The following is a 72,089-nucleotide window of genomic DNA, read 5'->3' on the forward strand; positions in this document are numbered from 1 at the left end:
TGAAACGACAGGATTTTCTTTTGGGATACGACTATCTCCTTTCCGATGCACTATTCCCTCTTTACTGAATCCCTCGCTCCCTCACATTGAGGAATTGACACAGAAATTGCGTCGGTATAAAATACTATGGCTTCTATGGCTTCTCCTTCTAAATCGAGTTACGTTTCTATGGAAACGACAGGATTTTCCTTTGGGATACGAGTATCTCCTTTCCGATGGACTATTCCTTCTTTACTGCATCCCTCGCTCCCTCACATTGACGAATTAACACAGAAAATGCGGCGCTGTGAAATACTATGGGTTCTATGACTTCTCATTCTAAATAGAGTAACGTTTCTATGGAAACGACAGGATTTTCCTTTGGGATACGAGTATCTCCTTTCCGATGTACTATTCCTTCTTTACTGCATCCCTCGCTCCGTCACATTGACGAATTAACACAGAAATTGCGTCGCTATTAAATACTATGGGTTCTATGACTTCTCATTCTAAATCGAGTAACGTTTCTAAGGATACAACAGGATTTTGTTTTGGGATACGAGTATCTCCTTTCCGATGCACTAATCCTTCTTTACTGCTTCCCTCGCTCCCTCACATTGACGAATTAACACAGAAAAAGAGGCGCTATAAAATACTATGGGTTCTCTGTCTTCTGTTCCTAAATCGAGCAACGTTTCTATGGAATCGAAAGGATTTTCTTTTGGGATACGAGTATCTCCTTTCTGATGCACTATTCCTTCTTTACTGCATCCCTCGCTCCCTGACAATGACGTATTAACACAGAAAATTCGGCGCTTTGAAATACTATCGGTTCTATAACATATCCATCTAAATCGAGTAACATTTCTATAGAATCGAAAGAATTTTCTTTTGGGATACGAGTATATCCTTTCTGATGCACTATTCCTTCTTTACTGCATCCCTCGCTCCCTCACATTGACGATTTAACACAGAAATTGCGTCGCTATAAAATACTATGGGTTCTATGACGTCTCCATCTTAATCGAGTAACGTTTCTAAGGATACAACAGGATTTTGTTTTGGGATACGAGTATCACCTTTCCGATGCACTAATCCTTCTTTACTGCATCCCTCGCTCCCTCACATTGACAAATTAACACAGAAAATGCGGCGCTATGAAATACAATGGGTTCTCTGACTTCTGTTTCTAAATCGGGCAACGTTTCTATGGAATCGACAGGGTTTTCTTTTGGGATACGAGTATCTCCTTTCTGGTGCACTATTCCTTCTTTACTGCATCCCTTGCTCCCTCACATTGACGAATTAACACAGAAAATGCGGCGCTAAGAAATACTATGGGTTCCATGACATATCCTTCTAAATCGAGTAACGTTTCTATGGAAACGAAAGGAATTTCTTGTGGGATACGACTATCTCCTTTTCGATGCACTATTCCCTCTTTACTGAAACCCTCGCTCCCTCACATTGAGGAATTGACACAGAAATTGCGTCGCTATAAAATACTATAGGTTCTATGACTTCTCCTTCTAAATCGAGTAACGTTTCTATGGAAACGACAGGATTTTCCTTTGGGATATGAGTATCTCCTTTCCGATGGACTATTCCTTCTTTACAGCATCCCTCGCTCCCTCACATTGACGAATTAACACAGAAAATGCGGCGCTGTGAAATACTATGGGTTCTATGACTTCTCCTTCTAAATCGAGTAACGTTTCTATGGAATCTACAGGATTTTCTTTTGGGATACGAGTATCTCCTTACTGATGCACTATTCCTTCTATACTGCATCCTTCGCTCCCTGACATTGACGTATTAACACAGAAAACTCGGCGCTTTGAAATACTATCGGTTCTATACCATATCCTTCTAAATCGAGTAACGTTTCTATGGAATCGAAAGAATTTTCTTTTTGTATACGAGTATATCCTTTCTGATGCACTATTCCTTCTTTACTGCTTCCCTCGCTCCCTCACATTGACGATTTAACACAGAAATTGCGTCGCTATGAAATACTATTGGTTCTATGACGTCTCCATCTAAATCGAATAACGTTTCTTAGGGGAAAACAGGATTTTGTTTTGGGATACGAGTATCTCCTTTCTGATGCACTATTCCTTCTTTACTGCATCCCTTGCTCCCTCACATTGACGAATTAACACAGAAAATGCGGCGCTAAGAAATACTATGGGTTCCATGACATTTCCTTCTAAATCGGGTAACGTTTCTATGGACACGACAGGATTTTCATTTGAGATTCGACTATTTCCTTTCCGATGCACTATTCCCTCTTTACTGAATCCCTCGCTCCCTCACATTGAGGAATTGACACAGAAATTGCGTCGGTATAAAATACTATGGGTTCTATGACTTCTCCTTCTAAATCGAGTAACGTTTCCATAGAAACGACAGGATTTTCCTTTGGGATACGAGTATCTCCTTTCCGATGGACTATTCCTTCTTTACTGCATCCCTCGCTCACTCACATTGAAGATCTAACGCAGAAATTGCGTTACTATGAAGTACTATGGGTTCTATGACTTCCCCTTCTAAATCGAGTAACGTTTCTATGGAATCGACAGGATTTTCTTTTGGGATACGAGTATCTCCTTTCTGGTGCACTATTCCTTCAATACTGCATCCCTCGCTCCCTGACATTGACGTATTAAAACAGAAAATGCGGCGCTTTGAAATACTATGGGTTCTATAACATATCCTTCTAAATCGAGTAACGTTTCTATGGAATCGACAGGATTTTCTTTTGGGATACGAGTATATCCCTTTTGATGCATTATTCCTTCTTTACTGCATCCCTCGCTCCCTCACATTGACGAATTAACACAGAAATTGCGTCGCTATGAAGTGCTATGGGTTCTATGACTTCCTTATCTAAATCGAGTAACGTTTCTAAGGATACAACTGGATTTTGTTTTGGGATACGAGTATCTCCTTTCCGATGCACTAATCCTTCTTTTCTGCATCCCTCGCTCCCTCACATTGAAGAATTAACACAGAAAATGCGGCGCTATGAAATACTATGGGTTGTCTGCCTTCTGTTCCTAAATCGAGCAACGTTTCTATGGAACCGAAAGGATTTTCATTTGGGATACGAGTATCTCCTTTCTGATGCACTATTCCATCTATACTGCATCCCTCGCTCCCTGACATTGACGTATTAACACATAAAACTCGGCGCATTGAAATACCATCGGTTCTATAACATATCCTTCCAAATCGAGTAACGTTTCTATGGAATCGAAAGAATTTTCTTTTTGGATACGAGTATATCCTTTATGATGCACTATTCCTTCTTTACTGCATCCCTCGCTCCCTCACATTGACGATTTAACACAGAAATTGCGTCGCTATGAAATACTATGGGTTCTATGACGTCTCCATCTAAATCGAGTAACGTTTCTTTGGGTACAACAGGATTTTGTTTTGGGATTCGAGTATCTCCTTTCTGAAGCACTAATCCTTCTCTACTGGATCCCTCGCTCCCTCACATTGACAAATTAACACAGAAAATGCGGCGCTAAGAAATACTATGGGTTCCATGACATTTCCTTCTAAATCGGGTAACGTTTCTATGGACACGACAGGATTTTCTTTTGAGATACGACTATCTCCTTTCCGATGCACTATTCCTTCTTTACTGCATCTCTCGCTCCCTCACATTGACGAATTAACACAGAAATTGCGTCGGTATTAAATACTATGGGTGCTATGACATATCCTTCTAAATCGAGTAACGGTTGTATGGAAACGACAGGATTTTCTTTGCGATACGACTATCTCCATTACGATGCACTATTCCCTCTTTACTGAATCCCTCACTCCCTCACATTGAGGAATTAACACAGAAATTGCGTCGGTACAAAATACTATGGGTTCTATGACTTCGCCTTCTAAATCGAGTAACGTTTCTATGGAAACGACAGGATTTTCTTTTGGGATATGAGTATCTCCTTTCCGATGGACTATTCCTTCTTTACAGCATCCCTCGCTCCCTCACATTGACGAATTAACACAGAAAATGCGGAGCTATGAAATACTATGGGTTCTATGACTTCTCCTTCTAATGCGAGTAACGTTTCTATGGAATCGACAGGATTTTCTTTTGGGACACGAGTATCCATTTTTGGATGCACTAATCCTTCTTTACTGCATCCCTCGCTCCCTCACATTGAGGAAATAACACAGAAAGTGTGGCGATATGAAATACTATGGGTTCTATGACATCACCTCCTAAATCGAGTAACGTTTCTATGGAAACGACAGGATTTTCTTTTGGGGTACGAGTATCTCCTTTCTGATGCACTATCCCACCTTTACCGCATTCCTCGCTCCCTCACATTGACGAATTAAAACAGAAATTGCGTCGGTATGAAATAGTATGTGTTCTATGACTTCTCCTCCTAAATCGAGTAACGTTTCTATGGAATCGACGGGATTTTGTTCTGGGATACGAGTATTACCTTTCTGATGCACTATGACTCTTTTACTGCATCCCTTTGCTCCCTCACATTGACGAATTAACACAGAAATTGCGTCGCTATGAAATACTATGGGTTCTATGACTTCTCCATCTTAATCGAGTAATGTTTTAATGGAAACGACAGGATTTTCTTTTGGGATACGACTATCTCCTTGCCGATGCACTATTTCTTCTTTAATGCATCCCTCGCTCCATCACATTGACGAATTAACACACAAATCGCGTCTCAATGAAATACTATGGGTTCTATGACTACTCCTTCTAAATCGAGTAACGTTTCTATGGAATCGACAGGATTTTCTTTTGGGATACGAGTATCTCCTTTCTGATGCACTATACCCTCGTTACTGCATCCCTCGCTCCCTCATATTGACGAATTAACACAGAAATTGCGTCGCTATTAAATACTATGGGTTCTATGACTTCTCATTCTAAATCGAGTAACGTTTCCAAGGATACAACAGGATTCTGTTTTGGGATGCGAGTATCTCCTTTCCGATGCAATAATCCTTTTTTACTGCTTCCCTCGCTGCCTCACATTGACGAATTAACACAGAAAAAGCGACGCTGTACAATACTATGGGTTCTCTGTCTTCTGTTCCTAAATCGAGCAACGTTTCAATGGAATCGAAAGGATTTTTTTTGGGATACGAGTATCTCCTTTCTGATGCACTATTCGTTCTTTACTGCATCCCTTGCTCCCTCACATTGACGAATTAACACAGAAAATGCGGCGCTAAGAAATACTATGGGTTCCATGACATATCCTTTCAAATCGAGTAACGTTTCTATGGAATCGAAAGGAATTTCTTGTGGGATACGACTATCTCCTTTTCGATGCACTATTCCCTCTTTACTAAAACCCTCGCTCCCTCACATTGAGGAATTGACACAGAAATTGCGTCGGTATAAAATACTATGGCTTCTATGACTTCTCCTTCTAAATCGAGTAACGTTTCTATGGAAACGAGAGGATTTTCCTTTGGGATATGAGTATCTCCTTTCCGATGGACTATTCCTTCTTTACAGCATCCCTTGCTCCCTCACATTGACGAATTAACACAGAAAATGCGGCGCTATGAAATACTATGGGTTCTCTGACTTCTGTTTCTAAAACGGGTAACTTTTCTATAGAATCGACAGGATTTTCTTTTGGGATACGAGTATCTCCTTTCTGATGCACTATTCCTTCTTTACTGCATTCCTTGCCCCCTCACATTGTCGAATTAACACAGAAAATGCGGCGCTAAGAAATACTATGGGTTCTATGACATATACTTCTAAATCGAGTAACGTTTCTATTGAAACGACAGGATTTTCTTTTGGGATACGACTATCTCCTTTCCGATGCACTATTCCTTCTTTACTGCATCCCTCGCTCCCTGACATTGACGAATTAACACAGAAATTACGTCTCCATGAAGTACTATGGGTTCTATGACTTCTCCTTCTAAAGCGAGTAACGTTTCTATGGAATCGACAGGATTTTCTTTTGGGATACGAGTATCTCCTTTCTGATGCACTATCCCATCTTTACCGCATCGCTCGCTCCCTCACATTGACGAATTAAAACAGAAATTGCGTCGGTATGAAATAGTATGTGTTCTATGACGTCTCCTCCTAAATCGAGTAACGTTTCTATGGAATCGACAGGATTTTGTTCTGGGATACGAGTATTACCTTTCTGATGCACTATAACTCTTTTACTGCATCCCTTTGCTCCCTCACATTGACGAATTAAGACAGAAATTGCGTCGCTATGAAATACTATGGGTTCTATGACTTCTCCATCTAAATCGAGTAATGTTTTTATGGAAACGACAGGATTTTCTTTTGGGATACGACTATCTCCTTTCCGATGCACTATTTCTTCTTTAATGCATCCCTCGCTCCCTCTCATTGACGAATTAACTCACAAATCGAGTCTCAATGAAATACTATGGGTTCTATGACTACTCCTTCTAAATCGAGTAACGTTTCTATGGAATCGATAGGATTTTCTTTTGGGATACGAGTGTCTCCTTTCTGGTGCACTATTCCTTCTTTACTGCATCCTTCGCTGTCTGTCATTGACGAATTAACACAGAAAATGCTGCGCTTTGAAATACTATGTGTTCAACGACATATCCTTCTAAATCGAGTAACGTTTCTATGGAAACGACAGGAATACAGTTTGGGATACGACTATCTCCTTTGCGATGCACTATTCCTTCTTTACTGCATCCCTCGCTCCCTCACATTGAAGATTTAACACAGAAATTGCGTCGCTATGAAATACTATGGGTTCTATGACTTCTCATTCTAAATAGAGTAACGTTTCTATGGAAACGACAGGATTTTCCTTTGGGATACGAGTATCTCCTTTCCGATGTACTATTCCTTCTTTACTGCATCCCTCGCTCCGTCACATTGACGAATTAACACAGAAATTGCGTCGCTATTAAATACTATGGGTTCTATGACTTCTCATTCTAAATCGAGTAACGTTTCTAAGGATACAACAGGATTTTGTTTTGGGATACGAGTATCTCCTTTCCGATGCACTAATCCTTCTTTACTGCTTCCCTCGCTCCCTCACATTGACGAATTAACACAGAAAAAGCGGCGCTATAAAATACTATGGGTTCTCTGTCTTCTGTTCCTAAATCGAGCAACGTTTCTATGGAATCGAAAGGATTTTCTTTTGGGATACGAGTATCTCCTTTCTGATGCACTATTCCTTCTTTACTGCATCCCTCGCTCCCTGACATTGACGTATTAACACAGAAAATTCGGCGCTTTGAAATACTATCGGTTCTATAACATACCGTCTAAATCGAGTAAAATTTCTATGGAATCGAAAGAATTTTCTTTTGGGATACGAGTATATCCTTTCTGATGCACTATTCCTTCTTTACTGCATCCCTCGCTCCCTCACATTGACGATTTAACACAGAAATTGCGTCGCTATAAAATACTATGGGTTCTATGACGTCTCCATCTAAATCGAGTAACGTTTCTAAGGATACAACAGGATTTTGTTTTGGGATACGAGTATCACCTTTCCGAAGCACTAATCCTTTATTACTGCATCCCTCGCTCCCTCACATTGACAAATTAACACAGAAAATGCGGCGCTATGAAATACAATGGGTTCTCTGACTTCTGTTTCTAAATCGGGGAACGTTTCTATGGAATCGACAGGATTTTCTTTTGGGATACGAGTATCTCCTTCCTTGTGCACTATTCCTTCTTTACTGCATCCATTGCTCCCTCACATTGACGAATTAACACAGAAAATGCGGCGCTAAGAAATACTATGGGTTCCACGACATATCCTTCTAAATCGAGTAACGTTTCTATGGAAACGAAAGGAATTTCTTGTGGGATACGACTATCTCCTTTTCGATGGACTATTCCCTCTTTACTGAATCCCTCGCTCCCTCACATTGAGGAATTGACACAGAAATTGCGTCGCTATAAAATACTATGAGTTCTATGACTTCTCCTTCTAAATCGAGTAACGTTTCTATGGAAACGACAGGATTTTCCTTTGGGATATGAGTATCTCCTTTCCGATGGACTATTCCTTCTTTACAGCATCCCTCGCTCCCTCACATTGACGAATTAACACAGAAAATGCGGCGCTGTGAAATACTATGGGTTCTATGACTTCTCATTCTAAATAGAGTAACGTTTCTATGGAAACGACAGGATTTTCCTTTGGGATACGAGTATCTCCTTTCCGATGTACTATTCCTTCTTTACTGCATCCCTCGCTCCGTCTCATTGACGAATTAACACAGAAATTGCGTCGCTATTAAATACTATGGGTTCTATGACTTCTCATTCTAAATCGAGTAACGTTTCTAAGGATACAACAGGATTTTGTTTTGGGATACGAATATCTCCTTTCCGATGCACTAATCCTTCTTTACTGCTTCCCTCGCTCCCTCACATTGACGAATTAACACAGAAAAAGAGGCGCTATAAAATACTATGGGTTCTCTGTCTTCTGTTCCTAAATCGAGCAACGTTTCTATGGAATCGAAAGGATCTTCTTTTGGGATACGAGTATCTCCTTTTTGATGCACTATTCCTTCTTTACTGCATCCCTCGCTCCCTGACATTGACGTATTAACACAGAAAATTAGGCGCTTTGAAATACTATCGGTTCTATAACATACCATCTAAATCGAGTAACATTTCTATGGAATCGAAAGAATTTTCTTTTGGGATACGAGTATATCCTTTCTGATGCACTATTCCTTCTTTACTGCATCCCTCGCTCCCTCACATTGACGATTTAACACAGAAATTGTGTCGCTATAAAATACTATGGGTTCTATGACGTCTCCATCTAAATCGAGTAACGTTTCTAAGGATACAACAAGATTTTGTTTTGGGATACGAGTATCACCTTTCCGAAGCACTAATCCTTCTTTACTGCATCCCTCGCTCCCTCACATTGACAAATTAACACAGAAAATGCGGCGCTATGAAATACAATGGGTTCTCTGACTCCTGTTTCTAAATCGGGCAACGTTTCTATGGAATCTACAGGATTTTCTTTTGGGATACGAGTATCTCTTTTCTGGTGCACTATTCCTTCTTTACTGCATCCCTTGCTCCCTCACATTGACGAATTAACACAGAAAATGCGGCGCTAAGAAATACTATGGGTTCCATGACATATCCTTCTAAATCGAGTAACGTTTCTATGGAAACGAAAGGAATTTCTTGTGGGATACGACTATCTCCTTTTCGATGCACTATTCCCTCTTTACTGAAACCCTCGCTCCCTCACATTGAGGAATTGACACAGAAATTGCGTCGCTATAAAATACTATGTGTTCTATGACTTCTCCTTCTGAATCGAGTAACGTTTCTATGGAAACGACAGGATTTTCCTTTGGGATATGAGTATCTCCTTTCCGATGGACTATTCCTTCTTTACAGCATCCCTCGCTCCCTCACATTGACGAATTAACACAGAAAATGCGGCGCTGTGAAATACTATGGGTTTTATGACTTCTCATTCTAAATAGAGTAACGTTTCTATGGAAACGACAGGATTTTCCTTTGGGATACGAGTATCTCCTTTCCGATGTACTATTCCTTCTTTACTGCATCCCTCGCTCCGTCACATTGACGAATTAACACAGAAATTGCGTCGCTATTAAATACTATGGGTTCTATGACTTCTCATTCTAAATCGAGTAACGTTTCTAAGGATACAACAGGATTTTGTTTTGGGATACGAGTATCTCCTTTCCGATGCACTAATCCTTCTTTACTGCTTCCCTCGCTCCATCACATTGACGAATTAACACAGAAAAAGCGGCGCTATAAAATACTATGGGTTCTCTGTCTTCTGTTCCTAAATCGAGCAACGTTTCTATGGAATCGAAAGGATTTTCTTTTGGGATACGAGTATCTCCTTTCTGATGCACTATTCCTTCTTTACTGCATCCCTCGCTCCCTGACATTGACGTATTAACACAGAAAATTCGGCGCTTTGAAATACTATCGGTTCTATAACATACCATCTAAATCGAGTAACATTTCTATGGAATCGAAAGAATTTTCTTTTGGGATACGAGTATATCCTTTCTGATGCACTATTCCTTCTTTACTGCATCCCTCGCTCCCTCACATTGACGATTTAACACAGAAATTGCGTCGCTATAAAATACTATGGGTTCTATGACGTCTCCATCTAAATCGAGTAACGTTTCTAAGGATACAACAGGATTTTGTTTTGGGATACGAGTATCACCTTTCCGATGCACTAATCCTTCTTTACTGCATCCCTCGCTCCCTCACATTGACAAATTAACACAGAAAATGCGGCGCCATGAAATACAATGGGTTCTCTGACTTCTGTTTCTAAATCGGGCAACGTTTCTATGGAATCGACAGGATTTTCTTTTGGGATACGAGTATCTCCTTTCTGGTGCACTATTCCTTCTTTACTGCATCCCTTGCTCCCTCACATTGACGAATTAACACAGAAAATGCGGCGCTAAGAAATACTATGGGTTCCATGACATATCCTTTTAAAACGAGTAACGATTCTATGGAAACGAAAGGAATTTCTTGTGGGATACGACTATCTCCTTTTCGATGCACTATTCCCTCTTTACTGAAACCCTCGCTCCCTCACATTGAGGAATTGACACAGAAATTGTGTCGCTATAAAATACTATGGGTTCTATGACTTCTCCTTCTAAATCGAGTAATGTTTCTATGGAAACGACGGGATTTTCCTTTGGGATATGAGTATCTCCTTTCCGATGGACTATTCCTTCTTTACTGCATCCCTCGCTCCCTCACATTGACGAATTAACACAGAAAATGCGGCGCTGTGAAATACTATGGGGTCTATGACTTCTCATTCTAAATAGAGTAACGTTTCTATGGAAACGACAGGATTTTCCTTTGGGATACGAGTATCTCCTTTCCGATGTACTATTCCTTCTTTACTGCATCCCTCGCTCCGTCACATTGACGAATTGACACAGAAATTCGTCGCTATTAAATACTATGGGTTCTATGACTTCTCCTTCTAAATCGAGTAACGTTTCTATGGAATCTACAGGATTTTCTTTTGGGATACGAGTATCTCCTTACTGATGCACTATTCCTTCTATACTGCATCCTTCGCTCCCTGACATTGACGTATTAACACAGAAAACTCGGCGCTTTGAAATACTATCGGTTCTATACCATATCCTTCTAAATCGAGTAACGTTTCTATGGAATCGAAAGAATTTTCTTTTTGGATACGAGTATATCCTTTCTGATGCACTATTCCTTCTTTACTGCTTCCCTCGCTCCCTCACATTGACGATTTAACACAGAAATTGCGTCGCTATGAAATACTATGGGTTCTATGACGTCTCCATCTAAATCGAATAACGTTTCTTTGGGTACAACAGGATTTTGTTTTGGGATACGAGTATCTCCTTTCTGATGCACTATTCCTTCTTTACTGCATCCCTTGCTCCCTCACATTGACGAATTAACACAGAAAATGCGGCGCTAAGATATACTATGGGTTCCATGACGTTTCCTTCTAAATCGGGTAACGTTTCTATGGACACGACAGGATTTTCATTTGAGATTCGACTATTTCCTTTCCGATGAACTAATCCCTCTTTACTGAATCCCTCGCTCCCTCACATTGACGAATTGACACAGAAATTGCGTCGGTATAAAATACTATGGGTTCTATGACTTCTCCTTCTAAATCGAGTAACGTTTCCATGGAAACGACAGGATTTTCCTTTGGGATACGAGTATCTCCTTTCCGATGGACTATTCCTTCTTTACTGCATCCCTCGCTCACTCACATTGAAGATCTAACACAGAAATTGCGTTACTATGAAGTACTATGTGTTCTATGACTTCCCCTTCTAAATCGAGTAACGTTTCTATGGAATCGACAAGATTTTCTTTTGGGATACGAGTATCTCCTTTCTGGTGCACTATTCCTTCTTTACTGCATCCCTTGCTCCCTCACATTGACGAATTAACACAGAAAATGCGGCGCTAAGAAATACTATGGGTTCTATGACGTCTCCATCTAAATCGAATAACGTTTCTTTGGGTACAACAGGATTTTGTTTTGGGATACGAGTATCTCCTTTCTGATGCACTATTCCTTCAATACTGCATCCCTCGCTCCCTGACATTGACGTATTAAAACAGAAAATGCGGCGCTTTGAAATACTATGGGTTCTATAACATATCCTTCTAAATCGAGTAACGTTTCTATGGAATCGACAGGATTTTCTTTTGGGATACGAGTATATCCCTTTTGATGCATTATTCCTTCTTTACTGCATCCCTCGCTCCCTCACATTGACGAATTAACACAGAAATTGCGTCGCTATGAAGTGCTATGGGTTCTATGACTTCTCTATCTAAATCGAGTAACGTTTCTAAGGATACAACAGGATTTTGTTTTGGGATACGAGTATCTCCTTTCCGATGCACTAATCCTTCTTTTCTGCATCCCTCGCTCCCTCACATTGAAGAATTAACACAGAAAATGCGGCGCTATGAAATACTATGGGTTTCTGCCTTCTGTTCCTAAATCGAGCAACGTTTCTATGGAACCGAAAGGATTTTCATTTGGGATACGAGTATCTCCTTTCTGATGCACTATTCCTTCTATACTGCATCCCTCGCTCCCTGACATTGACGTATTAAAACAGAAAATGCGGCGCTTTGAAATACTATGGGTTCTATAACATATCCTTCTAAATCGAGTAACGTTTCTATGGAATCGACAGGATTTTCTTTTGGGATACGAGTATATCCCTTTTGATGCATTATTCCTTCTTTACTGCATCCCTCGCTCCCTCACATTGACGAATTAACACAGAAATTGCGTCGCTATGAAGTGCTATGGGTTCTATGACTTCTCTATCTAAATCGAGTAACGTTTCTAAGGATACAACAGGATTTTGTTTTGGGATTCGAGTATCTCCTTTCCGATGCACTAATCCTTCTCTACTGGATCCCTCGCTCCCTCACATTGACAAATTAACACAGAAAATGCGGCGCTATGAAATACTATGGGTTCTCTGACTTTTGTTTCTAAAATGGGCAACTTTTCTATGGAATCACCAGGATTTTCTTTTGGGATACGAGTATCTCTTTTCTGATGCACTATTCCTTCTTTACTGCATCCCTCGCTCCCTCACATTGACGAATTAACACAGAAATGGCTTCGGTATAAAATACTATGGGTTCTATGACTTCCCTTCTAAATCGAGTAACGTTTCTATGGAATCGCCAGGATTTTCTTTTGGGATACGAGTATCTCCTTTCTGATGCACTATTCCTTCTTTACTGCATCCCTCGCTCCCTCACATTGTCGAATTAACACAGAAAATGCGGCGCTATGAAATACAATGGGATCTATGACATTTCCATCTAAATCGAGTAACGTTTCTATGGACACGACAGGATTTTCTTTTGAGATACGACTATCTCCTTTCCGATGCACTATTCCTTCTTTACTGCATCTCTCGCTCCCTCACATTGACGAATTAACACAGAAATTGCGTCGGTATTAAATACTATGGGTGCTATGACATATCCTTCTAAATCGAGTAACGGTTGTATGGAAACGACAGGATTTTCTTTGGGATACGACTATCTCCATTACGATGCACTATTCCCTCTTTACTGAATCCCTCACTCCCTCACATTGATGAATTAACACAGAAATTGCGTCGGTACAAAATACTATGGGTTCTATGACTTCGCCTTCTAAATCGAGTAACGTTTCTATGGAAACGACGGGATTTTCTTTTGGGATATGAGTATCTCCTTTCCGATGGACTATTCCTTCTTTGCAGCATCCCTCGCTCCCTCACATTGACGAATTAACACAGAAAATGCGGAGCTATGAAATACTATGGGTTCGATGACTTCTCCTTCTAATGCGAGTAACGTTTCTATGGAAACGACAGGATTTTCTTTTGGGGTACGAGTATCTCCTTTCTGATGCACTATCCCATCTTTACCGCATTCCTCGCTCCCTCACATTGACGAATTAAAACAGAAATTGCGACGGTATGAAATAGTATGTGTTCTATGACTTCTCCTCCTAAATCGAGTAACGTTTCTATGGAAACGACGGGATTTTGTTCTGGGATACGAGAATTATCTTTCTGATGCACTATGACTCTTTTACTGAATCCCTTTGCTCCCTCACATTGACGAATTAACACAGAAATTGCGTCGCTATGAAATACTATGGGTTCTATGACTTCTCCATCTTAATCGAGTAATGTTTTAATGGAAACGACAGGATTTTCTTTTGGGATACGACTATCTCCTTTCCGATGCACTATTTCTTCTTTAATGCATCCCTCGCTCCATCACATTGACGAATTAACACACAAATCGCGTCTCAATGAAATACTATGGGTTCTATGACTACTCCTTCTAAATCGAGTAACGTTTCTATGGAATCGACAGGATTTTCTTTTGGGATACGAGTATCTCCTTTCTGATGCACTATACCCTCGTTACTGCATCCCTCGCTCCCTCATATTGACGAATTAACACAGAAATCGCGTCGCTATGAAATACTGTGGGTTCTATGACTTCTCCTTCTAAATCGAGTAACGTTTCTATGGAAACGGCAGGATTTTCCTTTGGGATACGAGTATCTCCTTTGCGATGTACTATTCCTTCTTTACTGCATCCCACGCTCCGTCACATTGACGAATTAACACAGAAATTGCGTCGCTATTAAATACTATGGGTTCTATGACTTCTCATTCTAAATCGAGTAACGTTTCCAAGGATACAACAGGATTTTGTTTTGGGATGCGAGTATCTCCTTTCCGATGCAATAATCCTTTTTTACTGCTTCCCTCGCTGCCTCACATTGACGAATTAACACAGAAAAAGCGACGCTGTACAATACTATGGGTTCTCTGTCTTCTGTTCCTAAATCGAGCAACGTTTCAATGGAATCGAAAGGATTTTCTTTTGGGATACGAGTATCTCCTTTCTGATGCACTATTCCTTCTTTACTGCATCCCTTGCTCCCTCACATTGACGAATTAACACAGAAAATGCGGCGCTAAGAAATACTATGGGTTCCATGACATATCCTTTCAAATCGAGTAACGTTTCTATGGAATCGAAAGGAATTTCTTGTGGGATACGACTATCTCCTTTTCGATGCACTATTCCCTCTTAACTGAAACCCTCCCTCCCTCACATTGAGGAATTGACACAGAAATTGCGTCGGTATAAAATACTATGGCTTCTATGACTTCTCCTTCTAAATCGAGTAACGTTTCTATGGAAACGAGAGGATTTTCCTTTGGGATATGAGTATCTCCTTTGCGATGTACTATTCCTTCTTTAACGCATCCCTTTGCTCCCTCACATTGACGAATTAAGACAGAAATTGCGTCGCTATGAAATACTATGGGTTCTATGACTTCTCCATCTAAATCGAGTAATGTTTTTATGGAAACGACAGGATTTTCTTTTGGGATACGACTATCTCCTTTCCGATGCACTATTTCTTCTTTAATGCATCCCTCGCTCCCTCACATTGACGAATTAACTCACAAATCGCGTCTCAATGAAATACTATGGGTTCTATGACTACTCCTTCTAAATCGAGTAACGTTTCTATGGAATCGATAGGATTTTCTTTTGGGATACGAGTATCTCCTTTCTGGTGCACTATTCCTTCTTTACTGCATCCTTCGCTGTCTGTCATTGACGAATTAACACAGAAAATGCTGCGCTTTGAAATACTATGTGTTCAACGACATATCCTTCTAAATCGAGTAACGTTTCTATGGAAACGACAGGAATACAGTTTGGGATACGACTATCTCCTTTGCCATGCACTATTCCTTCTTTACTGCATCCCTCGCTCCCTCACATTGAAGATTTAACACAGAAATTGCGTCGCTATGAAATACTATGGGTTCTATGACTTCTCATTCTAAATAGAGTAACGTTTCTATGGAAACGACAGGATTTTCCTTTGGGATACGAGTATCTCCTTTCCGATGTACTATTCCTTCTTTACTGCATCCCTCGCTCCGTCACATTGACGAATTAACACAGAAATTGCGTCGCTATTAAATACTATGGGTTCTATGACTTCTCATTCTAAATCGAGTAACGTTTCTAAGGATACAACAGGATTTTGTTTTGGGATACGAGTATCTCCTTTCCGATGCACTAATCCTTCTTTACTGCTTCCCTCGCTCCCTCACATTGACGAATTAACACAGAAAAAGCGGGGCTATAAAATACTATGGGTTCCCTGTCTTCTGTTCCTAAATCGAGCAACGTTTCTATGGAATCGAAAGGATTTTCTTTTGGGATACGAGTATCTCCTTTCTGATGCACTATTCCTTCTTTACTGCATCCCTCGCTCCCTGACATTGACGTATTAACACAGAAAATTCGGCGCTTTGAAATACTATCGGTTCTATAACATACCGTCTAAATCGAGTAACATTTCTATGGAATCGAAAGAATTTTCTTTTGGGATACGAGTATATCCTTTCTGATGCACTATTCCTTCTTTACTGCAACCCTCGCTCCCTCACATTGACGATTTAACACAGAAATTGCGTCGCTATAAAATACTATGGGTTCTATGACGTCTCCATCTAAATCGAGTAACGTTTCTAAGGATACAACAGGATTTTGTTTTGGGATACGAGTATCACCTTTCCGAAGCACTAATCCTTTATTACTGCATCCCTCGCTCGCTCACATTGACAAATTAACACAGAAAATGCAGCGCTATGAAATACAATGGGTTCTCTGACTTCCGTTTCTAAATCGGGGAACGTTTCTACGGAATCGACAGGATTTTCTTTTGGGACACGAGTATCTCCTTTCTGGTGCACTATTCCTTCTTTACTGCATCCATTGCTCCCTCACATTGACGAATTAACACAGAAAATGCGGCGCTAAGAAATACTATGGGTTCCATGACATATCCTTCTAAATCGAGTAACGTTTCTATGGAAACGAAAGGAATTTCTTGTGGGATACGACTATCTCCTTTTCGATGGACTATTCCCTCTTTACTGAATCCCTCGCTCCCTCACATTGAGGAATTGACACAGAAATTGCGTCGCTATAAAATACTATGGGTTCTATGACTTCTCCTTCTAAATCGAGTAACGTTTCTATGGAAACGACAGGATTTTCCTTTGGGATATGACTATCTCCTTTCCGATGGACTATTCCTTGTTTACAGCATCCCTCGCTCCCTCACATTGACGAATTAACACAGAAAATGCGGCGCTGTGAAATACTATGGGTTCTATGACTTCTCATTCTAAATAGAGTAACGTTTCTATGGAAACGACAGGATTTTCCTTTGGGATACGAGTATCTCCTTTCCGATGTGCTATTCCTTCTTTACTGCATCCCTCGCTCCGTCACATTGACGAATTAACACAGAAATTGCGTCGCTATTAAATACTATGGGTTCTATGACTTCTCATTCTAAATCGAGTAACGTTTCTAAGGATACAACAGGATTTTGTTTTGGGATACGAGTATCTCCTTTCCGATGCACTAATCCTTCTTTACTGCTTCCCTCGCTCCCTCACATTGACGAATTAACACAGAAAAAGCGGGGCTATAAAATACTATGGGTTCTCTGTCTTCTGTTCCTAAATCGAGCAACGTTTCTATGGAATCGAAAGGATTTTCTTTTGGGATACGAGTATCTCCTTTCTGATGCACTATTCCTTCTTTACTGCATCCCTCGCTCCCTGACATTGACGTATTAACACAGAAAATTCGGCGCTTTGAAATACTATCGGTTCTATAACATACCATCTAAATCGAGTAACATTTCTATGGAATCGAAAGAATTTTCTTTTGGGATACGAGTATATCCTTTCTGATGCACTATTCCTTCTTTACTGCATCCCTCGCTCCCTCACATTGACGATTTAACACAGAAATTGCGTCGCTATAAAATACTATGGGTTCTATGACGTCTCCATCTAAATCGAGTAACGTTTCTAAGGATACAACAGGATTTTGTTTTGGGATACGAGTATCACCTTTCCGATGCACTAATCCTTCTTTACTGCATCCCTCGCTCCCTCACATTGACAAATTAACACAGAAAATGCGGCGCTATGAAATACAATGGGTTCTCTGACTTCTGTTTCTAAATCGGGCAACGTTTCTATGGAATCGACAGGATTTTCTTTTGGGATACGAGTATCTCCTTTCTGGTGCACTATTCCTTCTTTACTGCATCCCTTGCTCCCTCACATTGACGAATTAACACAGAAAATGCGGCGCTAAGAAATACTATGGGTTCCATGACATATCCTTCTAAATCGAGTAACGTTTCTATGGAAACGAAAGGAATTTCTTGTGGGATACGACTATCTCCTTTTCGATGCACTATTCCCTCTTTACTGAAACCCTCGCTCCCTCACATTGAGGAATTGACACAGAAATTGCGTCGCTATAAAATACTATGGGTTCTATGACTTCTCCTTCTAAATCGAGTAACGTTTCTATGGAAACGACAGGATTTTCCTTTGGGATATGAGTATCTACTTTCCGATGGACTATTCCTTCTTTACAGCATCCCTCGCTCCCTCACATTGACGAATTAACACAGAAAATGCGGCGCTGTGAAATACTATGGGTTCTATGACTTCTCATTCTAAATAGAGTAACGTTTCTATGGAAACGACAGGATTTTCCTTTGGGATACGAGTATCTCCTTTCCGATGTACTATTCCTTCTTTACTGCATCCCTCGCTCCCTCACAATGACGATTTAACACAGAAATTGCGTCGCTATGAAATACTATGGGTTCTATGACGTATCAATCTAAATCGAGTAACGTTTCTTTGGGTACAACAGGATTTTGTTTTGGGATTCGAGTATCTCCTTTCCGATGCACTAATCCTTCTCTACTGGATCCCTCGCTCCCTCACATTGACAAATTAACACAGAAAATGCGGCGCTATGAAATACTATGGGTTCTCTGACTTTTGTTTCTAAAACGGGCAACTTTTCATTGGAATCGCCAGGATTTTCTTTTGGGATACGAGTATCTCCTTTCTGATGCACTATTCCTTCTTTACTGCATCCCTCACTCCCTCACATTGTCGAATTAACACAGAAAATGCGGCGCTATGAAATGCAATGGGTTCTATGACATTTCCTTCTAAATCGAGTAACGTTTCTATGGACAGGACAGGATTTTCTTTTGAGATACGACTATCTCCTTTCCGATGCACTATTCCTTCTTTACTGCATCTCTCGCTCCCACACATTGACGAATTAACACAGAAATTGCGTCGGTATTAAATACTATGGGTGCTATGACATATCCTTCTAAATCGAGTAACGGTTGTATGGAAACGACAGGATTTTCTTTGGGATACGACTATCTCCATTACGATGCACTATTCCCTCTTTACTGAATCCCTCACTCCCTCACATTGAGGAATTAACACAGAAATTGCGTCGGTACAAAATACTACGGGTTCTATGACTTCGCCTTCTAAATCGAGTAACGTTTCTATGGAAACGACAGGATTTTCTTTTGGGGTACGAGTATCTCCTTTCTGATGCACTATCCCATCTTTACCGCGTTCCTCGCTCCCTCACATTGACGAATTTAAACAGAAATTGCGTTGGTATGAAATAGTATGTGTTCTATGACTTCTCCTCCTAAATCGAGTAACGTTTCTATGGAATCGACAAGATTTTGTTCTGGGATACGAGTATTACCTTTCTGATGCACTATAACTCTTTTACTGCATCCCTTTGCTCCCTCACATTGACGAATTAACACAGAAATTGCGTCGCTATGAAATACTATGGGTTCTATGACTTCTCCATCTTAATCGAGTAATGTTTTAATGGAAACGACAGGATTTTCTTTTGGGATACGACTATCTCCTTTCCGATGCACTATTTCTTCTTTAATGCATCCCTCTCTCCATCACATTGACGAATTAACACACAAATCGCGTCTCAATGAAATACTATGGGTTCTATGACTACTCCTTCTAAATCGAGTAACGTTTCTATGGAATCGACAGGATTTTCTTTTGGGATACGAGTATCTCCTTTCTGATGCACTATACCCTCTTTACTGCATCCCTCGCTCTCTCATATTGACGCATTAACACAGAAATCGCGTCGCTATGAAATACTGTGGGTTCTATGACTTCTCCTTCTAAATCGAGTAACGTTTCTATGGAAACGACAGGATTTTCCTTTGGGATACGAGTATCTCCTTTCCGATGTACTATTCCTTCTTTACTGCATCCCACGCTCCGTCACATTGACGAATTAACACAGAAATTGCGTCGCTATTAAATACTATGGGTTCTATGACTTCTCATTCTAAATCGAGTAACGTTTCCAAGGATACAACAGGATTTTTTTTGGGATACGAGTATCTCCTTTCCGATGCAATAATCCTTTTTTACTGCTACCCTCGCTGCCTCACATTGACGAATTAACACAGAAAAAGCGACGCTATAAAATACTATGGGTTCTCTGTCTTCTGTTCCTAAATCGAGCAACGTTTCAATGGAATCGAAAGGATTTTCTTTTGGGATACGAGTATCTCCTTTCTGATGCACTATTCCTTCTTTACTGCATCCCTTGCTCCCTCACATTGACGAATTAACACAGAAATTGCGGCGCTAAGAAATACTATGGGTTCCATGACATATCCTTTCAAATCGAGTAACGTTTCTATGGAAGCGAAAGGAATTTCTTGTGGGATACGAGTATCTCCTTTCCGATGCACTATTCCTTCTTTACTGCATCCCTCGCTCCCTCACATTGACGAATTAACACAGAAATAGCTTCGGTATAAAATACTATGGGTTCTATGACTTCTCCTTCTAAATCGAGTAACGTTTCAATGGACACGACAGGATTTTCTTTTGAGATACGACTATCTCCTTTCCGATGCACTATTCCCTCTTTACTGAATCCCTCGCTGCCTCACATTGAGGAATTGGCAAAGAAATTGCGTCGGTATAAAATACTATGGCTTCTATAACTCCTCCTTCTAAAACGAGTTACGTTTCTATGGAAACGACAGGATTTTCCTTTGGGATACGAGTATCTCCTTTCCGATGGACTATTCCTTCTTTACTGCATCCCTCGCTCCCTGACATTGACGAATTAACACAGAAGTTGCGTCTCCATGAAGTACTATGGGTTCTATGACTTCTCCTTCTAAAGCGAGTAACGTTTCTATGGAATCGACAGGATTTTCTTTTGGGATACGAGTATCTCCTTTCTGATGCACTATCCCATCTTTACCGCATCGCTCGCTCCCTCACATTGACGAATTAAAACAGAAATTGCGTCGGTATGAAATAGTATGTGTTCTATGACGTCTCCTCCTAAATCGAGTAACGTTTCTATGGAATCGACAGGATTTTGTTCTGGGATACGAGTGTTACCTTTCTGATGCACTATAACTCTTTTACTGCATCCCTTTGCTCCCTCACATTGACGAATTAAGACAGAAATTGCGTCGCTATGAAATACTATGGGTTCTATGACTTCTCCATCTAAATCGAGTAATGTTTTTATGGAAACGACAGGATTTTCTTTTGGGATACGACTATCTCCTTTCCGATGCACTATTTCTTCTTTAATGCAGCCCTCGCTCCCTCACATTGACGAATTAACTCACAAATCGGGTCTCAATGAAATACTATGGGTTCTATGACTACTCCTTCTAAATCGAGTAACGTTTCTATGGAATTGATAGGATTTTCCTTTGGGATACGAGTATCTCCTTTCTGGTGCACTATTCCTGCTTTACTGCATCCTTCGCTGTCTGACATTGACGAATTAACACAGAAAATGCTGCGCTTTGAAATACTATGTGTTCAATGACATATCCTTCTAAATCGAGTAACGTTTCTATGGAAACGACAGGAATACAGTTTGGGATACGACTATCTCCTTTGCGATGCACTATTCCTTCTTTACTGCATCCCTCGCTCCCTCACATTGAAGATTTAACACAGAAATTGCGTCGCTATGAAATACTATGGGTTCTATGACCTCTCATTCTAAATAGAGTAACGTTTCTATGGAAACGACAGGATTTTCCTTTGGGATACGAGTATCTCCTTTCCGATGTACTATTCCTTCTTTACTGCATCCCTCGCTCCGTTACATTGACGAATTAACACTGAAATTGCGTCGCTATTAAATACTATGGGTTCTGTGACTTCTCATTCTAAATCGAGTAACGTTTCTAAGGATACAACAGGATTTTGTTTTGGGATACGAGTATCTCCTTTCCGATGCACTAATCCTTCTTTACTGCTTCCCTCGCTCCCTCACATTGACGAATTAACACAGAAAAAGCGGCGCTATAAAATACTATGGGTTCTCTGTCTTCTGTTCTTAAATCGAGCAACGTTTCTATGGAATCGAAAGGATTTTCTTTTGGGATACGAGTATCTCCTTTCTGATGCACTATTCCTTCTTTACTGCATCCCTCGCTCCCTGACATTGACGTATTAACACAGAAAATTCGGCGCTTTGAAATACTATCGGTTCTATAACATAACATCTAAATCGAGTAACATTTCTATGGAATCGAAAGAATTTTCTTTTGGGATACGAGTATATCCTTTCTCATGCACTATTCCTTTTTTACTGCATCCCTCGCTCCCTCACATTGACGATTTAACACAGAAATTGCGTCGCTATAAAATACTATGGGTTCTATGACGTCTCCATCTAAATCGAGTAACGTTTCTAAGGATACAACAGGATTTTGTTTTGGGATACGAGTATCACCTTTCCGAAGCACTAATCCTTTATTACTGCATCCCTCGCTTGCTCACATTGACAAATTAACACAGAAAATGCGGCGCTATGAAATACAATGGGTTCTCTGACTTCCGTTTCTAAATCGGGGAACGTTTCTACGGAATCGACAGGATTTTCTTTTGGGACACGAGTATCTCCTTTCTGGTGCACTATTCCTTCTTTACTGCATCCATTGCTCCCTCACATTGACGAATTAACACAGAAAATGCGGCGCTAAGAAATACTATGGGTTCCATGACATATCCTTCTAAATCGAGTAACGTTTCTATGGAAACGAAAGGAATTTCTTGTGGGATACGACTATCTCCTTTTCGATGGACTATTCCCTCTTTACTGAATCCCTCGCTCCCTCACATTGAGGAATTGACACCGAAATTGCGTCGCTATAAAATACTATGGGTTCTATGACTTCTCCTTCTAAATCGAGTAACGTTTCTATGGAAACGACAGGATTCTCCTTTGGGATATGACTATCTCCTTTCCGATGGACTATTCCTTGTTTACAGCATCCCTCGCTCGCTCACATTGACGAATTAACACAGAAAATGCGGCGCTGTGAAATACTATGGGTTCTATGACTTCTCATTCTAAATAGAGTAACGTTTCTATGGAAACGACAGGATTTTCCTTTGGGATACGAGTATCTCCTTTCCGATGTACTATTCCTTCTTTACTGCATCCCTCGCTCCGTCACATTGACGAATTAACACAGAAATTGCGTCGCTATTAAATACTATGGGTTCTATGACTTCTCATTCTAAATCGAGTAACGTTTCTAAGGATACAACAGGATTTTGTTTTGGGATACGAGTATCTCCTTTCCGATGCACTAATCCTTCTTTACTGCTTCCCTCGCTCCCTCACATTGACGAATTAACACAGAAAAAGCGGGGCTATAAAATACTATGGGTTCTCTGTCTTCTGTCCCTAAATCGAGCAACGTTTCTATGGAATCGAAAGGATTTTCTTTTGGGATACGAGTATCTCCTTTCTGATGCACTATTCCTTCTTTACTGCATCCCTCGCTCCCTGACATTGACGTATTAACACAGAAAATTCGGCGCTTTGAAATACTATCGGTTCTATAACATACCATCTAAATCGAGTAACATTTCTATGGAATCGAAAGAATTTTCTTTTGGGATACGAGTATATCCTTTCTGATGCACTATTCCTTCTTTACTGCATCCCTCGCTCCCTCACATTGACGATTTAACACAGAAATTGCGTCGCTATAAAATACTATGGGTTCTATGACGTCTCCATCTAAATCGAGTAACGTTTCTAAGGATACAACAGGATTTTGTTTTGGGATACGAGTATCACCTTTCCGATGCACTAATCCTTCTTTACTGCATCCCTCGCTCCCTCACATTGACAAATTAACACAGAAAATGCGGCGCTATGAAATACAATGGGTTCTCTGACTTCTGTTTCTAAATCGGGCAACGTTTCTATGGAATCGACAGGATTTTCTTTGGGATACGACTATCTCCATTACGATGTACTATTCCCTCTTTACTGAATCCCCCACTCCCTCACATTGAGGAATTAACACAGAAATTGCGTCGGTACAAAATACTACGGGTTCTATGACTTCGCCTTCTAAATCGAGTAACGTTTCTATGGAAACGACAGGATTTTCTTTTGGGGTACGAGTATCTCCTTTCTGATGCACTATCCCATCTTTACCGCGTTCCTCGCTCCCTCACATTGACGAATTTAAACAGAAATTGCGTCGGTATGAAATAGTATGTGTTCTATGACTTCTCCTCCTAAATCGAGTAACGTTTCTATGGAATCGACAAGATTTTGTTCTGGGATACGAGTATTACCTTTCTGATGCACTATAACTCTTTTACTGCATCCCTTTGCTCCCTCACATTGACGAATTAACACAGAAATTGCGTCGCTATGAAATACTATGGGTTCTATGACTTCTCCATCTTAATCGAGTAATGTTTTAATGGAAACGACAGGATTTTCTTTTGGGATACGACTATCTCCTTTCCGATGCACTATTTCTTCTTTAATGCATCCCTCGCTCCATCACATTGACGAATTAACACACAAATCGCGTCTCAATGAAATACTATGGGTTCTATGACTACTCCTTCTAAATCGAGTAACGTTTCTATGGAATCGACAGGATTTTCTTTTGGGATACGAGTATCTCCTTTCTGATGCACTATACCCTCTTTACTGCATCCCTCGCTCTCTCATATTGACGCATTAACTCAGAAATCGCGTCGCTATGAAATACTGTGGGTTCTATGACTTCTCCTTCTAAATCGAGTAACGTTTCTATGGAAACGACAGGATTTTCCTTTGGGATACGAGTATCTCCTTTCCGATGTACTATTCCTTCTTTACTGCATCCCACGCTCCGTCACATTGACGAATTAACACAGAAATTGCGTCGCTATTAAATACTATGGGTTCTATGACTTCTCATTCTAAATCGAGTAACGTTTCCAAGGATACAACAGGATTTTGTTTTGGGATACGAGTATCTCCTTTCCGATGCAATAATCCTTTTTTACAGCTACCCTCGCTGCCTCACATTGACGAATTAACACAGAAAAAGCGACGCTATAAAATACTATGGGTTCTCTGTCTTCTGTTCCTAAATCGAGCAACGTTTCAATGGAATCGAAAGGATTTTCTTTTGGGATACGAGTATCTCCTTTCTGATGCACTATTCCTTCTTTACTGCATCCCTTGCTCCCTCACATTGACGAATTAACACAGAAATTGCGGCGCTAAGAAATACTATGGGTTCCATGACATATCCTTTCAAATCGAGTAACGTTTCTATGGAAGCGAAAGGAATTTCTTGTGGGATACGAGTATCTCCTTTCCGATGCACTATTCCTTCTTTACTGCATCCCTCGCTCCCTCACATTGACGAATTAACACAGAAATAGCTTCGGTATAAAATACTATGGGTTCTATGACTTCTCCTTCTAAATCGAGTAACGTTTCAATGGACACGACAGGATTTTCTTTTGAGATACGACTATCTCCTTTCCGATGCACTATTCCCTCTTTACTGAATCCCTCGCTGCCTCACATTGAGGAATTGGCAAAGAAATTGCGTCGGTATAAAATACTATGGCTTCTATAACTCCTCCTTCTAAAACGAGTTACGTTTCTATGGAAACGACAGGATTTTCCTTTGGGATACGAGTATCTCCTTTCCGATGGACTATTCCTTCTTTACTGCATCCCTCGCTCCCTGACATTGACGAATTAACACAGAAGTTGCGTCTCCATGAAGTACTATGGGTTCTATGACTTCTCCTTCTAAAGCGAGTAACGTTTCTATGGAATCGACAGGATTTTCTTTTGGGATACGAGTATCTCCTTTCTGATGCACTATCCCATCTTTGCCGCATCGCTCGCTCCCTCACATTGACGAATTAAAACAGAAATTGCGTCGGTATGAAATAGTATGTGTTCTATGACGTCTCCTCCTAAATCGAGTAACGTTTCTATGGAATCGACAGGATTTTGTTCTGGGATACGAGTATTACCTTTCTGATGCACTATAACTCTTTTACTGCATCCCTTTGCTCCCTCACATTGACGAATTAAGACAGAAATTGCGTCGCTATGAAATACTATGGGTTCTATGACTTCTCCATCTAAATCGAGTAATGTTTTTATGGAAACGACAGGATTTTCTTTTGGGATACGACTATCTCCTTTCCGATGCACTATTTCTTCTTTAATGCAGCCCTCGCTCCCTCACATTGACGAATTAACTCACAAATCGCGTCTCAATGAAATACTATGGGTTCTATGACTACTCCTTCTAAATCGAGTAACGTTTCTATGGAACTGATAGGATTTTCGTTTGGGATACGAGTATCTCCTTTCTGGTGCACTATTCCTGCTTTACTGCATCCTTCGCTGTCTGACATTGACGAATTAACACAGAAAATGCTGCGCTTTGAAATACTATGTGTTCAATGACATATCCTTCTAAATCGAGTAACGTTTCTATGGAAACGACAGGAATACAGTTTGGGATACGACTATCTCCTTTGCGATGCACTATTCCTTCTTTACTGCATCCCTCGCTCCCTCACATTGAAGATTTAACACAGAAATTGCGTCGCTATGAAATACTATGGGTTCTATGACCTCTCATTCTAAATAGAGTAACGTTTCTATGGAAACGACAGGATTTTCCTTTGGGATACGAGTATCTCCTTTCCGATGTACTATTCCTTCTTTACTGCATCCCTCGCTCCGTTACATTGACGAATTAACACTGAAATTGCGTCGCTATTAAATACTATGGGTTCTGTGACTTCTCACTCTAAATCGAGTAACGTTTCTAAGGATACAACAGGATTTTGTTTTGGGATACGAGTATCTCCTTTCCGATGCACTAATCCTTCTTTACTGCTTCCCTCGCTCCCTCACATTGACGAATTAACACAGAAAAAGCGGCGCTATAAAATACTATGGGTTCTCTGTCTTCTGTTCTTAAATCGAGCAACGTTTCTATGGAATCGAAAGGATTTTCTTTTGGGATACGAGTATCTCCTTTCTGATGCACTATTCCTTCTTTACTGCATCCCTCGCTCCCTGACATTGACGTATTAACACAGAAAATTCGGCGCTTTGAAATACTATCGGTTCTATAACATAACATCTAAATCGAGTAACATTTCTATGGAATCGAAAGAATTTTCTTTTGGGATACGAGTATATCCTTTCTCATGCACTATTCCTTCTTTACTGCATCCCTCGCTCCCTCACATTGACGATTTAACACAGAAATTGCGTCGCTATAAAATACTATGGGTTCTATGACGTCTCCATCTAAATCGAGTAACGTTTCTAAGGATACAACAGGATTTTGTTTTGGGATACGAGTATCACCTTTCCGATGCACTAATCCTTCTTTACTGCATCCCTCGCTCCCTCACATTGACAAATTAACACAGAAAATTCGGCGCTATGAAATACAATGGGTTCTCTGACTTCTGTTTCTAAATCGGGCAACGTTTCTATGGAATCGACAGGATTTTCTTTTCGGATACGAGTATCTCCTATCTGGTGCACTAATCCTTCTTTACTGCATCCCTTGCTCCCTCACATTGACGAATTAACACAGAATATGCGGCGCTAAGAAATACTATGCGTTCCATGACATATCCTTCTACATCGAGTAACGTTTCTATGGAAACGAAAGGAATTTCTTGTGGGATACGACTATCTCCTTTTCGATGCACTATTCCCTCTTTACTGAAACCCTCGCTCCCTCACATTGAGGAATTGACACAGAAATTGCGTCGTTATAAAATACTATGGGTTCTATGACTTCTCCTTCTAAATCGAGTAACGTTTCTACGGAAACGACAGGATTTTCCTTTGGGATATGAGTATCTCCTTTCCGATGGACTATTCCTTCTTTACAGCATCCCTCGCTCCCTCACATTGACGAATTAACACAGAAAATGCGGCGCTGTGAAATACTATGGGTTCTATGACTTCTCATTCTAAATAGAGTAACGTTTCTATGGAAACGACAGGATTTTCCTTTGGGATACGAGTATCTCCTTTCCGATGTACTATTCCTTCTTTACTGCATCCCTCGCTCCGTCACATTGACGAATTAACACAGAAATTGCGTCGCTATTAAATACTATGGGTTCTATGACTTCTCATTCTAAATCGAGTAACGTTTCTAAGGATACAACAGGATTTTGTTTTGGGATACGAGTATCTCCTTTCCGATGCACTAATCCTTCTCTACTGCTTCCCTCGCTCCCTCACATTGACGAATTAACACAGAAAAAGCGGCGCTATAAAATACTATGGGTTCTCTGTCTTCTGTTCCTAAATCGAGCAACGTTTCTATGGAATCGAAAGGATTTTCTTTTGGGATACGAGTATCTCCTTTCTGATGCACTATTCCTTCTTTACTGCATCCCTCGCTCCCTCACATTGATGATTTAACACAGAAATTGCGTCGCTATAAAATACTATGGGTTCTATGACGTCTCCATCTAAATCGAGTAACGTTTCTTTGGGTACAACAGGATTTTGTTTTGGGATACGAGTATCTCCTTTCCGATGGACTAATCCTTCTTTACTGCACCCCACGCTCCCTCACATTGATAAATTAACACAGAAAATGCGGCGCTATGAAATACTATGGGTTCTCGGACTTCTGTTTCTAAAACGGGCAACTACTCTATAGAATCGACAGGATTTTCTTTTGGGATACGAGTATCTCCTTTCCGATGCACTTATCCCTCTTTACTGAATCCCTCGCTCCCTCACATTGACGAATTAAAACAGAAATTGCGTCGGTATGAAATAGTATGTGTTCTATGACGTCTCCCCCTAAATCGAGTAACGTTTCTATGGAATCGACAGGATTTTGTTCTGGGATACGAGTATTACCTTTCTGATGCACTATAACGCTTTTACTGCATCCCTTTCTCCCTCACATTGACGAATTAAGACAGAAATTGCGTCGCTATGAAATACTATGGGTTCTAAGACTTCTCCATCTAAATCGAGTAATGTTTTTATGGAAACGACAGGATTTTCTTTTGGGATACGACTATCTCCTTTCCGATGCACTATTTCTTCTTTAATGCATCCCTCGCTCCCTCACATTCACGAATTAACTCACAAATCGCGTCTCAATGAAATACTATGGGTTCTATGACTACTCCTTCTAAATCGAGTAACGTTTCTATGGAATCTATAGGATTTTCTTTTGGGATACGAGTATCTCCTTTCTGGTGCACTATTCCTTCTTTACTGCATCCTTCGCTGTCTGACATTGACGAATTAACACAGAAAATGCTGCGCTTTGAAATACTATGTGTTCAATGACATATCCTTCTAAATCGAGTATCGTTTCTATGGAAACGACAGGAATACAGTTTGGGATACGACTATCTCCTTTGCGATGCACTATTCCTTCTTTACTGCATCCCTCGCTCCCTCACATGGACGATTTAACACAGAAATTGCGTCGCTATAAAATACTATGGGTTCTATGACGTCTCCATCTAAATCGAGTAACGTTTCTAAGGATACAACAGGATTTTGTTCTGGGATACGAGTATCACCTTTCCGATGCACTAATCCTTCTTCACTGCATCCTTCGCTCCCTCACATTGACAAATTAACACAGAAAATGCGGCGCTATGAAATACAATGGGTTCTCTGACTTCTGTTTCTAAATCGGGCAACGTTTCTATGGAATCGACAGGATTTTCTTTTGGGATACGAGTATCACCTTTCTGGTGCACTATTCCTTCTTTACTGCATCCCTTGCTCCCTCACATTGACGAATTAACACAGATAATGCGGCGCTAAGAAATACTATGGGTTCCATGACATATCCTTCTAAATCGAGTAACGTTTCTATGGAAACGAAAGGAATTTCTTGTGGGATACGACTATCTCCTTTTCGATGCACTATTCCCTCTTTACTGAATCCCTCGCTCCCTCACATTGAGGAATTGACACAGAAATTGCGTCGCTATAAAATACTATGGGTTCTATGACTTCTCCTTCTAAATCGAGTAACGTTTCTATGGAAACGACAGGATTTTCCTTTGGGATATGAGTATCTCCTTTCCGATGGACTATTCCTTCTTTACAGCATCCCTCGCTCCCTCACATTGACGAATTAACACAGAAAATGCGGCGCTGTGAAATACTATGGGTTCTATGACTTCTCCTTCTAAATCGAGTAACGTTTCTATGGAAACGACAGGATTTTCCTTTGGGATATGAGTATCTCCTTTCCGATGGACTATTCCTTCTTTACAGCATCCCTCGCTCCGTCACATTGACGAATTAACACAGAAATTGCGTCGCTATGAAATACTATGGGTTCTATGGCATCTCCTTCTAAATCGAGTAACGTTTCTATGGAAACGACAGGATTTTCCTTTGGGATACGAGTATCTCCTTTGCGATGCACTATTCCTTCTTAGCTGCATCACTCGCTCCCTCACATTGACGAATTAACACAGAAATTTCGTGGCTATGAAATACTATCGGTTCTATGACACCTCCTTCTAAATCGAGTAACGTTTCTGTGTAAACGACAGGATTTTCTTTTGGGTTACATGTATCTCCCTTCCGATGCACTATTCCTTCTTTACTGCATCCCTCGCTCCCTCACATTGACGAAATATCATAGAAATTGCGTCGCTTTGAAATACTATGGGTCCTAAGACTTCTCCTTCAAATTCGAGCAACGTTTCTATGGAATCGACAGGATTTTCTTTTGGGATACGAGTATCTCCTTTCTGATGCACTATACCTTCTTTACTGCATCCGTCGCTCCCTCACATTGACGAATTAACACAGAAATTGCGCCGCTATGAAATACTTTGGGTTCTATAACATCTCCTTCTAAATCGAGTAACGATTCTATGGAACCGACAGGATTTTCATTTGGGTTACGAGTATCTCCTTTCTGATGCACTATTCTTACTTTACTGCATACCTCGCTCCCTCACATTGACGAATAAACACAGAAATTGCGTCGCTATGAAGTACTACGTGTTCTATGAGTTCTCCTTCTAAATCGAGTAACGTCTCTATGGAAACGAAGGGATTTTCTTTTGGGATACGAGTATCTACTTTCCGATGCACTATTCCTTCTTTACTGCATCCCTCGCTCCCTCGCATTGACGAATTAACACGGAAATTTCGTGGCTATGAAATACTATCGGTTCTATGACACCTCCTTGTAAATCGAGTAACGATTCTATGGAAACGACAGGATTTTCATTTGGGGTACGAGTATCTCCTTTCTGAAGCACTATTCCTTCTTTACAGCATACCTCGCTCCCTCACATTGACGAATAAACACAGAAATTGCGTCGCTATGAAGTACTATGTGTTCTATGACTTCTCCTTCTAAATCGAGTAACGTCTCTATGGAAACGAAGGGATTTTCTTTTGGGATACGAATATCTACTTTGCGATGCACTATTCCTTCTTTACTGCATTCCTCGCTCCCTCACATTGACGAATTAACACAGAACACGCGGCGCTATGAAATACTATGGGTTCTATGACATCCCCTTCTAAATCGAGTAACGTTTCTATGGAAACGACAGGATTTTCTTTTGGGATACGAGTATGTCCTTTCTGGTGCACTATTCCTTCTTTACTGCATCCCTCGCTCACTCACATTGACGAATTAACACAGATATTGCGGCACTATGAAATACTATCGGATCTATGACACTTCCTTGTAAATCGAGTAACGTTTCTATGGAAACGACAGGTATTTCTTTAGGGATACGACTATCTCCTTTCCGCTGCACTATTCCTTCTTTGCTGCATCCCTCGCTCCCTCACATTGACGAAATAACATAGAAATTGCGTCGCTTTGAAATACTATGGGTTCTATGACATCTCCTTCTAAATCGAGCTACGTTTCTTTGGAATTGAAAGGATTTTCTTTTGGGATACGAGTATCTCCTTTCTGATGCACTATACCTCCTTTACTGCCTCCCTCGCTCCCTCACGTTGACGAAATAACGCAGAAATTGCGTCGCTATGAAGTACTATGTGTTCTATGACTTCTCCTACTAAATCGAGTAACGTCTCTATGGAAAGGAAGGGATTTTCTTTTGGGATACGAGTGTCTACTTTCCGATGCACTATTCCTTCTTTACTGCATCCCTCGCTCACTCACTTTGACGTATTAACACAGAAATTGCATCGGTATAAATACTATGGGTATCTATGACTTCTCCTTCTAAATCGAGTAACGTTTTATGGAAACGACAGGATTTTCTTTTCGGATACGGGCATCTCCTTTCCGATGCACTATTCCTTCTTTACTGCATCCTTCGCTCCCTCAGATTGACGAATTATCACAGAAATTTTGTTGCTATGAAATACTATGTGTTCTATGACTTCTCCTTCTTAATCGAGTAACGTTTCTATGGAAACGACGGGATTTATCTCTTAAGATTAGACTAACTCCTTTCTGATGCACTATTCCTCCTTTACTGCATCCCTCGCTCACTCACATTGACGTATTAACACAGAACACGCGGCGCTATGAAAGACAATGCGTTCTATGACATATCATTCTAAATCGAGTAACTTTTCTATGGAAACGACAGGATTTTCTTTTGGGATACAACCATCACCTTTCCGATGCTCTATTCCTTCTTTACTGCATCCCTCGCACCCTCAGATTGACGAATTAACACAGAAATTGCATCGGTATAAATACTATGGGTTCTATCACATCCCCTTCTAAATCGAGTAACGTTTCTATGGATACAACAGGATTCTCTTTTGGGATAGGAGTATCTCCTTTCCTTGCACTATTCCTTCTTTACTGCATCCCTCGCTCACTCACATTGACGAATTAACACAGAAATTGCGGCGCTATGAAATACTTTCGGATCTATGACACCTCCTTGTAAATCGAGTAACGTTTCTATGGAAACGACAGGATTTTCTATTGGGATACGTGTATCTCCTTTACCATGCATATTCCGACTTCACTGCATCCCTCGCTCCCTCACATTGACGATTTAACACAGAAACTCGTCGCAATGACACACTACTGGTACTATGACATCTCCCTCTAAATCTAGTAACGTTTCTATGGAAACGACAATATTTTCTTTGGGATACGAGTATCTCCTTTCCGATGCACTATTCCTTCTTTACTGCATCTCTCGCTCTCTCACACTAACGAATTAACACAGAAGTTGCGTCGCTATGAAATACGATGGGTTCTGTGGTGTCACCGCCAGACACCACACTTGCTAGGCGGTAGGTTAAATCGGCCGCGGTCCATTTAGTACATGTCGGACCCACGTGTCGCCACTGTGTGATCGCAGACCTAGCGCCACCACAAGGCAGGTCTCGTGATACGAACACTCGCCCAGTTGTACGGACGACCTAGATAGCGACTAGATGTACGAAGCCTTTCTCTCTCATTAGCCGAGAGACATAATAGCCTTCAGCTAAGTTAATGGCTACGAACTAGCAAGGCGGCATTTGCCTTACAGTGATTGTAATTAAAGCCTCCTGTGTATAGTCAAGAGCGATGTACCACAATGATTGATTAAAGTTAAGTATTAATCCAGCTACGTACTTTTCTTCATAGCATTAATTACGTAGCCTGTTCCAGTACTTCAAGCCCGTCTGCGTTAGTCTCGCGTGCATTTTCAGCCATCTCGATCTACAAGGTGTTGGCCCAGCTGCCGACACATCAGGTTCCATGACATCTCCTTCTAAATCGAGTAAGGTTTCTATTGAATTGACAGGATTTTCTTTCGGGATACGAGTATCTCCTATCTGATGCACTATTCCTCCTTTACTGCATCCCTCGCTCCCTCACATTTACGAATCAACACAGAAAATGCGGCGCTATGAAATACTGTGGGTTGTATGACTTCTCCTTCTAAATCGAGTAACTTTTCTATGGAATAGACAAGATTTTCTTTTGGGATACGACTATCTCCTTTCCGATGCACAATTCTTTCTTTACTGCATCCCTCGCTCCCTCACATTGACGAATAAACACAGAAATTACGTCGCTATGAAGTACTACGTGTTCTATGACTTCTCCTTCTAAATCGAGTAACGTCTCTATGGAAACGACAGGATTTTCTTTTGCGATACGAGTATTTACTTTCTGATGCACTATACCTTCTTTACTGCATCCCTCGCTCCCTCACATTGACGAATTAACACAGAAATTGCGTCGCTATGACATACTATGGGTTCTATGACATCTCCTTCTAAATCGAGTAACGTTTCTATGGAAACGACGGGATTTGCATTGGGATACGAGTATCACCTTTCCGAAGCACTTTTCCTTGTTTACTGCATTCCTCGCTCCCTCACATTGACGAATTAACACAGAAATTGCGTGGCTATGAAATGCTATGTGTTCTATGACTTCTCCTTCTAAATCGAGTAAAGTTTCTATGGAAACGACAGGATTTTCTCTTGGGTTACGTGTATCTCCTTTCCCATGCATATTCCTTGTTTACAGCGTCCCTTGCTCCCTTACATTGACGAATTAACACAGAAATTGCGTCGCTATGACATACTACGTGTTCTATGACATCTCCCTCTAAATCGAGTAACGTTTCTATGGAAACGACAGGATTTTCTTTGGGATACGAGTATCTCCTTTCCGATGCACTATTCCTTGTTTAACGCATCCCTCGCTCCCTCGCACTGACGAATTAACACAGAAGTTGCGTCGCTATGAAATACTATGTGTTCTATGTCTTCTCCTTCTAAATCGAGTAACGTTTCTATGGAAACGACAGGATTTTCTTTTGGGGTACGAGTATCTCCTTTCCGATAAACTATTGCTTCTTTACTGCTACGCTCGCTGCCTCACATTGACGAACTAACACAGAAATTGCGTCGCTATGAAATACTATGGGTTCTATGACTTCTCCTTCTAAATCTAGTAACGTTTCTAAGGAAACGACAGGATTATCTTTTGGGGTACGAGTATCTCGTTTCCGATGCTGTATTCCTTCTTTACTGCATCCCTCGCCCCTCACATTGACGAATTAACACAGAAATTACGTCGCTATGAAATACTATATGTTCTATGACTTCTTCGAAATCTAGTAACGTTTCTATTTAAACGACAGGATTTTCTTTTGGGATACGAGTATCTCCTTTCCGATGCGCTATTCCTCCATTACTGCATTCTTCGCTCCCTCACATTGAAGAATTAACACAGAAATTGCGTCGGTATGAAATGCTATGAGTTCTATGACTTCTCCTTCTAAATCTAGTTACGTTTCTATGGAAACGACAGGATTTTCTTTGGGATACGAGTATCTCCTTTCCGATGCACTATTCCTACTTTACAGCATCCCTAGCTCCCTCACACTGACGAATTAAGCAGAAGTTGCGTCGCTATGAAATACTATGGGTTCAATGACTTCTCCTTCTAAATCGAGTAACGTTTCTATGGGAACGACAGGATTTTCTTTTGGAATACGACTATCTCCTTTCGGATACAATGTTCCTCTTTTACTCCATCCCTCGCTCCCTCACATTAACGAATTATCACCGAAATTGCGTCTCTATGAAATACTATGTGTTCTATGACTTCTCCTTCTAAACCGAGTAACGTTTCTATTGAACCGACAGGATTTTCTTTTGGGATAGAAGTATCTCCTTTCCGATGGACTATTCTTTCTTTACTGCATGCCTCTCTCCCTCCCATTGCCGAATTAACACAGAAATCTCGTCGCTATGAAGTACTTTGTTTTCTATGACTTCTACTTCTAAATCGAGTAACGTTTCTATGGAACCGACAGGATTTTCTTTTGGGATACGAGTATTTCCTTTCTGATGCACTATTCCTTCTTTACTGCATCCCTCGCTCCCTCACACTGACGAATTAACACAGAAGTTGCGTCGCTATGAAATACTATGTGTTCTATGTCTTCTCCTTCTAAATCGAGTAACGTTTCTATGGAAACGACAGGATTTTCTTTTCGGATATGAGTATCTCCTTTCCGATGCACTATTCCTTCTTTGCTGCATCCCTAGCTTCCTCACATTGACGAGTTAACACAGAAATTTCGTGGCCATGAAATACTATCGGTTCTATGACACCTCCTTCTAAATCGAGTAACGTTTCTATGTAAACGACAGGATTTTCTTTCGGGGTACGAGTATCTCCTTGCCAATGCACTATTCCTTCTTTACTGCATCCCTCGCTCCCTCACATTGACGAATTGACAAAGAAATTGCGTCGCTATGAATACTATGGGTTCTATGACATTTCCTCGTAAATCGAGTAACGTTTCTATGGAAACTACAGGATTTTCTTTTGGGATACGAGTAGCTCCTTTCCGATGCATATAACTTCTTTACTGCATCCCTCGCTTCCTCACATTGACGAATTAACACAGAAATTGCGTCGCTCTGAAATACAATGGGTTCTATGACGTCTCCTTCTAAATCGAGTAACGTTTCTATGGAAACGACAGGAATTTCTTTTGGGATACGACTATCTCCTTTCCGATGCACTATTCCATTTTGCTGCATCCCTCGCTCCCTCACATTGACGAATAAACACAGAAATTGCGTCGCTATGAAATACTATGTGTTCTATGACATGTCGTTCTAAATTGAGTAACGTTTCTATGGAAAAGACTGGATATTCTTTTGGGATACGAGTTACTCATGTCCCATGCACTAATCCTTCTTTACTGCATCCCTCGCTCCCTCACATTGACGAATTAACACAGAAATTGCGTCGCTATTATATACTATGTGTTCTACGACATCCCATCTAAATCGAGTAACGTTTCTATGGAAACGACAGGATTCTTTTTTTTTTTGGATACGACTATCTCCTTTCCAATGCACTATTCCTTCTTTACTGCATTCCTCGCTCACTCACATTGACGAACTAACACAGAAATTGCGTCGCTCTGAAATACTATGGGTTCTATGACTTCTCCTTCGAAATCGAGTAACGTTTCTATTGAAACGAAAGGATAATCTTTTGGGATACGACTATCTTCTTTCCGATGCACTATACTTTCTATGCTGCATCCCTCGCTTCCTCACATTGACGAATTACACAGAAATAGCGTCGCTATGAAATACAATGGGTTCCATGACTTCTCCTTCAAAATCAAGTAACGTTTCTATGGAAACGACCGGATATTCTTTTGGGATACGACTGTCTCCTTTCCGATGCACTCTTCCTCCTCTACTGCATCCCTCGCTCCCTCACATTGACGAATTAACACAGAAATTGCGTCGCTATGAAATACTATGAGTTGTATGACTTCTTCTTCTAAATCGAGTAACGTTTCTATGGAAACGACAGGATTTTCTTTTGGGATACGAGTATCTCCTTTCCGATGCACTATTCCTTGTTTACTGCATTCCTCGGTCCCTCACATTGACGAATTAACACAGAAATATCAGCGCTATGAAAAACTATCGGTTCTATGACACCTCCTTCTAAATCGAGAAACGTTTCTACGGAATCGACAGGATTTTCTCTTGGGATACGTGTATCTCCTTTCCCATGCATATTCCTTCTTTACTGCATCCCTCGCTCCCTCACATTGACGAATTAACACAGAAATTGCGTCGCTATGACATACTACGGGTTCTATGACATCTCCCTCAAAATCGAGTAACGTTTCTATGGAAACGACAGGATTTTCTTTGGGATACGAGTATCTCCTTTCCGTTGCAGTATTCCCTCTTTACTGCATCCCTCGCTCCCTCACATTGACGAATTAACACTAAAGTTGCGTCGCTATGAAATAGTATGGGTTCAATGACTTCTCCTTCTATATCGAGTAACGTTTCTATGGGAACGACAGGATTTTCTTTTGGGATACGAGTATCTCCTTTACGATGGACTATTCCTTCTTTACCGCTGCCCTCGCTCCCTCACATTGACGAATTAACACAGAAATTGCGTCGCTATGAAATACTATGGGTTCTATGACTTCTCCTTCTAAATCTAGTAACGTTTCTATGGAAACGAAAGGATTTTCTTTTAGGATACGAGTATCTCTTTTCCGATGCACTAATCCTTATTTACTTCATCCCTCGCTCCCTCACATTGACGAATTATCACAAAAATTGCGTCTCTATGAAATACTATGTGTTCCATGACTTCTCCTTCTAAATCGAGTAACGTTTCTATAGAAACGACAGGATTTTTATTTCTGATACGACTATCTCCTTCCCGATGCACTATTCCTTGTTTACTGCATTCCTCGCTCCCTCACATTGACGAATTAATACAGAATTTGCATCGCTATGAAATACTATGGGTTCTATGACATCTCCATCTAAAACGGGTAACGAGAAATGACAGGATTTTCTTATGGGATACGAGTATCTCCTTCGCGATGCACTATTCCTCCTTTACTGCATCCCTCGCCCCCTCACATTTACGAATCAACACAGAAAATGCGGCGCTATGAAATACTATGGGTTGTATGACTTCTCCTTCTACATCGAGTAACTTTTCTATGGAATAGACAAGATTTTCTTTTGGGATACGACTATCTCCTTTCCGATGCACTATTCCTTCTTTACTGCATCCCTCGCTCCCTCACATTGACGAATAAACACAGAAATTGCGTCGCTATGACATACTATGGGTTCTATGACATCTCCTTCTAAATCGAGTAACGTTTCAATGGAAACGACGGGATTTGCATTGGGATACAAGTATCTCCTTTCCGAAGCACTTTTCCTTGTTTACTGCATTCCTCGCTCCCTCACATTGACGAATTAACACAGAAATTGCGTGGCTATGAAATGCTATGTGTTCTATGACTTCTCCTTCTAAATCGAGTAAAGTTTCTATGGAAACGACAGGATTTTCTCTTGGGATACGTGTATCTCCTTTCCCATGCATATTCCTTGTTTACTGCGTCCCTCGCTCCCTTACATTGACGAATTAACACAGAAATTGCGTCGCTATGACATACTACGTGTTCTATGACATCTCCCTCTAAATCGAGTAACGTTTCTATGAAAACGACAGGATTTTCTTTGGGATACGAGTATCTCCTTTCCGATGCACTATTCCTTGTTTAACGCATCCCTCGCTCCCTCGCACTGACGAATTAACACAGAAGTTGCGTCGCTATGAAATACTATGTGTTCTATGTCTTCTCCTTCTAAATCGAGTAACGTTTCTATGGAAACGACAGGATTTTCTTTTGGGGTACGAGTATCTCCTTTCCGATGCTGTATTCCTTCTTGACTGCATCCCTCGCCCCTCACATTGACGAATTGACACAGAAATTACGTCGCTATGAACTACTATATGTTCTATGACTTCTCCTTCGAAATCTAGTAACGTTTCTATGGAAACGACAGGATTTTCTTTTGGGATACGAGTATCTCCTTTCCGATGCGCTATTCCTCCATTACTGCATTCTTCGCTCCCTCACATTGAAGAATTAACACAGAAATTGCGTCGGTATGAAATGCTATGAGTTCTATGACTTCTCCTTCTAAATCTAGTTACGTTTCTATGGAAACGACAGGATTTTCTTTGGGATACGAGTATCTCCTTTCCGATGCACTATTCCTACTTTACAGCATCCCTAGCTCCCTCACACTGACGAATTAAGCAGAAGTTGCGTCGCTATGAAATACTATGGGTTCAATGACTTCTCCTTCTAAATCGAGTAACGTTTCTATGGGAACGACAGCATTTTCTTTTGAAATACGACTATCTCCTTTCGGATGCAATGTTCCTCTTTTACTCCATCCCTCGCTCCCTCACATTAACGAATTATCACCGAAATTGCGTCTCTAAGAAATACTATGTGTTCTATGACTTCTCCTTCTAAACCGAGTAACGTTTCTATTGAACCGACACGATTTTCTTTTGGGATAGAAGTATCTCCTTTCCGATGGACTATTCTTTCTTTACTGCATGCCTCTCTCCCTCCCATTGCCGAATTAACACAGAAATCTCGTCGCTATGAAGTACTTTGTTTTCTATGACTTCTACTTCTAAATCGAGTAACGTTTCTATGGAACCGACAGGATTTTCTTTTGGGATACGAGTATTTCCTTTCTGATGCACTATTCCTTCTTTACTGCATCCCTCGCTCCCTCACACTGACGAATTAACACAGAAGTTGCGTCGCTATGAAATACTATGTGTTCTATGTCGTCTCCTTCTAAATCGAGTAACGTTTCTATGGAAACGACAGGATTTTCTTTTCGGATATGAGTATCTCCTTTCCGATGCACTATTCCTTCTTTGCTGCATCCCTAGCTTCCTCACATTGACGAATTAACACAGAAATTTCGTGGCCATGAAATACTATCGGTTCTATGACACCTCCTTCTAAATCGAGTAACGTTTCTATGTAAACGACAGGATTTTCTTTCGGGGTACGAGTATCTCCTTGCCAATGCACTATTCCTTCTTTACTGCATCCCTCGCTCCCTCACATTGACGAATTGACAAAGAAATTGAGTCGCTATGAATACTATGGGTTCTATGACGTCTCTTTCTAATTCGAGTAACGTTTCTATGGAAACGACAGGAATTTCTTTTGGGATACGACTATCTCCTTTCCGATGCACTATTCCATTTTGCTGCATCCCTCGCTCCCTCACATTGACGAATAAACACAGAAATTGCGTCGCTATGAAATACTATGTGTTCTATGACATGTCGTTCTAAATTGAGTAACGTTTCTATGGAAAAGACTGGATATTCTTTTGGGATACGAGTTACTCATGTCCCATGCACTAATCCTTCTTTACTGCATCCCTCGCTCCCTCACATTGACGAATTAACACAGAAATTGCGTCGCTATGAAATACTATGTGTTCTACGACATCCCATCTAAATCGAGTAACGTTTCTATGGAAACGACAGGATTCTTTTTTTTTTGGATACGACTATCTCCTTTCCAATGCACTATTCCTTCTTTACTGCATTCCTCGCTCACTCACATTGACGAACTAACACAGAAATTGCGTCGCTCTGAAATACTATGGGTTCTATGACTTCTCCTTCGAAATCGAGTAACGTTTCTATTGAAACGAAAGGATAATCTTTTGGGATACGACTATCTTCTTTCCGATGCACTATACCTTCAATGCTGCATCCCTCGCTTCCTCGCATTGACGAATTATCACAGAAATAGCGTCGCTATGAAATACAATGGGTTCCATGACTTCTCCTTCAAAATCAAGTAACGTTTCTATGGAAACGACAGGATTTTCTTTTGGGATACGAGTATCTCCTTTCCGATGCACTATTCCTTGTTTACTGCATTCCTCGGTCCCTCACATTGACGAATTAACACAGAAATATCAGCGCTATGAAAAACTATCGGTTCTATGACACCTCCTTCTAAATCGAGAAACGTTTCTACGGAATCGACAGGATTTTCTCTTGGGATACGTGTATCTCCTTTCCCATGCATATTCCTTCTTTACTGCATCCCTCGCTCCCTCACATTGACGAATTAACACAGAAATTGCGTCGCTATGACATACTACGGGTTCTATGACATCTCCCTCAAAATCGAGTAACGTTTCTATGGAAACGACAGGATTTTCTTTGGGATACGAGTATCTCCTTTCCGTTGCAGTACTCCTTCTTTACTGCATCCCTCGCTCCCTCACACTGACGAATTAACACTAAAGTTGCGTCGCTATGAAATACTATGGGTTCAATGACTTCTCCTTCTATATCGAGTAACGTTTCTATGGGAACGACAGGATTTTCTTTTGGGATACGAGTATCTCCTTTACGATGGACTATTCCTTCTTTACCGCTGCCCTCGCTCCCTCACATTGACGAATTAACACAGAAATTGCGTCGCTATGAAATACTATATGTTCTATGACTTCTCCTTCTAAATCTTGTAACGTTTCTATGGAAACGAAAGGAATTTCTTTTGGGATACGAGTATCTCTTTTCCGATAAACTAATCCTTATTTACTTCATCCCTCGCTCCCTCACATTGACGAATTATCACAGAAATTGCGTCTCTATGAAATACTATGTGTTCCATGACTTCTCCTTCTAAATCGAGTAACGTTTCTATAGAAACGACAGAATTTTTATTTCTGATACGACTATCTCCTTCCCGATGCACTATTCCTTGTTTACTGCATTCCTCGCTCCCTCACATTGACGAATTAATACAGAATTTGCATCGCTATGAAATACTATGGGTTCTATGACATCTCCTTCTAAAACGGGTAACGAGAAATGACAGGATTTTCTTATGGGATACGAGTATCTCCTTCGCGATGCACTATTCCTTCTTTACTGCATCCCTCGCTGCCTCACATTGACTAATTAACGCAGGAATTGCGTCGCTACGAAATACCATGGGTTCTATGACATCTCCTTCTTAATAGAGTAAAGTTTCTAAGGAAACAACAGGATTCTCTTATGGGATACGACTATGTCCTTTTCGATGCACTTTTCCTTCATTACTGCATCCCTCGCACCTTCACATTGACGAAGTGACACAGCAATTGCGTCGCTATGAAATTCTATGGGTTCTATGACATCTCCGTCTAAATCGAGCAACGTTTCTATGGAAACGACAGGATTTTCCTTTGGGATACGAGTATCTAATTTCCGATGCACTATTCCGTGTTTACTGCATTCCTCGCTCCCACACATTGACGCATTAACACAGAAATTTCGTCGCTATGAAATAGAATGAGTTCTATGACATCTCCTTCTAAATCGAGTAACGCTTCTATGTAAACGACAGGATTTTCTTTTGGGGTACGAGTATCTCCTTTCCGATGCCCTATTCCTTCTTTACTGCATCCCTCGCTCCCTCACATTGACGAATTAACACAGAAATTGCGTCGCTATGAAGTGCTATGTGTTCTATGACATCTCCTTCTAAACTGAGTAACGTGTCTATGGAAACGACTGGATATTCTTTTGGGATAGGAGTTTCTCCTGTCCGATGCACTATTTCTTCTTTACTGCATCCCTCGCTCCCTCACATTCACGAACTAACACAGAAATTGCGTCGGTATGAAATACTATGTGTCCTATGACATCTCATCTAAATCGAGTAACGTTTGTATGGAAACTACAGGATTTTTTTTTCGGGATACGACTATCTCCCTTCCAATGCACTATTCCTTCTATACTGCATTCCTCGCTCACTCACATTGACGAACTAACACAGAAATTGCGTCGCTCTGAAATACTATGGGTTCTATGACTTCTCCTTCGAAATCGAGTAATGTTTCTATTGCAACGACAGGATTTTCTTTTGGGATACGACTATCTTCTTTCCGATGCACTATTTCTTCTTGGCTGCATCCCTCGCTCCCTCACATTGACGAACTAACACAGAAATTGTGTCGCTATGAAATACTATGGGTTCTATGACATCTCTTTCTAAATTGAGTAACGTTTCTATGGAAACGACTGGATATTCTTTTGGGACACGACTTTCTCCTTTCCGATGCACTATTCTTTCTTTACTGCATCCCTCGCTCCCTTACATTGACGAATTAACACAGAAATTGTGTCGCTATGAAATACTATGAGTTGTATGACTTCTCCTTCTAAATCGAGTAACGTTTCTATGGAAACGACAGGATTCTTTTTTGGGATACGAGTACCTCCTTTCCGATGCACTATTCTTTCTTTACTGCATCCCTCGCTCCCTCACATTGACGAATTAACACAGAAATTGTGTCACTATGAAATACTATGGGTTCAATGACTTCTCCTTCTAAATCGAGTAACGTTTCTATGGGACCAACAGGATTTTCTTTTGGGATACGACTATCTACTTTCCGATGCACTATTCCTTCTTTACTGCATCCCTCGCTCCCTCACACCGACGAATTAACACAAAAGTTGCGTCACTATGAAATACTATGGGTTCAATGACTTCTCCTTCTAAATCGAGTAACGTTTGCATGGGAACGACAGGATTTTCTTTTGGGATAAGACTATCTCCTTTCCGATGCACTATTCCTCCTTTAACGCATCCCTCGCTGTCTCACATTGACGAATTAACACAGAAATTGCGTCGCTATGAAATACTATGAGTTGTATGACTTCTCCTTCTAAATCGAGTAACGTTTGTGTGGAAACGACAGGATTTGTTTTTGGGATTCGAGTATCACCTTTCTGATGCACTATTCTTGCTTTACTGCATTCCTCGCTCCCTCACATTGACGAATTAACACAGAAATTGTGTCGCTATGACATACTATGCGTTCTATGACATCTCCTTCTTAAGAGAGTAACGTTTCTATGGAAACGACAGGATTCTCTTTTGGGATACGACTATGTCTTTCCGATGCACTATTCCTTCTTCACTGCATCCCTCGCTCCCTCAAATTGACGAATTAACACAAAAATTGCGTCGCTATGAAATACTATGGGTTCTGTGACATCTCCTTCTAAATTGAGTAACAATACTTTGGGAAACGATTTGATATTCTTTTGGGACACGAGTTTCTCCTGTCCGATGCACTATTCCTTCTTTAACGCATCCCTCGCTCCCTGACATTGACGAATTAACACAGAAATTGCGTCGCTATGAAATACTATGGGTTCTATGATATCCCCCTCTTAAGAGAGTAACGTTTCTATGGAAACGACAGGATTCTCTTTTTGGGATACGACTATGTCCTTTCTGATGCACTATTCCTTCTTTACTGCATCCCTCGCACCCTCACATTGGCGAATTAACACAGAAATTGCGTCGCTATGAAATACTATGGGTTCTATGACATCTCCTTCTAAATTGAGTAACGCGTCTAGGGAAACGATTGGATATTCTTTTGGGACACGAGTCTCTCCTGTCCGATGCACTATTCCTTCTTTAACGCATCCCTCGCTCCCTCACATTGACGAATTAACACAGAAATTGCGTCGCTATGAAATACTATGTTGTTCTATGACATCTCCTTCTTAAGAGAGTAACGTTTCTAAGGAAACAACAGGATTCTCTTTTGGGATACGACTATGTCCTTTCCGATGCACTATTCCTCCTTTAACGCATCCCTCGCTCCTCACATTGACGAATTAACACAGAAATTCGTTGCTATGAAAAACTATGTGTTCTATGACATTTCCTTCTAAATTGAGTAACGTTTCTACGGAAACGATTGGATAATCTTTTGGGACACGAGTTTCTCCTGTCCGATGCACTATTCCTTCTTTAGCGCATCCCTCGCTCCCTCACATTGACGAATTAACATAGAAAATGCGTCGCTATGAAATACTATGGGTTCTATGACATCTCCTTCTAAATTGAGTAACGTTTCTACGGAAACGATTGGATATTTTTTGGGACACGAGTTTCTCCCTGTCCGATGCACTATTCCTTCTTTAACGCATCCCTCGCTCCTCACATTGACGAATTAACACAGAAATTGCGTCGCTATGAAATTCTATGGGTTTGTATGACATCTCCTTCTTAAGAGAGTAACGTTTCTATGGAAACGACAGGATTCTCTTTTGGGATACGACTATGTCCTTTCCAATGCACTATTCCTTCTTTACTGCATTCCTCGCTCCCTCACATTGGCGAATTAACACAGAAATTGCGTCGCTATGAAATACTATGGTTTCTATGACATCTCCTTCTAAATCGTGTAACGTTTCTATATAAACGACAGGATTTTCTTTTGGAGTACGAGTATCTCCTTTCCGATGCCCTATTCCTTCTTTACTGCATCCCTCGCTCCTCACATTGACGAATTAACACAGAAATTGCGTCGCTATGAAGTACTATGTGCTCTATGACATCTCCTTCTAAACTGAGTAACGTGTCTTTGGAAACGACTGGATATTCTTTTGGGAGAGGAGTTTCTCATGTCCGATGCACTATTCCTTCTTACTGCATCCCTCGCTCCCTCACATTCTCGAACTAACACAGAAATTGCGTCGCTATGAAATACTATGTGTTCTATGACATCTCATCTAAATCGAGTAACGTTTCTATGGAAACTACAGGATTTTTTTTGGGATACGACTATCTCCTTTCCAATGCACTATTCCTTCTATACTGCATTCCTCGCTCACTCACATTGACGAAATAACACAGAAATTGCGTCGCGCTGAAATACAATGGGTTCTATGGCTTCTCCTTCGAAATCGAGCAACGTTTCTATTGAAACGACAGGATTTTCTTTTGTGATACGACTATCTTCTTTCCGATGCACTATTCCTTCTTTGCTGCATCCCTCGCTCCCTCACATTGACGAATTAAGACAGAAATTGTGTCGCTATGAAATACTATGGGTTCTATGACATCTCTTTCTAAATTGAGTAACGTTTCTATGGAAACGACTGGATATTCTTTTGGGACACGACTTTCTCCTTTCCGATGCACTATTCTTTCTTCACTGCATCCCTCGCTCCCTCACATTGACGAATTAACACAGAAATTGTGTCGCTATGAAATACTATGAGTTGTATGATTTCTCCTTCTAAATCGAGTAACGTTTCTATGGAAACGACAGGATTCTCTTTTGGGATACGACTATGTCCGATCCGATGCACTATTCCTTCTTTACTGCATCCCTCGCTCCCTCACATTGGCGAATTAACACAGAAATTGCGTCGCTATGAAATACTATGGGTTCTATGACATCTTCTTCTAAATTGAGTAACGCGTCTATGGAAACGATTGGATATTGTTTTGGGACACGAGTTTCTCCTGTCCGATGCACTATTCCTTCTTTAACGCATCCCTCGCTCCCTCACATTGACGAATTAACACAGAAATTCCCGCGCTATGAAATACTATGGGTTCTATGACATCTCCTTCTTAAGAGAGTAACGTTTCTAAGGAAACAACAGGATTCTCTTTTGGGATACGACTATGTCCTTTCCGATGCACCATTCCTCCTTTAACGCATCCCTCGCTCCCTCACATTGACGAATTAACACAGAAAGTGCGTCGCTATGAAATACTATGGGGATCTATGACATCTCCTTCTTAATTGAGTAACGTTCCTCCGGAAACGATTGGATATTCATTTGGGACACGAGTTTCTCCTGTCCGATTGCACTATTCCTTCTTTGCTGCATCCCCTCGCTCCCTCACATTGACGAATTAAACAGAAATTGCGTCGCTATGAAATACTATGGGTTCTATGACATCTCCTTCTAAATTGAGTAACGTTTCTACGGAAACGATTGGATATTCTTTTAGGACACGAGTTTCTCCTGTCCGATGCACTATTCCTTCTTTAGCGCATCCCTCGCTCCCTCACATTGACGAATTAACACAGAAATTGCGTCGCTATGAAATACTATGGGTTCTATGACATCTCCTTCTTAAGAGAGTAACGTTTCTAAGGAAACAACAGGATTCTCTTTTGGGATACGACTATGTCCTTTCCGATGCACTATTCCTCTTTTAACGCATCCCTCGCTCCCTCACATTGACGAATTAACACAGAAATTGCGTCGCTATGATATACTATGGGTTCTATGACATCTCCTTCTAATTTGAGTAACGTTTCTACGGAAACGATTGGATTCTTTTGGGACACGAGTTTCTCCTTTCCGATGCACTATTCCTTCTTTATCGCATCCCTCGCTCCCTCACATTGACGAATTAACACAGAAATTGCGTCGCTATGAAATACTATGGGTTCTATGACATCTCCTTCTAAATTGAGTAACGTTTCTACGGAAACGATTGGATATTCTTTTGGGACACGAGTTTCTCCAGTCCGATGCACTATTCCTTCTTTAACGCATCCCTCGCTCCCTCACATTGACGAATTAACACAGAAATTGCGTCGCTATGAAATACTATGGGTTCTATGACATCTCCTTCTTAAGAGAGTAACGTTTCTAAGGAAACAACAGGATTCTCTTCTGAGATACGACTATGTCCTTTCCGATGCACTATTCCTTCTTTAACGCATCCCTCGCTACCTCACATTGACGAATTAACACAGAAATTGCGTCGCTATGAAATACTATGTGTTCTATGACATCTCCTTCTAAATTGAGTAACGTTTCTACGGAAACGATCGGATATTCTTTTGAGACACGAGTTCCTCCTGTCCGAAGCACTATTCCTTTTTAACGCATCCCTCGCTCCCTCACATTGACGAATTAACACAGACATTGCTTCGCTATGAAATACTATGGGTTCTATGACATCTCCTTCTAAATTGAGTAACGTTTCTACGGAAAGGATTGGATATTCTTTTGGGACACGAGTTTCTCCTGTCCGATGCACTATTCCTTCTTTAACGCATCCCTCGCTCCGTCTCATTGACGAATTAACACAGAAATTGCGTCGCTATGAAATAATATGGGTTCTATGACATCTCCTTCTAAACTGACTAACGTTTCTACAGAAGCGATTGGATATTCTTTTGGGACACGAGTTTCTCCTGTCCGATGCACTATTACTTCTTTAACGCATCCCTCGCTCCCTCATATTGACGAATTAACACAGAAATTGCGTCGCTATGAAATACTATGGGTTCTATGACATCTCCTTCTTAAGAGAGTAACGTTTCTAAGGAAACAACAGGATTCTCTTTTGGGATACGATGATATCCTTTGCGATGCACTACTCCTCCTTTAACACATCCCTCGCTCCCTCACATTGACGAATTAACACAGAAATTGCGTCGCTATGAAATACTATGGGTTCTATGACATCTCCTTCCTAAGAGAGTAACGTTTCTAAGGAAACAACAGGATTCTCTTTTGGGATACGACTATGTCCTTTCCGATCGACTATTCCTCCTTTAACGCATCCCTCACTCCCTCACATTGACGAATTAACACAGAAATTGCGTCGCTATGAAATACTATGGGTTCTATGACATGTCCTTCTTAAGAGAGTAACGTTTCTAAGGAAACAACAGGATTCACTTCTGAGATACGACTATGTCCTTTCCGATGCACTATTCCTTCTTTAACGCATCCCTCGCTCCCTCACATTGACGAATTAACACAGAAATTGCGTCGCTATGAAATACTATGGGTCCTATGACATCTCCTTCTAAATTGAGTAACGTTTCTACGGAAACGATTGGATATTCTTTTGGGACACGAGTTTCTCCTGTCCGATGCACTATTCCTTCTTTAACGCATCCCTCGCTCCCTCACATTGACGAATTAACACAGAAATTGCGTCGCTATGAAATACTATGGGTTCTATGACATCTCCTTCTTAAGAGAGTAACGTTTCTAAGGAAACAACAGGATTCTCTTCTGAGATACGACTACGTCCTTTCCGATGCACTATTCCTTCTTTAACGCATCCCTCGCTCCCTCACATTGACGAATTAACACAGAAATTGCGTCGCTATGAAATACTATGGGTTCTATGACATCTCCTTCTAAATTGAGTAACGTTTCTACGGAACGATCGGATATTCTTTTGAGACACGAGTTCCTCCTGTCCGAAGCACTGTAACGAAATCGGTCGTAATGAATGGGATTGATTTGAAATTTCGTTAAAGAAGATAATAAAATTTATCTGTTGTTTTTAAGTTAATTTTCTTTCGTGCGAACTTTGTTGTTGAACCACTCTCTTATTTTCGTGTGGTAATAAAAAATTTTTACTTACTTAATTATTACGTACATTTAAAGAAAAAATAATATTTACGTGAACTCATATGAACTGGTTAAGAATATTAGGTTGAGAATTGGGTCCTTTAAATCATTCGGCCTTGGCATACACTTTCCTGATGCAGTGGATTTTTTGTTAAATATTTTTACTGAATTTTATCCCGGCACTAGCCATAGAACACAAGATTACCTCTATTAGCAGAAAATGTTTTAATTATTGCCAAGCCGACATTTATCACTGATCAAACCTATTTCATTACACATTTGAGATATTTTGGAAGAACCAAACTGTTTAAATTTCAATGTTAACTAACATTAGCTATCCGCCTACGAATGCACAAACGTATAATTAATTCAAATTTTATCAGCCACAGGATCACTGAAAAAGAAGAACAATTTCTTAATTCACCATTGATTTTTATGCATCTGTTCCCGATTTACGGGTTTGCTATTGTTGGTCGCGGCACAGCCCAGCAACTCCGCTAAAAAATGCTGAAAAATTCTTAAAGAAATTTTATAGATGACGTGGGCAAGCTAATTTAGATAAATAATTCACACTTTTGATAAACTTTAATATATTTAGATCAAACAACAATACAACTCACATTAATTCGTAACGCATCGTCTAATGGCGGCTAAGTCCAGACAGAGACAAAAGAAGTCTACCCATTCGTAAAAAACTCTTTCACAGTGTCCTACCGCAATGACTTCTGAACAGAGAAGACCAAAGAATACATAATGCATTGTGCTTAAATAGTATTGCTGACTATTAACATTTCTTTGCAAATTGACGATATTATTCTCTTCTGGCAACATATCTCTGCTATCGCAAATACTGACACATTTTACAATCACATAATAAATACAGAAAAAATTCCTATCCTAAATACAGACAAATATTACAACAAAAAATATAAGGAGAATAACAAATGTCTTTTACACCACATTCAGTAATATTTTTGTTCAATAATTACGATATATACAACTTGCCCAGAGCGGCGTATATGGTAATAAACTCTTTTTTTTTTTTTTTTTTTTTTTTTTTTTTTTTTTTTTTAATAACGTGAGTTTGCCAGGGAACGTTACATTGCCCCCTGGCAGCATTTGGCAAAGAGTTTTTACACTTTGACACAATGGTGCCAGTAACGTTCTTTACACTTGTATATTTTACGGAATGGCTCTTTTATTTAGTCCCAGGGTTATATAAGTTCATGGCTCCCCCATTTGGGCGTAGGCAAACAGGAAACCTGGGCAAAACTGTGCCGGAGCCCAGCCATCCCAGTTGGTTCATGGTCATTTGAATTAAATGCAGTTATTCATTTGAATTAAATTCAGTTCGTCACAAACGGTTACACAATTACACAATATCACAGTCACATACAGTTCGACTGAAGTTTTTTTGTGTGTGATACTATTATTCGTGTGATACACTACAAGGTCACTTGTCCTACGTAGTAAATGTTCAATGTTTATCGAAATGAAGTCATTGACATGTTATTCAGTTTATGTGAACATAAAAAAAATCAATAATGCTGTATTTGGTGAGCGGTGCGGTGTGATTGTTGAGCGGCGCTCGGCGCGGCGCGCGGACTCCGTGTAGGTCACCGCCCCCGGCGTTGACAGCTACGGCGCGTAGGGGCGTGGCTGTCTGTCTGGTCTGCTATGGGCTGCTGCGGTCGCTGCATAGCTGATGTAGCCGGATGCGCGTTGGATATCCGCTCGCCCGTGCGACGTTTTCTTGCAGTGCTCCAGGAAACATGCAACAAGTTCAGAAACAGTGTACTATCCTTATAGGCATTTTTCCTGCTGTGGGAAAGAACGCACACAGTTAGTGGCAGTTATTACTCAGTAGGCCTTCACTAGTCTGGTTTGCACAATATTTCGTTGTCACCGTAACACGTTTTATGGGCGCACAATATTTTTCACCATGTCATGACTTGTCATTAGTCACACGCTAGTTTTCACCTTAGGACAAAATGTATCTTCGTAGTCAATGCGCTTTCCTAGCGTCCCTTGACACACAAAGAGTTAAAGTTTGACACTAGCTTGATCCACCGTCCGTTATCGGTTCACTGTTCGTGTCGTGCTAGTTCCTTGTCCACTTGCACACACGGCGATGATACAGTTTTTTATCACTTATACACAACTATTCCGTGACGTATTGCTGCAGGTTTAACAGTCACTGTCTGTCTCTGCCGCACAATACTGCACTTTTGTTTAAGTTCCTTTATTTTTATTTACAATGTCCGCTGTGCAATTTTTTTTTTGTTTTTTTTGTTTTTTTTTTTGTAATAGCACATTCGTAACTCTTTACCAAGGTGTGATATTTGCGTACCTGGTAACAAAATATTAAAATTTGGTATTAGTTTGCCCAAAAGTCATCTATATTCGTGTTCGAGTAGATTTTATTTGTGCATTCCAGCTGGATTCAGGCATATTGTTCAATAACTCCTTTGAACTCATGTCACACTTTACTATCAACGTCCTACGTAACTACAGTGTAGTCTCTGTAGGCAAAAATTGACTTGGACTGTATCTGGCTAGCTTTCTTTTACTGTTTGAATCTGCACATGCTTCAATTGAAGCTTCTTTGTGCGTAACTTTGCATTACATAAATTTGCAACAAGTTTGCCTCCCGTGGTGCCCTCGGGTCACTACTGGGTGCATTATTTTCTCTAATAACATTGGTGAGATAATAAAGTTCTCAGGGCCTCATATTATTGATATTATTCTGGGTTCGAATCTGTCAATCTGACAGCTACACATATATACATACATACACATAATAGAGAAGATTGTGCCAAGAAATATTTCAAATTTGGGCACATAGAAAATTATGTAGTACACTAACTAATCATTACTAAAATGTTCCTTTTGATTGAACTCTGTCACAGCTTAACACTACAAATAATTGCACTAATCAGATTATCTGTGCAAACATTTAGAGCATGTTCTAGATAACACAAATTAAAAGAGTACATAACACAAATATCCATACACATGAGAAAGTCAATCATATTCTTATAACTAAACACTTCTACACTAGTACATTATCTCTAAAGATCACACATCATTAATGTTCATTATTTACAAAAGAATGGTGTCCACATAGGACTATTAGTCTTTTACTGTAGGAATGCTTTTACATCCTTACGCGGATACAGTCCCCGTACTCTCCCTGAGTGGGGATCTGCTAAGAGATAGCTACACTCATGTGGCACACTTACTACTCTAAAAGGTCCATTGTACACCAATTGCCACTTGCTATTCTGTTTCAAGGATGCCGAGGACTTAGGATGATTGCGTAAGAGTACCAAGTCCCCAACACTAAATTTTTGGTTATTCGTCACATGTCGATTATATTTTTCTTTCCTTTTCTGAGCGCACCTGGTAAGGTTGCACCCTGCTTTTCTTATCTTCTCTTCCTTAGGCTCAGGAATGACTGGGACCTTAGGCAAAGGTGCCAGCCACTCATTCAAAACTCTATTATTATTCATTATAATCTCGTTTGGTGGATACCCCGTAGAAGCATGCGGGGTTGCGTTGTGAACTTCTACAAACTTAGGTATCAGATCTGGCCATCTTGTGTGTTTATATGCAATGTATAACCTGAAAAATTTATTTAACTCTCCAAATGTTCTCTCTACTAAACTTGCTTGTGGGTGAAAACGGGAAATTAGTATATGCTTTATATCTTGTTCATGTAAATAGTTTTTCCAGGTATGGCCTGTAAAATAGGAAGCATTATCCGATATTATCGCTTCAGGCTTACCCACTTGTGTAAAATATTCCTTCCCTAACCATTTAACTATTCCACGAGCAGTGGCTGATTTAAGGCAGTATATTTTTAAATATTTAGAGAAAAGGTCATACACCGCTAAAATGTACTTCAGTCCACCCCTGGCTCGTGGGTAGGGTCCTGCTATGTCTATAGATACTAACTGAAGTGGTCGATGAGGCACTATAGGATGCAGTTCAAACCTTGTGGACTTATTTTGAAACTTAGCTTTTTGGCACAGAGGACAAGTCCTGATAATGTTGCGAGTCTGCTGGCTTATCCCCTTAAAATAACAGAATTTGGACAAAATCCTTATTGTCTTGCCTATCCCAGCGTGACCCCATGCTAAATGCGTGTGCCACACTACAGCTGGGATAGCCTGTTGTGGTATACACACGACTCCATGGTCATTTGACACACCTGTTTTATAATACAGAATATTATCTACTATTTTGAAATTCTGAACACTTTTAAGATTGGTTCCTTCTTTAATTTTACTAATGATATCTCGCCAAATCGGATCAGTTTCCTGCAATATGGACATATTTTTACACATATGTAAAAAGTCCCTCCTATGTACCTTATCTTGTACTAATAGTATTCGATATTCCTCCGATTGTCCCAAAATATTTGACATTGAGGATTGCCCTAGTGGAAGCCTCGACAAGGCGTCTGCTACAACATTATCTTGTCCTTTAAGGTACATGATTTTAATTTTATATTCCTGTAATGCTAACCTCCATCTTAGCAAGCGGGTATGGTATAATTTGCAAGTCATTAAATAGCTCAAAGCCTGGTGGTCACTGAATACTTTGACTTCTTTACCATAGATGTAATAGTTAAATTTCTTTACCGCCCAAACCACTGCAAGAGCCTCTAATTCGGTAGCGGAATATGCTCTCTCGCAGCTGTTTAGTGTGCGGCTGGCAAATCCGATTACATTGATTGTTGTGGGGTCGTTGCTCCTGTCCCACTGAAATAAACACGCGCCCAGACCGTATGAACACGAATCTGTCGCTATACAAAAATCTTTTGTCATGTCTGGGTGTCGCAGTATGTTGGCGTTCACCAAGGCATTTTTGATAGCGTCAAATGCGCGTTGACATTCTTCTGTCCACACCCAGTGCGCATTTTTACGCAACAGGCTCAATAAAGATTCGTTATTCATTAATTGGTTTGGAACAAACCGTCTAAAAAAAGATGCTAGACCTATAAATGTTTTGAGCTGTTTCTTAGTTCTCGGACTAGGAAACCCACGAATTACATCAAGTTTTTTGCTGTCAGGCTTGATGCCTTGTGGTGTTATTATGTGACCTAGAAATTTAATCTGATTACGTCCAAATTTGGATTTATCAAGATTCGCTGTTACTCCCGCTTGCTTAAACCTTTCTAAGACTTTACTCAGTAGTTCTACGTGCTCCTCCCAGGTGGCAGTGGCAATCACTAGATCGTCTACATACACTGTTACCCTTTGCAGCAAATCCGGACCTAAAACCGCGTCGAGGGCTGTTATAAAAACTCCTGCACTTACATTTAGGCCGAAAGGTAGTACCCTAAATTGGTAGCTCCTTCCCCCAAATATAAATGCAGTATATTTCCTCGACTCGGGTGTGAGCAGGATTTGCCAGAAAGAACTTCTCATATCAATAGATGTCAAATATTGCACTCCATGAAATTTTTGAATTTGCTCATCACGATTTTCCGGATGAGTCCTAACAGGTACAATAATTTCATTTATGTCTCTCGCATCTAGTACTAACCGTACCTGTCCGTCTGCTTTTGCTACCGCCACCAAAGGACTACTATAAGGGGACAAAGACGGTTCTATTATTCCCCACTCGATCAGTTTTCTTATTTCTTTAGCTACTATTTCCTTCTTGGACCAAGGAATGGAGTATGAGGTTCGACAGTAAGTTTTGTGAGGCTTTACCTCGATGTACTGATATCCCTTAACAATTCCTGGTCGTTCTGAAAATACATCTGCATAATTAGATAATAACTGTACCAAATCCTGCTGTTGCATAGAGTTCAAATTTTCGGACTGTGATACTTTGTTCACAAGTGCGTCCACATTTGCTTTTAATTGATCATCTTGTACGTCAGGATAATAGAGATTCTGACCTAGACAATGATTGTCTAAATGTAGTATCCACTGATTCCTACACCTTATGTTAATAGCGTTACAATTAGGTACAGGTACCTCTTCAGATCTGAGCATGGACAATTCTATTCTCCTACCAGCATTCATCAAGCTTAATTTTCCCCGAGAAAGGTCGATTATTGCGTCCCTTTCTCTTAAAAAATCTACCCCCAAAATGCAGGCTACCTTTAAACCCTTTACTACCAGGAATGAGCACGCTATGGCTTCATCCCCTACATACATCTCTACCCGCACTTGGAGTTTAATTATTTGTCGCTGTGCACTTACGGCTCCAGTGACTTTACAATTATTCACGGGAAAAGTCAGCATACGCCTTTCCTTCCCCAGTACTTTGAATAAGTCCATACTCATAACACTGACAGTAGCACCTGTATCTACGACCGCTTGCACATCAATATTGTTAATTTTGATCTCTATTATCGCTTGTACTTTGTCTTTGTGCTCCTTTATGCACGTGGATGGTTCAGTTATTAATTCATCTCCCATCTGTACCCCGTCATTATACCTAAGGATACAGATTTTGTTCGGTGTTTTGTTCTGTGTCGGGCTGCTCTCACTCCAAACCTCAGCCGACGATGGAGAGCGTATCTCGGCTGCATCTAGTTTGTTGAATTATTGCTAGTGGATGGGCGTGGCTGCTCTGTGTCACTGACCTCCACTATGTGCACGTTGTGTTGCGTCGGCCGCCACGGTTGCGCAATTGGCGCATTTTGTGGTGGCGGTCGGTTATTGTCATATCTATCACTGTTTTGCCGGTCCGGACTGGGCCTCTGGTTCTGCGGCCAAGTTCGGTTTGCATCATTATAAGTATTAGTGTTGCTCGGCCCCCTGGCATTTTTCCATCTATTATTGCTTGGTGGGCCTGTCTCATACCGGTCATCGAACCTCCTTTTCCGGTCATTATTCACCGGCGGACTATTGCCGTTCCGGTCTCTACCTCTATTTCCGTTTTGTGCATACTCCTGTCTCCTATTATTACCTCCGCCGTTTCCATTACTTGGTGGAGGCGTGTTATTTCTACCATTTCTATAACCATTTCCGTTATTTCTAGCCTGTTCAGAGGCTGCCTTAACGTCCTCCTGAATCAGGTCAATTGAGTCCAGAACAGACAAGAAATGTTCCATATCATTTTCAGGCACGTGTATAAGTTTTTCCTTTACATGTATCGGCAAGTGTGATTTCAAAAGCCTGATCAAATCCCGGGATGAAATCTGTTCGTCCCAGTAACGGGTCTTATTAATGTACTTCTCGAAATATTTTCGCAAATTGCCTAGTCGTGGAGAATACGGCTCTGGATTATATACCTCCTTCCGTAATCTCTCCTGGATACATGTTGACCAATATTTGGCCAAGAATGCTTTTTCAAATTGCTCATATGTATCACAACTGTCAGCTGCTTCTGTTGCCCATAATGCAGCATCTCCTTGTATGTAAGACATAACGAACTGTATTTTCTGGGTATGACTCCAAACGCTAGGCAAAATGTTTCTAAATCCCTTGATAAACACTACAGGGTGAACAGATTTCTTCTCCGTTGTAAAGATCTGAAACTGTCGGTTCCTAATCAAGCTTTCTTCAATCACTACTTTGGAATGACATTTATTTGTTTCGCTTACATTGGTTGCCTGTTCTGTCTCGCAGTCGCAATTTTTTACTGCAGTATTTATATGCCTATCATTGTTGGACCTGGCTGGCGTGACATACGCCCGTGCGTCGTCATGCCGCAAGCTAAGCTCCATCTCGGCAAGACGACGGTCCACACTCCGCTGCCACAGCGGAATGTCTTTGTGCACTATCCTTTTTAGATCTTGCACATCCGCACTTGAGCCCACATCTCTGGCCTCAATTGCGGCGTGCACTTTCTGATCTATTTCTTTTATGACTTCATTTTCTACTTTGTGCACTTGTTCGATCACTTTGTTCTCAATTACTTGAGTTGTGTCAATTTCTAGTTGTTCGACCCTATTAGTCAGGACACTGATTTCCTCTACTATATTGGCGTTAGCCACTTGAACACTATCTACTCTTTCGCTTAATTCTTGCACCGTTTTGGGTATGGTTTCATATTTTTGTTTCAAACTAACAATCTCACTTTGCATAACTTCTAAAGTTTGCATCAACTGCAAGTCCCTCTCATGCAGGCGTCGGTCACGCTCTGCTTGTTTAGCATCACGTTCTCTATCGCGCTCTGCTTGATTGGCAAATTCAGCTACCAATCTCTGGTCACGCTCTGCTTGTTCAGCATCACGTTCTCTATCGCGTTCTGCTTGCATACATGCAAATTCAGCTACCAATCTCTGGTCACGCTCTGCTTGTTCAGCATCACGTTCTGCTTGTTTAGCATCACGTTCTCTATCACGCTCTGCTTGCACACGTACAAATTCAGCTTGGAAATTGAGCATGCGCTCGAACATAACTCTTAATGATTGCACTTCTGACACCTCACCACTCTCTGGTCCGTGTCCAGTGCTTGCGGATGGCACAGTATTTCCGCTATCAACTGAATCACTGGGTGGCAATGGCAACATTTCTTGTCCTTCTGCCCCCAGATTCTCACATTGTACTTCCTGAACTACGTCACTAACATTACTTTGTGTCCCACTTTCCAACTCGGTATCACTACTTACTGACTGTTGCTCATTATCCATGTTGATATCTTTCTGACTACGCAATCTAACCATAGTAAACAAAAGAAATAAAATCTGAACTAAATATCCTAACACTCAGGTTTCACTGACATAATCACACAAGAAATGGACATTAACTAATACACACTTACTATATACTACAATGACTAACTACCTAAATGTCCTGTTATTTTAAAACAATTTACTAACAACAAGCACACCACTAATGATCCGAGAACACTGCACTGGGCTACTTTACTACCCACACGACAACTACACTGTAGCTTTACCTTTTGGTGATCTATCTTGGGTGCAGCTGCCCCCTGATATTGTGGTAGGTAATTAATTTTTCGAAATATTGAGCTCTCTTCTTCAGCTTGCCTCTGGGTACATAGTGTTCTCATGCAAAAAATCATACACAGGTATTACCACACAATATTGGTTATGCAATACATACAATACAGAGAAAAATTATAAAATGTTCTGCAACAAAGTTCGACTATATTAATTCCCTAGTTATCTCACGGGTATTTAGTGGCCACTGCATATTCGAGCCCCACGTTGGGCGCCAATGTAACGAAATCGGTCGTAATGAATGGGATTGATTTGAAATTTCGTTAAAGAAGATAATAAAATTTATCTGTTGTTTTTAAGTTAATTTTCTTTCGTGCGAACTTTGTTGTAGAACCACTCTCTTATTTTCGTGTGGTAATAAAAAATTTTTACTTACTTAATTATTACGTACATTTAAAGAAAAAATAATATTTACGTGAACTCATATGAACTGGTTAAGAATATTAGGTTGAGAATTGGGTCCTTTAAATCATTCGGCCTTGGCATACACTTTCCTGATGCAGTGGATTTTTTGTTAAATATTTTTACTGAATTTTATCCCGGCACTAGCCATAGAACACAAGATTACCTCTATTAGCAGAAAATGTTTTAATTATTGCCAAGCCGACATTTATCACTGATCAAACCTATTTCATTACACATTTGAGATATTTTGGAAGAACCAAACTGTTTAAATTTCAATGTTAACTAACATTAGCTATCCGCCTACGAATGCACAAACGTATAATTAATTCAAATTTTATCAGCCACAGGATCACTGAAAAAGAAGAACAATTTCTTAATTCACCATTGATTTTTATGCATCTGTTCCCGATTTACGGGTTTGCTATTGTTGGTCGCGGCACAGCCCAGCAACACCGCTAAAAAATGCTGAAAATTTCTTAAAGAAATTTTATAGATGACGTGGGCAAGCTAATTTACATAAATAATTCACACTTTTGATAAACTTTAATATATTTAGATCAAACAACAATACAACTCACATTAATTCGTAACGCATCGTCTAATGGCGGCTAAGTCCAGACAGAGACAAAAGAAGTCTACCCATTCGTAAAAAACTCTTTCACAGTGTCCTACCGCAATGACTTCTGAACAGAGAAGACCAAAGAATACATAATGCATTGTGCTTAAATAGTATTGCTGACTATTATCATTTCTTTGCAAATTGACGATATTATTCTCTTCTGGCAACATATCTCTGCCATCGCAAATACTGACACATTTTACAATCACATAATAAATACAGAAAAAAATCCTATCCTAAATACAGACAAATATTACAACAAAAAATATAAGGAGAATAACAAATGTCTTTTACACCACATTCAGTAATATTTTTGTTCAATAATTACGATATATACAACTTGCCCAGAGCGGCGTATATGGTACAAATAAACTCTTTTTTTTTTTTTTTTTTTTTTTTTTAATAACGTGAGTTTGCCAGGGAACGTTACAGCACTATTCCTTTTTAACGCATCCCTCGCTCCCTCACATTGACGATGTAGTGTCGGTAGCTGGACCGACACCGTGATGTTGATTGCTGAAAAGGAATGCTAAACTAAAGCTGTAGCCGATAGTGCACGCACGGCAATAACGCATACGGGCGTGAAGTCTGGAACATGAGAACTTATGAATGAATAAGAAGAAAAGTATGTAGATGCTTTTTACTTATCTTTTCTTTATTCCTTGGAATACATCTCTCTTGAATACTTGTAAGCTATAGGCACTGATACTAATGGCTCCTTGCTAGTTCGTAGCCATTAACTTAGCTGATGGCTATTATGTCTCTCGGCTAATGAGAGAGAAAGGCTTCGTACAACTGGGCGATAGCTAGGTTCGCGTACAACTGGGCGGTAGCTTGGTTCTCGTACAACTGGGGTCGAGTCCACTCTCGTATCACGAGACCTGCCTTGGTGGTGGCGCTAGGTCTGCGATCACAGTGGCGACACGCGGGTCCGACATGTACTACATGGACCGCGGCCGATTTAAACTACCACCTAGCAAGTGTGGTGTCTGGCGGTGACACCACAGACGAATTAACACAGACATTGCTTCGCTATGAAATACTATGGGTTCTATGACATCTCCTTCTAAATTGAGTAACGTTTCTACGGAAACGATTGGATATTCTTTTGGGACACGAGCTTCTCCTGTCCGATGCACTATTCCTTCTTTAACGCATCCCTCGATCCCTCATATTGACGAATTAACACAGAAATTGCGTCGCTATGAAATCCTATGGGTTCTATGACATCTCCTTCTTAAGAGAGTAACGTTTCTAAGGAAACAACAGGATTCTCTTTTGGGATACGACTATGTCCTTTGCGATGCACTATTCCTCCTTTAACACATCCCTCGCTCCCTCACATTGACGAATTAACACAGAAATTGCGTCGCTATGAAATACTATGGGTTCTATGACATCTCCTTCTTAAGAGAGTAACGTTTCTAAGGAAACAACAGGATTCTCTTTTGGGATACGACTATGTCCTTTCCGATGGACTATTCCTCCTTTAACGCATCCCTCGCTCCCTCACATTGACGAATTAGCACAGAAATTGCGTCGCTATGAAATACTATAGGTTCTACAACATCTCCTTCTAAATTGAGTAACGTTTCTATGGAAACGATTGGATATTCTTTTGGGACACGAGTTTCTCCTGTCCGATGCACTATTCCTTCTTTAACGCATCCCTCGCTCCCTCACATTGACGAATTAACACAGAAATTGCGTCGCTATGAAATACTATGGGTTCTATGACATCTCCTTCTAAATTGAGTAACGTTTCTACGGAAACGATCGGATATTCTTTTGAGACACGAGTTCCTCCTGTCCGAAGCACTATTCCTTTTTAACGCATCCCTCGCTCCCTCACATTGACGAATTAACACAGACATTGCTTCGCTATGAAATACTATGGGTTCTATGACATCTCCTTCTAAATTGAGTAACGTTTCTACGGAAACGATTGGATATTCTTTTGGGACACGAGTTTCTCCTGTCCGATGCACTATTCCTTCTTTAACGCATCCCTCGCTCCCTCACATTGACGAATTAACACAGAAATTGCGTCGCTATGAAATAATATGGGTTCTATGACATCTCCTTCTAAATTGACTAACGTTTCTACAGAAGCGATTGGATATTCTTTTGGGACACGAGTTCCTCCTGTCCGATGCACTATTCCTTCTTTAACGCATCCCTCGCTCCCTCATATTGACGAATTAACACAGAAATTGCGTCGCTATGAAATCCTATGGGTTCTATGACATCTCCTTCTTAAGAGAGTAACGTTTCTGAGGAAACAACAGGATTCTCTTTTGGGATACGACTATGTCCTTTGCGATGCACTATTCCTCCTTTAACACATCCCTCGCCCCCTCACATTGACGAATTAACACAGAAATTGCGTCGCTATGAAATACTATGGGTTCTATGACATCTCCTTCTTAAGAGAGTAACGTTTCTAAGAAAACAACATTATTCTCTTTTGCGATACGACTATGTCCTTTCCGATGCACTATTCCTCCTTTAACGCATCCCTCGCTCCCTCACATTGACGAATTAACACAGAAATTGCGTCGCTATGAAATACTATGGGTTCTACGACATCTCCTTCTAAATTGAGTAACGTTTCTATGGAAACGATTGGATATTCTTTTGGGACACGAGTTTCTCCTGTCCGATGCACTATTCCTTCTTTAACGCATCCATCGCTCCCTCACATTGACGAATTAACACAGAAATTGCGTCGCTATGAAATACTATGGGTTCTATGACATCTCCTTCTAAATTGAGTAACGTTTCTACGGAAACGATTGGATATTCTTTTGGGACACGAGTTTCTCCTGTCCGATGCACTATTCCTTCATTAACGCATCCCTCACTCCCTCACATTGACGAATTAATACAGAAATTGCGTCGCTATGAAATACTATAGGTGCTACGACATCTCCTTCTAAATTGAGTAACGTTTCTATGGAAACGATTGGATATTCTTTTGGGACACGGGTTTCTCCTGTCCGATGCACTATTCCTTCTTTAACGCATCCCTCGCTCCCTCACATTGACGAATTAACACAGAAATTGCGTCGCTATGAAATACTATGGGATCTATGACATCTCCTTCTTAATTGAGTAACGTTCCTCCGGAAACGATTGGATATTCTTTTGGGACACGAGTTTCTCCTGTCCGATGCACTATTCCTTCTTTAACGCATCCCTCGCTCCCTCACATTGACGAATTAACACAGAAATTGCGTCGCTATGAAATACTATGGGTTCTATGACATCTCCTCCTAAATTGAGTAACGTTTCTATGGAAACGATTGGATATTCTTTTGGGACACGAGTTTCTCCTGTCCGATGCACTATTCCTTCTTTAACGCATCCCTCGCTCCCTCACATTAACGAATAAACACAGAAATTGCGTCGCTATAAAATACTATGGGTTCTATGACATCTCCTTCTAAATTGAGTAACGTTTCTACGGAAACGATTGGATTTTCTTTTGGGACACGAGTTTCTCCTGTCCGATGCACTATTCCTTCATTAACGCATCCCACGCTCCCTCACATTGACGAATTAACACAGAAATTGCGTCGCTATGAAATACTATGGGTTCTATGACATCTCCTTCTAATTTGCGTAACGTTTCTACGGAAACGATTGGATATTCTTTTATGACACGAGTTACTCCTGTCCGATGCACTATTCCTTCTTTAACGCATCCCTCGCTCCCTCATATTGACGAATTAACACAGAAATTGCGTCGCTATGAAATCCTAAGGGTTCTATGACATCTCCTTCTTAAGAGAGTAACGTTTCTAAGGAAACAACAGGATTCTCTTTTGGGATACGACTATGTCCTTTGCGATGCACTATTCCTCCTTTAACACATCCCTCGCCCCCTCACATTGACGAATTAACACAGAAATTTCGTCGCTATGAAATACTATGGGTTCTATGACATCTCCTTCTTAAAAGAGTAACGTTTCTAAGGAAACAACATTATTCTCTTTTGCGATACGACTATGTCCTTTCCGATGCACTATTCCTCCTTTAACGCATCCCTCGCTCCCTCACATTGACGAATTAACACAGAAATTGCGTCGCTATGAAATACTATGGGTTCTACGACATCTCCTTCTAAATTGAGTAACGTTTCTATGGAAACGATTGGATATTCTTTTGGGACACGAGTTTCTCCTGTCCGATGCACTATTCCTTCTTTAACGCATCCATCGCTCCCTCACATTGACGAATTAACACAGAAATTGCGTCGCTATGAAATACTATGGGTTCTATGACATCTCCTTCTAAATTGAGTAACGTTTCTACGGAAACGATTGGATATTCTTTTGGGACACGAGTTTCTCCTGTCCGATGCACTATTCCTTCATTAACGCATCCCTCACTCCCTCACATTGACAAATTAATACAGAAATTGCGTCGCTATGAAATACTATAGGTGCTACGACATCTCCTTCTAAATTGAGTAACGTTTCTATGGAAACGATTGGATATTCTTTTGGGACACGGGTTTCTCCTGTCCGATGCACTATTCCTTCTTTAACGCATCCCTCGCTCCCTCACATTGACGAATTAACACAGAAATTGCGTCGCTATGAAATACTATGGGTTCTATGACATCTCCTTCTAAATTGAGTAACGTTTCTACGGGAATGATTGGATATTCTTTTGGGACACGAGTTTCTCCTGTCCGATGCACTAGTCCTTCTTTAACGCATCCCTCGCTCCCTCACATTGACGAATTAACACAGAAATTGCGTCGCTATGAAATACTATGGGTTCTATGACATCTCCTTCTAAATTGAGTAACGTTTCTATGGAAACGATTGGATATTCTTTTGGGACACGAGTTTCTCCTGTCCGATGCACTATTCCTTCTTTAACGCATCCCTCGCTCCCTCACATTAACGAATAAACACAGAAATTGCGTCGCTATAAAATACTATGGGTTCTATGACATCTCCTTCTAAATTGAGTAACGTTTCTACGGAAACGATTGGATTTTCTTTTGGGACACGAGTTTCTCCTGTCCGATGCACTATTCCTTCATTAACGCATCCCACGCTCCCTCACATTGACGAATTAACACAGAAATTGCGTCGCTATGAAATACTATGGGTTCTATGACATCTCCTTCTAATTTGCGTAACGTTTCTACGGAAACGATTGGATATTCTTTTATGACACGAGTTACTCCTGTCCGATGCACTATTCCTTCTTTAACGCATCCCTCGCTCCCTCATATTGACGAATTAACACAGAAATTGCGTCGCTATGAAATTCTATGGGTTCTATGACATCTCCTTCTTAAGAGAGTAACGTTTCTAAGGAAACAACAGGATTCTCTTTTGGGATACGACTATGTCCTTTGCGATGCACTATTCCTCCTTTAACACATCCCTCGCTCCCTTACATTGACGAATTAACACAGAAATTGCGTCGCTATGAAATACTATGGGTTCTATGACATCTCCTTCTTAAGAGAGTAACGTTTCTAAGGAAACAACATTATTCTCTTTTGGGATACGACTATGTCCTTTCCGATGCACTATTCCTCCTTTAACGCATCCCTCGCTCCCTCACATTGACGAATTAACACAGAAATTGCGTCGCTATGAAATACTATGGGTTCTACGACATCTCCTTCTAAATTGAGTAACGTTTCTATGGAAACGATTGGATATTCTTTTGGGACACGAGTTTCTCCTGTCCGATGCACTATTCCTTCTTTAACGCATCCATCGCTCCCTCACATTGACGAATTAACACAGAAATTGCGTCGCTATGAAATACTATGGGTTCTATGACATCTCCTTCTAAATTGAGTAACGTTTCTACGGAAACGATAGGATATTCTTTTGGGACACGAGTTTCTCCTGTCCGATGCACTATTCCTTCATTAACGCATCCCTCACTCCCTCACATTGACGAATTAATACAGAAAGTGCGTCGCTATGAAATACTATAGGTGCTACGACATCTCCTTCTAAATTGAGTAACGTTTCTATGGAAACGATTGGATATTCTTTTGGGACACGGGTTTCTCCTGTCCGATGCACTATTCCTTCTTTAACGCATCCCTCGCTCCCTCACATTGACGAATTAACACAGAAATTGCGTCGCTATGAAATACTATGGGTTCTATGACATCTCCTTCTAAATTGAGTAACGTTTCTACGGGAATGATTGGATATTCTTTTGGGACACGAGTTTCTCCTGTCCGATGCACTATTCCTTCTTTAACGCATCCCTCGCTCCCTCACATTGACGAATTAACACAGAAATTGCGTCGCTATGAAATACTATGGGTTCTATGACATCTCCTTCTAAATTGAGTAACGTTTCTACGGAAACGATTGGATTTTCTTTTGGGACACGAGTTTCTCCTGTCCGATGCACTATTCCTTCATTAACGCATCCCACACTCCCTCACATTGACGAATTAACACAGAAATTGCGTCGCTATGAAATACTATGGGTTCTATGACATCTCCTTCTAATTTGCGTAACGTTTCTACGGAAACGATTGGATATTCTTTTATGACACGAGTTACTCCTGTCCGATGCACTATTCCTTCTTTAACGCATCCCTCGCTCCCTCATATTGACGAATTAACACAGAAATTGCGTCGCTATGAAATCCTATGGGTTCTATGACATCTCCTTCTTAAGAGAGTAACGTTTCTAAGGAAACAACAGGATTCTCTTTTGGGATACGACTATGTCCTTTGCTATGCACTATTCCTCCTTTAACACATCCCTCGCTCCCTTACATTGACGAATTAACACAGAAATTGCGTCGCTATGAAATACTATGGGTTCTATGACATCTCCTTCTTAAGAGAGTAACGTTTCTAAGGAAACAACAGGATTCTCTTTTGGGATACGACTATGTCCTTTCCGATGGACTATTCCTCCTTTAACGCATCCCTCGCTCCCTCACATTGACGAATTAGCACAGAAATTGCGTCGCTATGAAATACTATAGGTTCTACAACATCTCCTTCTAAATTGAGTAACGTTTCTATGGAAACGATTGGATATTCTTTTGGGACACGAGTTTCTCCTGTCCGATGCACTATTCCTTCTTTAACGCATCTCTCGCTCCCTCACATTGACGAATTAACACAGAAATTGCGTCGCTATGAAATACTATTGGTTCTATGACATCTCCTTCTAAATTGAGTAACGTTTCTACGGAAACGATCGGATATTCTTTTGAGACACTAGTTTCTCCTGTCCGATGCACTATTCCTTCTTTAACGCATCCCTCGCTCCCTCACATTGACGAATTAACACAGAAATTGCGTCGCTATGAAATAATATGGGTTTTATGACATCTCCTTCTAAATTGACTATCGTTTCTACAGAAGCTATTGGATATTCTTTTGGGACACGAGTTTCTCCTGTCCGATGCACTATTCCTTCTTTAACGCATCCGTCGCTCCCTCATATTGACGAATTAACACAGAAATTGCGTCGCTATGAAATCCTATGGGTTCTATGACATCTCCTTCTTAAGAGAGTAACGTTTCTGAGGAAACAACAGGATTCTCTTTTGGGATACGACTATGTCCTTTGCGATGCACTATTCCTCCTTTAACACATCCCTCGCCCCCTCACATTGACGAATTAACACAGAAATTGCGTCGCTATGAAATACTATGGGTTCTATGACATCTCCTTCTTAAGAGAGTAACGTTTCTAAGGAAACAACATTATTCTCTTTTGGGATACGACTATGTCCTTTCCGATGCACTATTCCTCCTTTAACGCATCCCTCGCTCCCTCACATTGACGAATTAACACAGAAATTGCGTCGCTATGAAATACTATGGGTTCTACGACATCTCCTTCTAAATTGAGGTACGTTTCTATGGAAACGATTGGATATTCTTTTGGGACACGAGTTTCTCCTGTCCGATGCACTATTCCTTCTTTAACGCATCCATCGCTCCCTCACATTGACGAATTAACACAGAAATTGCGTCGCTATGAAATACAATGGGTTCTATGACATCTCCTTCTAAATTGAGTAACGTTTCTACGGAAACGATTGGATATTCTTTTGGGACACGAGTTTCTCCTGTCCGATGCACTATTCCTTCTTTAACGCATCCCTCACTCCCTCACATTGACGAATTAACACAGAAATTGCGTCGCTATGAAATACTATAGGTGCTACGACATCTCCTTCTAAATTGAGTAACGTTTCTATGGAAACGAGTGGATATTCTTTTGGGACACGGGTTTCTCCTGTCCGATGCACTATTCCTTCTTTAACGCATCCCTCGCTCCCTCACATTGACGAATTAACACAGAAATTGCGTCGCTATGAAATACTATGGGTTCTATGACATCTCCTTCTAAATTGAGTAACGTTTCTACGGAAACGATTGGATATTCTTTTGGGACACGAGTTTGTCCTGTCCGATGCACTATTCCTTCTTTAACGCATCCCTCGCTCCCTCACATTGACGAATTAACACAGAAATTGCGTCGCTATGAAATACTATGGGTTCTATGACATCTCCTTCTAAATTGAGTAACGTTTCTATGGAAACGATTGGATATTCTTTTGGGACACGAGTTTCTCCTGTCCGATGCACTATTCCTTCTTTAACGCATCCCTCGCTCCCTCACATTAACGAATTAACACAGAAATTGCGTCGCTATGAAATACTATGGGTTCTATGACATCTCCTTCTAAATTGAGTAACGTTTCTATGGAAACGATTGGATATTCTTTTGGGACACGAGTTTCTCCTGTCCGATGCACTATTCCTTCTTTATCGCATCCTTCGCTCCCTCACATTAACGAATTAACACAGAAATTGCGTCGCTATGAAATACTATGGGTTCTATGAAATCTCCTTCTAAATTGAGTAACGTTTCTACGGAAACGATTGGATATTCTTTTGGGACACGAGTTTCTCCTGTCCGATGCACTATTCCTTCTTTAACGCATCCCTCGCTCCCTCATATTGAAGAATTAACACAGAAATTGCGTCGCTATGAAATCCTATGGGTTCTATGACATCTCCTTCTTAAGAGAGTAACGGTTGTAAGGAAACAACAGGTATCTCTTTTGGGATACGACTATGTCCTTTGCGATGCACTATTCCTCCTTTAACACATCCCTCGCTCCCTCACATTGACGAATTAACACAGAAATTGCGTCGCTATGAAATACTATGGGTTCTATGACATCTCCTTCTTAAGAGAGTAACGTTTCTAAGGAAACAACAGGATTCTCTTTCGGGATACGACTATGTCCTTTCCGATGGACTATTCCTCCTTTAACGCATCCCTCGCTCCCTCACATTGACGAATTAACACAGAAATTGCGTCGCTATGAAATACTATGGGTTCTACGACATCTCCTTCTAAATTGAGTAACGTTTCAATGGAAACGATTGGATATTCTTTTCGGACACGAGTTTCTCCTGTCCGATGCACTATTGCTTCTTTAACGCATCCCTCGCTCCCGCACATTGACGAATTAACACAGAAATTGCGTCGCTATGAAATACTATGGGTTCTATGACATCTCCTTCTTAAGAGAGTAACGTTTCTAAGGAAACAACAGGATTCTCTTCTGAGATACGACTATGTCCTTTCCGATGCACTATTCCTTCTTTAACGCATCCCTCGCTCCCTCACATTGACGAATTAACACAGAAACTGCGTCGCTATGAAATACTATGGTTTCTATGACATCTCCTTCGAATTTGAGTAACGTTTCTACGGAAACGATCGGATATTCTTTTGAGACACGAGTTCCTCCTGTCCGAAGCTCTATTCCTTTTTAACGCATCCCTCGCTCCCTCACATTAACGAATTAACACAGACATTGCTTCGCTATGAAATACTATGGGTTCTATGACATCTCCTTCTAAATCGAGTAACGTTTCTCCGGAAACGATTGGATATTCTTTTGGGACACGAGTTTCTCCTGTCCGATGCACTATTCCTTCTTTAACGCATCCCTCGCTCCCTCACATTGACGAATTAACACAGAGATTGCGTCGCTATGAAATAATATGGGTTCTATGACATCTCCTTCTAAATTGACTAACGTTTCTACAGAAGCGATTGGATATTCTTTTGGGACACGAGTTTCTCCTGTCCGATGCACTATTCCTTCTTTAACGCATCCCTCGCTCCCTCATATTGACGAATTAACACAGAAATTGCGTCGCTATGAAATCCTATGTGTTCTATGACATCTCCTTCTTAAGAGAATAACGTTTCTGACAAAACAACAGGATTCTCATTTGGGATACGACTATGTCCTTTGCGATGCACTATTCCTCCCTTAACACATCCCTCGCTCCCTCACATTGACGAATTAACACAGAAATTGCGTCGCTATGAAATACTATGGGTTCTATGACATCTCCTTCTTAAGAGAGTAACGTTTCTAAGGAAACAACAGGATTCTCTTTTGGGATACGACTATGTCCTTTCCGATGCACTATTCCTCCTTTAACGCATCCCACGCTCCCTCACATTGACGAATTAACACAGAAATTGCGTCGCTATGAAATACTATGGGTTCTACGACATCTCCTTCGAAATTGAGTAACGTTTCTATGGAAACTATTGGATATTCTTTTGGGACACGAGTTTCTCCTGTCCGATGCACTATTCCTTCTTTAACGCATCCCTCGCTCCCTCACATTGACGAATTAACACAGAAATTGCGTCGCTATGAAATACTATGGGTTCTATGACATCGCCTTCTGAATTGAGTAACGTTTCTACGGAAACGATTGGATATTCATTTGGGACACGAGTTTCTCCTGTCCAATGCACTATTCCTTCTTTAACGCATCCCTCGCTCCCTCACATTGACGAATTAACACAGAAATTGCGTCGCTATGAAATACTATGGGTTCTATGACATCTCCTTCTAAATTGAGTAACGTTTCTATACAAACGATTGGATATTCTTTTGGGACACGAGTTTCTCCTGTGCGATGCACTATTCCTTCTTTAACGCATCCCTCGCTCCCTCACATTAACGAATTAACACAGAAATTGCGTCGCTATGAAATACTATGGGTTCTATGAATAATCCCTCTAAATTGAGTAACGTTTCTACGGAAACGATTGGATATTCTTTTGGGACACGAGTTTCTCCTGTCCGATGCATTATTCCTTCTTTAACGCATCCCTCGCTCCCTCACATTGACGAATTAACACAGAAATTGCGTCGCTGTAAAATCCTATGGGTTCTATGACATCTCCTTCTAAATTGAGTAACGTTTCTATGGAAACGAATGGATATTCTTTTGGGACACGAGTTTCTCCAGTCCAATGCATTATTCCTTCTTTAACGCATCCCTCGCTCCCTCACATTGACGAATTAACACAGAAATTGCGTCGCTGTAAAATACTATGGGTTCTATGACATCTCCTTCTAAATTGAGCAACGTTTCTATGGAAACGATTGGATATTCTTTTGGGACACGAGTTTCTCCTGTCCGATGCACTATTCCTTCTTTAACGCATCCCTCGCTCCCTCACATTGACGAATTAACACAGAAATTGCGTCGCTATGAAATAATATGGATTCTATGACATCTACTTCTAAATTGACTAACGTTTCTACAGAAGCGATTAGATATCCTTTTGGGACACGAGTTTCTCCTGTCCGATGCACTATTCCTTCTTTAACGCATCCCTCGCTCCCTCATATTGACGAATTAACACAGAAATTGCGTCGCTATGAAATCCTATGGGTTCTATGACATCTCCTTCTTAAGAGAGTAACGTCTCTAAGGAAACAACTGGATTCTCTTTTGGGATACGACTATGTCCTTTGCGATGCACTATTCCTCCTTTAACACATCCCTCGCTCCCTCACATTGACGAATTAACACAGAAATTGCGTCGCTATGAAATACTATGGGTTGTATGACATCTCCTGCTTAGGAGAGTAACGTTTCTAAGGAAACAACAGGATTCTCTTTTGGGATACGACTATGTCCTTTGCGATGCACTATTCCTCCTTTAACACATCCCTCGCTCCCTTACATTGACGAATTAACACAGAAATTGCGTCGCTATGAAATACTATGGGTTCTATGACATCTCCTTCTTAAGAGAGTAACGTTTCTAAGGAAACAACAGGATTCTCTTTTGGGATACGACTATGTCCTTTCCGATGGACTATTCCTCCTTTAAC

Source organism: Schistocerca piceifrons, chromosome 4 (genome assembly GCF_021461385.2).
Source record: "Schistocerca piceifrons isolate TAMUIC-IGC-003096 chromosome 4, iqSchPice1.1, whole genome shotgun sequence".
Lineage (NCBI taxonomy): Eukaryota > Metazoa > Arthropoda > Insecta > Orthoptera > Acrididae > Schistocerca > Schistocerca piceifrons.